The sequence below is a fragment of the Homarus americanus genome, unplaced genomic scaffold (genome assembly GCF_018991925.1).
Source record: "Homarus americanus isolate GMGI-L3 unplaced genomic scaffold, GMGI_Hamer_2.0 scaffold39155, whole genome shotgun sequence".
NCBI classification, from domain to species: domain Eukaryota; kingdom Metazoa; phylum Arthropoda; class Malacostraca; order Decapoda; family Nephropidae; genus Homarus; species Homarus americanus.
The window spans coordinates 1,258,991-1,331,079 of NW_024737042.1; positions in this window are offsets into that span (position 1 = coordinate 1,258,991).

Sequence of the window (72,089 nt, forward strand, 5' to 3'; positions counted from 1 at the left end):
GCACTAAGTCACAGTAAAATCATATCTGCTGAGTAGTGTTCGTGTAGTGTGCTTCATATGCTTGAGGATCATCATCTTCATCGTAATCATCATCATCATTAATCATCATCTCATTAATCACCATCGTCATTAATCATCACTAGTCGTTGTAGAATTATTATTATTATTATTATTATTATTATTATTATTATTATTAATATTATTATTATTATATACAAATTCCTTGAATATTCTCAGATTACTGTACATAGTGAGTCGAGAATTACCCGGGAAGATGTTAATATTTTAACAGTGTTCGCTTGTAGCATCATGAGAGAGAGAGAGAGAGAGAGAGAGAGAGAGAGAGAGAGAGAGAGAGAGAGAGAGAGAGAGAGAGAGAGAGAGAGAGAGAGAGAGAGAGAGAGGTGGGGGGGAGGGTGGAAAAGTCAATACACGAAACCATTTTATAAGGTACTGTTGAATGACTTCCGTGTGAGCTAGCAACAACTCTCCCCATCAGACTCCCCACACCTGTTGACGTGAGTTGAGGCAGTAACACAAGCACGGCGACCCCTCTCACTCCAGCCAGTGTTTTTAAGTGTTTAGACGGTGAAAATAAAAGGTTACGTTAATTAGTGTTGAGAAGCTTGAGAGGAAAAATATACCAGGGCTTTCAAGAATGGGGACGGGGTAAAGTACGTGTGTGTGTGTTTTGTTGTGTGTGTGTGTTTGTATTCTATTATTTTGATGCGGTTAGTTTTTTTTTTCAGTGGTATCCTATGAATTTATCACCAAGTACCTCCTGATTACCGTCAAGTACCTCTGATTACAACCAAGTACCTCTTGATTACAACCAAGTACCTCCTGATTATTAAGTACCTCCTGATTACAACCAAGTACCTCCTGATTACAACCAAGTACCTCCTGATTACAACCAAAGTACCTCTGATTATCACCAAATTACCTCCTGATTATCACCAAATTACTCCTAATTACAGCCAAGTACCTCCTGATTATCACAAGTACCTCCTGATTACAACCAAGTACCTCCTGATTACAACCAAGTACCTCCTGATTACAACCAAGTACCTCCTGATTACAGCCAAGTACCTCCTGCAATAAAGACTACAAAGCTCTGGTATTATGTAAACAATGTTCCTTCTTGAATCATTCCCCATGACAACAATCTCTTCTGGGTATGATGTGAGTTACGTAAATTTTGCCGCCACACAAACCTCAGGAGCTCTTTGATATACTGTTCACAAACATGTAATTAAAATTTTAATAACAGGTAAGGCATAAATACTCCCCCCTCCCCACCCCCCCTTCCTCCCCTCTTGACAATTTAAGAGAGGAGCGGTGGGGAGGAAGGAGGGAAGAGGGAGCAAGCTGAGGGGTAGAACTTCAGCTTCCCTCGTCTTTCCACATAGAAACCTGGGTTGGTGAGGGCTGGCCTGACAGGGGCCATGAGGGAGCCATGTCAAAAGAGTCATGACAGAGGAGTTTGTCTGTGGGGTGTGACAGTGCTGTGACAAGAGAAGGGGTTGACTGAGGGTCGTGACTGAGGGTCTTGACTGTGAAGGAATGTGACAGTGCTGTGACAAGAGAGGGTTGACTGAGGGTCGTGACTGAGGGGTCTTGACTGTGGGAATGTGACAGTGCTGTGACAGAAAGAGGGTTCAGAATGGGCACTCTACAGAGAGATACATTTCTGTGAGAGATGACATGAAGGTTTGACCGATGCCTGGCTAATTATGACCAGAAAACCATGTCAAAGAAGGTCATCACTAAATAACATGACAGCTGATACTTAAATCACCATCGTCTGAATAAACTACCATACAGACTCCTTAAAGACACGTAACAAATTACCACCTGATATCCTCAACGTAACAAACTCTACATTGATAACCCATCCATACAAACTGAAGCTATTATAGTCCATATTTTACTTCCCCAAATACCTTTAATTGACTCGCACATTAAAATTCACCGATTAGGTTTGACATCGTTCCCATTTTACATTTCCATCTGTAAAAATACACCTCTATGAACAAAAAATTAACCTCGGACAAAATTATCACAGGAGTTTTATTTCAGAATTGTTTTGTAAAGTTATTTAACACTACACGACACTGCTGGCCTCTCAAACACTCTGGACACCACATATCACGTTGTGTATGTTGGACTTGTTACTCTTCACATAATTGTAATCTTTACTTGTAGATTATAACACATGTTTATATTTTCTCAAGGGCGGTTATAATTATTGTTCTTGTTATTATCATTATTGTGTATTTCTGACCAACCTCTCCCTCTTATTGGCTGCCTCAGATACCAATCACAAGCCTGCATTAATGCTCCTGTCTCTCTTACGCTAATTTCTGAAAAAAACCTATCCTCTTATTGGCTGTCCAGTGACCAATCACAAGCCAGCAACACTCCCACAAATCCTCAGCCCTCCACACTGCAGCTGCGTAAATACCTCGGTGTTCCACTTCCCAGTCGTCATCTACCTGTTTTAATTACCCCGATGGGACCTACTTACCACACCCCATCCCTTTTTAGGAGTCATTCAGGGAAACACACGCGAACCACACATAAAACTCTCCCCTCTCAGACGTCATAGGCGGGTCGTCACAGCTAACACACCAACTACCCATTACAAACACCACAACCACAGAAACACACACATTAAAAATTATGACCCAAGAAAGTTAAAAATAATAATCTGAAACTCACGCCAGCGGAGGTCAAGTGAGTAAGGCAAGAGTCAGTGCAGTTGTTCTCATACCGTCAACAATAACTGAAGTCTGCAACGTTTTTACAGCAATCAAACATAGTGAGAATATTCCAACACAATAAACCCCTAACGCTAGAGCCTAAAAGAGTCAATAGGTCCAAGGTCAATAGGTCCAAGGGCATCACTGAGCGTCATTTGGCACCTTGCTCTCGAGAGTGACGTTAAAATTTTACTCACCAAGGAAGGTGCTTGGCGAGGCTTTATGTGAGAGCTGTTCTTTTCCTCCTCACTTGACTTGTCCTCGAGTTAATGCTTGAACGTTATCACACTGGAGTTATTGCTTGAGCTTTATCATCTGCCTAAATTAAAACTTGAGCGTTCCAACCTGTCCTGAAGTTATAACTCGAGCATTAACAGCTGTCCTTAAGTTATAACTCGAGCATTAACATCTGTCCTTAAGTTATAACTCGACCATTAACACCTGTCCTGAAGTTATAACTCGAGCATGCTACCTGTCCTGAAGTTATAACTCGGTATACTTCCCTACCCCTAAAGTGTCATTAAAACTTCGTCACCTGAACTGAAGACATCGTCCATAAATTACATATAATCATCTGTAATTCTCACGTTATTACCTGTTATTACCTGTCATGAGGGTGATTGTTATGCTGTCACCTGCTCCTGTCATCATATATTCTCGTTATAACAAGACCTGCAGTGCTATTTGCTTCTGAACACCACCTGTTATTTGGTCATTATTTTAAGTATTTACGAACAGAAAACATCAGGTAAGGTAAGGTAAGGTACAGTAAAAGGTAAGGTAAGGTAAGGTAAGGTAAAGGTAAGATGCAGGTAGACCAAGGTAAGGTAGGTGGGGTAAGATAAGGTAAAAAGGTAAGGTAAGGTAAGGTAGATTGGGGGTAAGGTAAGGTGGGGTAAGATAAGGTAAGGTAAGGTAAGGTAAGGTAAGGTAAGGTACAGTAAGGTAAGGTAGGTGAGGTAAAGGTAAGGTGAAGGTACAGTAAGGTAGGTACAGTAAGGTAAGGTAAGGTAAGGTAGGTAAAAAGGTAAGGTAAAAGTGCAGTAAGGTAAGATTTACAGTAAGGTAAGGTAAAAGGTAAGGTAAGGTAAGGTAAAGGTACAGTAAAGGTAAGGTAAGGTAAGGTAAGATACAGTAAGGTAGGTACAGTAAAGGTAAGGTACAGTAAGGTAGATGGGTAAGATAAGGTAAAGGTACAGTAAAGGTAAGGTACAGTAAGGTGGAGTACAGTAAGGTAAGGTAAGGTAGGTAAGGTAAGGTAAAGATTACAGTAAGGTAAGGTGGGTAAGGTAAAAGGTAAGATTGCACAGTAAAGGTAAGGTACAGTAAAGGTAAGGTAAGGTAAGGTAAGGTAAGGTAAGGTACAGTAAGGTAAGGTAAAGGTAAGGTAAAGGTAAGGTAAAGATTTAGTAAGGTAAAAGGTACAGTAAGGTGGGTACAGTAAGGTAAAGACAAAAGGTAAAGACAAAGGTAAGGTAAGGTAAAGGTAAGGTAAGATAAGGTGGGTAAAAGGTATGGTAAGGTAAGGTAAGGTAGGTACAGTAAGGTAAGGTAAGGTAAGGTATTAAGGTAAGGTAAGGTGGGTACAGTAAGGTAAGGTAAAGGTAAGGTAAAGATAAGGTAAAGATAAGGTAAGGTAAAGGCCAAGGTAAAGGTAAAGGTCAGATCAGGTAAGGTAAGGTAAGGTAAAGGTTAAAGGTACAGTAAGGTAAAGGTAAGGTAAAGGTAAAGGTAAGGTAAGGTAAGGTAAGGTAAGGTAAGATTGGGTAGATAAGGTAAGGTAAAGGTAAGGTAAGGTAAAGGTGGGGTAAAGGTAAGGTGGGGTGTTAAGATAAGGTAAGGTAAAGGTAAAGGTAAAGGTAAAAGGTAAGGTGCAGTAAGGTAAAGGTAAGGTGAGGTAAGGTGGGTAAGGTAAGGTAGGTAAGGTACAGTAAGGTATTGGAGTAAGGTAAGATGGGTAAGGTAAAGGGTAAAGGTGGGTAAGGTAAGATAAGGTAAGGTAAAGGTAAGGTAAGGTAAAGTGCAAGGTAAGGTAAAGATAAAGGTAAGGTAAGGTAAAAGGTAAGGTAAGGTAGGTAGGTAAGATGAGTGGGTGGGTAAGGTAAGGTATTAAGGTAAAGGTAAAGATAAGGTCAGATCAGGTAAGGTAAGGTAAGGTAAAGGTAAGGTAAAGGTAGGTACAGTAAGGTAAGGTAAAGGTAAGGTAAGGTAAGGTAAGGTACAGTAAGAAGGTAAGGTAAGGAGCTAAGGTAAGGTAAGGTTACAGTAAAAGGTAAAGGTAAGGTAAAAGATGGGTAAGGTAAGGTAAAGGTAAAAGGTAAGGTAAGATTTTTAGTAAGGTAAGGTAAAGGTAAGGTAGGTAAGGTAGGTACAGTAAGGTAAGGTAAGGTAAGGTAAGGTAAGGTGGGTAAAAGGTAAAGGTAAAAGGTAAGGCAAGGCAAGGTAAGGTAAGGTAAGGTAGGTAAGGTAAGGTAAGGTAAGGTAAAGGTAAGGCAAGGTAAGATCAGGTAAGGTAAGGTAAAAGGTAAAAGGTAAGGCAAAGGTAAAGGTTAGGTTAGGTTAGACTTTGGGATGCATTTCACGTCACGTCTTGGTGTTGTAATTACATAATTACGTGTAATAGATGTGATAATTAACTACTCCATCACCTGTGAGTGTAATCAATAACACCTAATCATCCCTTGTTTCAGAGAATCTAATAACACATTACCATCTGATTATAGTATCAATAACGAGCAATTACCAGTTCTTACTTGGGAAATCAATTACGTATTTATCCTCTGAGTATGAGATTAATTAGTCAGTCACCAGTCTTGGGGAGTAATAACCCAATACCACCTGCATCAGAGTAATCAATAACGAGCAGTCACAAGTCTTGGGGATTTAATAACGCATTTCTACCAACGTATGAAATATCAATAACAGAAAATCACCAACATCGACATCAATAACGGAATATCACCAAGTCTTATTAGATTAATAACGGAAAATCACCAAAGTGTTATGAGATCAATAACACTTACTCCTGCGTATAGGGTATCAACATAGGAACAATCACCAAACCTTGCTAAATTAACAAGACGATAACGCAACACACTGTCGTATAAATAACGTGCACAATCACCAATCCATGGAACAATCAGTAATAACGGTCATTACAACATGTGTAAGGGTAGTAGGAATGGCCAATCACCGAGTCTAAAGTAATTAAAACAGTCAATCACCAAATATAAGATAATTACATTGTGAGGGCTAATGACCATGCCTAATGACATTAACCCTATTAGACAGCTAATCACCAGGCCTAAGGTAATTCAGCATTGAGTAGCTAATCACCAAGCCAATGGTACTTAAGGCATTACCTGCCTCTCAAGGGTTGTTATTAGAAACAGCTAATTGTCGCCCGTCGGAATAATAACAACACTATCATCTGTTACACCTGTTACCACCTGTTATCACTGTTACCCACCTGTTATCATCTATTTACACCTGTTACCACCTGTTATCATCTGTTATCATCTGTTACCACCTGTTACCACCTGTTTTACCGAGGACTCTCACCCAATATCACCTGCTTAAACCTTCACCTAACACACCATCTGTTCAGAACCAGTGCCACTTGAGTGTGGGAACCAGTGCCACTTGAGTATTAGGAACCAGTGCCACTTAGGTATTAGGAACCAGTGCCACTTAGGTATTAGGAACCAGTGCCACTTGAGTATTGAAGACCAGTGCCACTTGGTGTAGGAACCAGTGCCACTTGAGTATTAGGAACGTGTAAGCACATCATGAAAACGTTGAAAAATCGATACTCGTCTTGAGAACCACGCACAGCACACCATCAAGCTGCACACACACACACACACACACACACACACACACACACACACACACACACACACACACACACACACACACACACACACACACAGTCCCTTGAGCTCCTCCGATACTCCACAACTGAATCCATTTCCATGTCAAAGCGGCGACCACCTCGTACTACGGACATCAAATATAGAACTATTTGGCGCCACGTACTACGGACATCAAGTACATAAATAAGAAGAGAAGTGCGTAATACTAACACAAAATACGTTATACGGACACCAAGTACGTATTACATGCACAAAGTACGCATTACGGACACAAAGTACGTGCTACGGACACAAAGTACGCATTACGGACACAAATTACGTATTATGGACAAAGTACGTACTACGAACAAGCACATAACAGTTGAGCAGATCGTATTTGGGTGTGTTAAATCTGGTGGCGTGACGAGAGGCACCGTTCGTGATATCCGTCCGTGATTTCCACTCCAGGGTGCTTTGGAGGCTTGTCGAAAGGTCAGAGGTCATCACGCACCTCAAGGGCACTCTGGCACTCCTCTGCTCCCTTTCCCCGCCCACCTCTTTTTCCCTCTCACTCTTATTTTCTCTTCCTTTCAACCTTTCCCCACATTACATTTCTCTCCTTTTGCCCAACCTCTTCCTCCCTTCCTCTCTTTCTCCTCTTCTACCTTCAATTCCCCTCTCATTGTCTCTCTTTCCCTCTCTTCCTCTCTTTCCATCTCTGTCTCTCCTTTTCCTTCTCTTTCTCTCTTCTTTTAACTTATCCCTCCTTAACCACACCTCCCTCCCACCTCTACCTACACTTTCTAACAACCCCTTCCACCCCTCTCTCTTCTCCATCCTATACCTCTCCCCTTCTATCCCTCTCTAAACCCACTCCCTCCATCTCTTCCCTCTTACTCTCCAGCCTCCATTCGCCACCCCTGAGACCTTCATCTCTCCCCTCCTCCCGGGTGACACATCACTCCAGGACAGCGGGTGGGGAAGGGAGAGGGAGGAAAAAATCCCAACTAGTAAAGGTGGAAACTGTATGGTACTTGAGGGATTCATACTTGGTTTCTGGGGGTCATACCCGTACCTGGGGGTTGTACCTGTTACCTAGGGGTCATACTTGGTAATTGGGGTATACCTGATGATGCCCTAAGAGGTCATATGATACCTACTATAGTAGGTACCGTATGTATTGTATGGAATAAAATTAGAAACATAATTAGGTTTTATATTATTATTATTGTTATTGGCCATTGTATTATTTTTGCCCTGCGGCCTTCAGCAGTGACCTTGACCTTTAACTCCGAGGCATTAGTTTGCAGCACTTGGGGCCAACATAAGCAATAATGAATACGTACGTGTGTGTGTGAGTGTGTGTGTGTGTGTGTGTGTGTGTGTGTGTGTGTGTGTGTGTGTGAGGTGTGTGTGAGTGTGTGTGTGTGTGAGGTGTGTGTGTGTGTGCATCAACACACAAGTTATGACCCGCAAGAATGATATCAATCTCGACCTAAGCGTGGTGGTGACCTTTGACGCACAGGATTATGAATTTGGTGTTGTAAATCATTGTGGAATATTTCATTGAGATCAGTGAAGCTGTTTCATAGTTCATGCCATCGGGGAATCTGAGGGAGGAAACAGGAGGGAGGAGGAGGAGGAGGAGGGAGGGAGGAGGAGGAGGAGGAGGAGGAGGAAGGTGAGGAAGAAAGGAGGTAGAAAGACAGGGAGAGGGAGGAGGAGGACTGAGAGAGTAGAAGGACATGCACATACATACATACGCACATACATACATACATACATACAGTAGACAGTACAGAGTGAGAGAGAACTTGTGGCATGTCCAGCCTATCCATCACTTCAAATGTGTAGAAATAACCCAATAATTCCAGGTAAAAAAAAAAAAAGATAAAAAGTCTCTCATCTCTTATCTCTCTTCGTTCATCTCTTCATTCATCACTTCTCTCTCTCCATTCATTTCTTCCATCTCTTATCTCTCTTCGTTCATCTCTTCATTGTCTCTTATCTCTCTTCATTCATATGCTTCCATCTCTTATCTCTCTTCATTATTTTTGTCACGAAGAAAAATTAAGTCATTTGGCTTTTTTTTTTTTTACTTTTTCTGGTCATGGAAAGAAAATTATAATGTGTGAGAGCAGAAATATTTTATGACACCTAGTTAAAATTACTCGTTGGCGTGTCAGAGCCCCCCCCTCCCACCCCCCCCCACCCCCCCCACCAGCCGGACCATCTGAATATTACACACCCCAACTTATTTCATCTGATGATTAAACCTCTAACTCTAACCAGCCCGAAACAAACCTAACCTAACCTAACCTAACTCTAACCTAACCTAACCTAACCTAACCTAACCAACCCGAAACAAACCTAACCTAACCTAACGCACAAACTTAATATATCATAGCCCAACCCAACCTAACTTAACCATATAAAACCTAATTAACTTAATCTAATTTAATCTGACATAAACTATACCGAACGTAAGGTGATTTTAAAGTTAAGCTGTTAACCTACTCTAACTTAATCTGCTGACCTGATTTAAATTAAGCTAATCTAAGTTAAGTTGTTTGACCAATAGATGAAATAAACTGGGGGCTAATCTTTATAATTATGATCCCTGGGGTCTATTATGACTAAGGGACTTATAAACTGGGGCCCATTAGTTTGCGTTCCCCATCAGTGACCAGCCACACTCTCATGTCCTATTGTAATTTGTCAGGTGAAAATGTTTGCGAAGCTGTGGCCTTGTATAATTGGCACGGTTGTATTTTTGGCGTTCAGAAACTGCCGAATTGACGGAGTGTTATTGGATGGCAAGACACGGTGACCACTTAATTGGCGGGGAAGGAGGGGGGGTCTTTTTCTGGTGCATTGGTCCATTTAAACTTGGTGATGTCTCCTAATTGGCTTGGTGATATTTTCAGTGTCTAACCAGGAATACCGTTCTGACCTCATAATTGGCAAGATGGTAGTTTGGTCGTTTCCAACACTGCAAATATGGCGTCATGGACTCCTAATGGCGTCTTACCGCTGCAAATTTGGCGTCGTGGTCCACTAAATTTGGTGTATTGGCCTTATAAAATGGACAAAGCGGCACTTTTATTTCGCGTTCTGGATTCCAGAAATTGGAGGACGGGGGCAGTAATGCTGGCGCCCGAGTCTATAATTTTTTTTAGTGCATAGTTCAACCATCAATATTGACTTAAAACATCAATATTTATCGATTTAATACATCAGTGTTGACTTTATACATCAAAAACAACTTCCTGTATCAATATTAACTTAATTCGTCAATGTTGACTATATACCAGTACATCAATACTGACATCAATCATTAAAAACATCAACGCTGACTCCAGACATCAATGTTCTGACTGTATTACTCCCATACATCACATCACAGCACATACAACTGCCATTTCATACATAAACTTGATGACACATAAATAACAGCAATTAAAATGACTAATAACGTTACATTGTAATACGTGGTAATTATATTTTTCACCAGTTTTATGGACATAACAAAAAGGTGGTAGTAGTAGTAGTAGTAGTAGTAGTAGTAGTAGTAGTAGTAGTAGTAGTAGTAGTAGTAGTAGTAGTAGTAAACACCCCTAACTACACTAAACTAACACAACAGGTAACTATCATCTACCTGGGCATCATAGTGTCGTGTTTCTTCCCATGTGACCGAAATTACTGTGTGTCTCTTTATTTATGCTGTGTACATGACGGTGTTATGTAATTATGTCCACTGATCCTTTGAGGCGTCCAGGTGCTGATATCATCTTCAATTCTATGTATCTGTTCCTGTATTCTTTACCTGCAAGTGATTTGTACCCACCACACACACACACACACACACACACACACACACACACACACACACACACACACACACAGGAATGAATGAAAGAGGGAGAATGAGCAAATAGAGGAAGAAGGGGAATAGGAGAGGTGGTGAAGGTGAGAATGAAGAGGGGAAGAACATGGGAGGGATGGGGTGAGGGGAGAGGAAAGGAGAGAGGAGGGGTAACAGATGGGAGGGTAGGAAGAGAATGGGGAAAGAGGGGGAGAAAATAGGAGGAGAGAATAGGGAGGAAGAGGAGAGGAAAAAAAGAGGAGAGAGGGACGAAGAGGAGAGGGGAAAAAGAGTGAATAGAGGAGAGAGGGAAGTAAAAGATGGGATGAGAGGAAGAGGAGAGGGAAGAAGGGGAAAAGAAGGGGAGAGGGAAGACAGGGAGGGAAGGGAAGGGAAGAGTAGAGGGGGAAAAGAGGGGAGAGGGAAAGGGGGACAAGAGAGGGAAAGAGGGGAGAGAGGGCTTCCTGGCTCAAAACTGTACCCGGGTGTGGACATGAATATTCAACCTCAGCTACAGGTATACTACACGTCCCCAGCTGCTCTCTTCATTTTCAATATTATACACTTTATTGTAGTCTGGCGGCCACTCTCACTCCTATAGAACTCTTGGAGGACTCACTCACTCACTCACTCACTAGCAATGGAATCGTAAGTCTCCCTCTTTCACACACACCTACCATCTCTCTCTCTCTCTCTCTCTCTCTCTCATGATGACAAACGCACCAACATCCGTCAAAGCGACACACAATTAACCTTATGATGATGATAATTTACCTTATAACATATGTAACGTCTTGAAACTAAAACTCGATACTATAACTTCCTGAAGCTATAACTCAAGAGACAAGACCATAGCTGTCATCTTACGTTGGATACATAACTACGAGAAGACGTGACTGCAGCCGTATCTTCTGTTGGGATACATAACTAGAAGGACACCAGACCAAGAAATAAAACGGTCGTGGGTCGCATATTACCTGAGCTGAGTTATTAGCACAGGGGTAGAGAGAGAGAGGCTAACATCACCGGCAGACACAGTAAAGTAAGGTCACTTTATAATGCACATCTCAATCTTCAGGTAAGGCTCCGTCACTCACACTAGCAACTCCATTACGCCAGGAACTTCTTGCATAATAAATGTGTCTAGTGCATTTTCCGGGGGTAGGCTGGCTTAGGTGGGGTGAGGAGTAATTATTAACGCCGCTGTACACCTCCGCTCACCGTCCTTGCAAGTACGTATATATGCACAAGATTCTCAAAGGTCCTTATACAGTAAGTCGTAAGCTTATTATTTAGACGCTCATGTCTCATAGCTCCTGAGGGACTTGTATATGAACTCAAGTGTATTTACTAAACTAGAATACGCGTTTAAGGACTTTAGTTGTTGAAGCTCAGTAATACATTATAACATCAACAATACTTTAATTGATGAAACGCAGCAATGTATTAAAGCATCAACAACAACTACAACAACAACTACATTAATAACTACAAACATTCCCATCTTCATTTACAGAGATAAATAAATCTTTACGAACAAACTTTGAGATCACTGTCAGACGAGCCCCCAAGTTCAATTTCAACTAAATCTTTTGCGTCTCGTAACTTGAGTGAAACAACTAGATCATCCAGATTCCAATGTTTTCAAAAAAAAAAAAATCTCTGTCTCGCAGCTTAAAAACAACGAGATAGTTAGGTAAAATCTTGACATTTCCACAATTACGAGGAGAGAGATATATTTTAGCATTGGAACCTTTGAGAATCGGACTACCCAACGATAAAACCAGACAGACGCGTCCTCCTGAAGCAAGAGACTGTAATTGTCACGCCCCCCACACACACAACGAGCAGCCACGACCCTAAGAACTCCAGGTACAGTATATCAATTATAAACGGTATGCATGGAAGCCTTTCTGAAGACGCTGGGTGAATTAATTGAGACAGGTGGGCGGAGGAGGGGGTTCTTATGTAAGGTTCTAGACTTGGGGTTCTATTGTGAGGTTCCAGGTTCTAGACTTGGGGGTTCTTATGTGAGGTTCTAGACTTGGGGTTCTTATGTGAGGTTCTAGACTTGGGGTTCTTATGTGAGGTTCTAGACTTGGGGTTCTTCTGTGAGGTTCTAGACTTGGGGTTCTTATGTGAGGTTCTCGACTTGGTGGTTCTTATGTGAGGTTCTTGTATCTACAGAAGTCGGGTATCGAGAGTATAAGCGTCGACTTAGCTACACTTCCCAACACATCTGACACCTTTGGTCTGCTGTGGTCTGCTATGGTCTGCTGTGGTCTGCTATGGTCTGCTGTGGTCTACTATGGTCTGCTCCATCACACCAGTCTACTACCAAGAATGCTCGATCCACCACCAGATCATTCTACCACACCACCAAAGCGGTCCACCTCACTAGTAACCAGGTAAACACACACACACACACACACACACACACACACACACACACACACACACACACACACGTACGTCCATTGCAGTGAACGAAAAAACTGTACAGTAGCGTCGACGTCCAAATTTTCTATTTTAATTGGACGGGAGGGGATGAATGGTCGAAATTGCAAAGCATAATTAAATCTAAAATAAAAATGCATATGCATGTGTAGAGGGGCGGATATGTTCATACACATATATACATATACGTATATATTTCAACAAACACAAATATAGGTTCCCAAGATATTAAGTTTACTATATGGTGAACTAACACCAGATACAGAAAAATAAGAAAACATCATTATTTTAGTAAACAACAACAATAATAATAATAATAATAATAATAATAATAATAATAATAATAATAATAATAATAATAATAATAATCTGTGTTTAAACTGTCTAATTAATCTATGGGTTACCTGCTGAAACTACCACCATTATTACCACCAACATTCTACCATAACATCCACCATCACAACATACTCACATGAACAACCATCACCACAACCACCATCCCACACCAACCATCATCCAGCCATACCAACCACCTATTATAACCATCAACCACCACAACCAACTTACATCAACCACCACAACCAACCCACACCAACCACCACCACCACCACATTAACCCACACCAACCACCACCACAACCAACCCACACCAACCACCACCACCCACATTAACCCACCAACCACCACCACAACCAACCCCACCAGCCACCACCACCACAACCAACCCACACCAACCACCACCACCACCACCACCACCACAATCCATTTCCCCTTCAAGCTCTTGACATCTTCAACGGAGACACATTTTAGAAGAAGGGAAACAGGAGAGGGGAAGGCGGAAGGGAAAGGGGCAAGGGAAGGGGAAGACGAAGGGGGAATGGGCAAGGGAAGAAGGGGAAGGGGCAGGGGGATGGGAGGAAGTGGTTGAAAGGAGGAAGAGGATAAAGAGGAAGGGAAAGAGATGGGGTAGAGAGAAGGATGAGGAGGAGGAAAAGAGGGAAGAGATAGAGGGTAGAAAGAGGATGAGGTGTGTGTGTGTGTGTGTGTGTGTGTGTGTGTGTTTCCTTATGCATGTCCACAGTTTTAACGACAGAAAGCTGAAATTTGGTAGGGAGGTGCGGGTGGCCTAGGGAATGGTAGTGCACGTGATTTCATCCAATTTACCCTCCAATAACAGTGATTTCAGCCATCGTGCTAGCCATCCATCAATAACAAGTGATTTCTCTCCTCCCCAGGTAATTACTGTTCAATAACCTAGTAAACTCATCCATCATGTGTCAGGTCGACTCATGGGGTGACCTTGTTAACTGTTTAGTAGCGAGACGTGACGGGTTCCTGGACACTCGTTGGTGGTGGTGGTGGTAGGTGGTGGTGGTGGTGGTGGTGGTGGTGGTGGTGGTGGTGGTGGTGTGGAAGAGGAGGAAAAGGAGAAGGAGGAGGAGGAGGAGGAGGAGGAGGAGGAGGAAGAAGAGGAGGATTTTTGATACACTGGAATTTGGAGGACTAGGCTAGTCTAGGTCAGGTCAGGTTTTACACACACACACACACACACACACACACACACACACACACACACGTAGATAATCTGACATAAAACTAAAAAAAAAGAAAAATCAAGACACTTTTTAGAATTTGTCCAGAGGCTAAAAAAAACCCAGACAATAACTCACTGTCTCAAGTCGACTGTACAAACAACATAAGACTTGACAAAGCAAATTCCTTCCTAACCAAGATGATATATATATACCCACACCCTTTAGTATTTACCCCATAAACCTTCTTGCAAGTACAGCCATCACATAACATTCTCATCATTCTTCTCCCCCCTTCCCCTCCCCTGCATTCTTCCCCTTCCCCTCCCCTGCATTCTCCCTCTTCCCTCCCCCATACTACTCCCGCCCTTTCCCTACATCCTCCTATTACCTTCCCTAACTCCCCTCCTTCCCTCCCAATTTTCCCCCATCTCCCTAACTCTCTTCTTTCCTCCCCAATTAGTCCTTCCCTCCTTCTTCTCATCCCCAAATCTCCTTCCCTCTCAGCCAAAACCCTCCTCCTCCCCCTCCCCCTCCTCACAAACAATAAAAACAGATAAATAAACGCAACAGCCGGTCATAAATCAGGAATACCCAGAGACGGAGAAAAGGGTGAATACGACACTAGAAGGAAGAATAAGAGAAGGATAGAGCTACTGGTGAAAGCATGTGGGGGGGGGGAGGGAGAGGAGGGGGGAGGAGGCAGATGGAAGGAGGGGAGAGGGGAGGTATCATGATGAAGAAGGAATGGGGAAGGAGGAAGGAGGAAAGAGGTGGAGGAAGGAGGAAGTGGAGGAAGGAGGAAGGGAGGAAGAGAGGAGGGGGAAAGAGGGAGGAGGGGAGAGAAGGATGAGGGGAAGGGAAGGAGAGGGAGTGAGGAGGGTTTGAGGATGGGGTAAAGGGGTGAGGTGTGTTTGTCTCATTAAATTTTCTTCATCACAATAATGCTCAGACCAGCTGATCCGTGATGACAAAATGTTGCTCTGTTGACCCCTCCCTCCCCCCTCCTTTCCCTTCCCCCCACCCCTTCCCTCCTCCCTCCCTCTTACACCTGTCATTATTACCTACCATGGGAGTCACCACACCCACGTCGGCGCCTGCCTCTCATTCCTTCTCTCCCACGGTCTGCTAAATCATGTCAAGACTCAACCCTCATATATTGGTATACCCCCATGGTGAACTAATCCTTAACTACTTCCAATCCCCCATAGTGACTCCCAGCCTTGACCCTCCCTCCCACGTTACTCATACCGGTAGGAGGGAGGGAGTGTGAGTGACCAGGGTGAAGTGTCCACTAACCCCAGCAGTAGTGAGGAGTCCCCCCACAAGATTTAACGAGATGTCCTTAGCATTATGAGTAGTATCGGGGAGGGGAGGGGGGGAAGGAGGATATTTTTATTATTTTTATTATTATTATTATTATTATTATTATTATTATTATTATTATTATTATTATTACAGCCAACTTCAGGTGTGAGGATGGAAGGCCAAAAGGTCGTCGAATCCAACCTGTGATTCTACGTAACTTTATACAAATAAGAAAATGAAACCTAACTTATTGTCCTCTCCCTCCACTTCCCCTCCCCTCATCTTCCTCTTCTTTCCCTTACCTCCCCTCTTTCCATCCCCTCTCCTGCTCTCCTTCCTCCTCCTCCCCTCACACCATACTTCCCTCCTTTTCCGCCACCCTTCACACTAGATACTTCCCTTTTCCTCCCCTCACTCCAGATAGTTCCCCCGTCCCCTCTTCTCACTTCACCTCTTCTAGTCCCCTACTACATACCCCGTTACTATAACTATTATAGTGTGCAATAATAACAATAATAAAAAATTACTACTACTGCTACTACTAATAATAATAATAACTAAAAACAATAATAATAAGTACGAGCCAATTTGTACCTGCAGGAGACCGACTCTGCAGACTCATAAGCATGAAAACAACACAACGCTACTGTACAATATTCTCGCAAATCGACAAAAATTTCAACTTTCCCAAAGTTCATTTATTTTACAAGAGAAACAACTTTTCATTTACACGTTGTGGCTGTCCGCTAACTCCTATTAGATCCTTCCAACATTTTAACCAATTTTTTGTAAATTCTCGGCAAACTTGAATATCTTTTTCTATACAGTTCTTTGTTTGAGGATTATCTTTATTTTTCACCACAAGCTTTGACATTTTTGTGTAGCCTAGTATAAGATATTTACAAATACATAATGGTTGCCGGCCCTAGGGGTCACCCAGGCATGAATTTGTTTAAGGTGTAGAAGTTGTCGCCAACACAACAACCACACCCTGAGTTAACGAGCTGCATGACCCAGTGTCAAGGAATAGTCCGAGAAGACCGGACAACTTGCCAACTGCACTGGCTCACCTTTACCCCGGAACACGATCCGCAAATCGATTAACATCCAGGTTTCCAATTACTGCTGGGTAGACAGAGGCAAATGGCGCAAAGAAACTTGCCCATAGTTTCACCCTGCCCGGGGATCGAACCCCTGTTCGGTCGCTTGCGAGGCGAGAAGGCTGACCATTACACCACAGGCCGCCATACATACATACGAACAACAACAAACACACTATACCTTGACCTGCCTCTGTGACGTCACCACAAACACTCAGCTTACCTGTAAACAAAGAAACAAACACATTACAAATATGTTTAATATATAACACAGCTTAAATGTGTCTGTTAGTCTGACGTCTCTGTTAGTTTGAGAGAGAGAGAGAGAGAGAGAGAGAGAGAGAGAGAGAGAGAGAGAGAGAGAGAGAGAACTTGAATACTCTTCGGCTAATTTAAACCCCTTAAAAAAATAAGACGTGGGTTGGTAACTAACTGGCTCACGTCTGCCCTGGCATAAAGATGGCGGCCAACATGGCGTCAGAATTAGACCAAGACTTAACTCGAGAAGGAAGTTTATTTCGCTCAATAGGTAAAGTTAGATGCCAACGTTGTTCATGGCTAGCTGAAGTGGTGCAGCAATTGTGGTGGTGATGGTAATGGTGCAGTAGTTGTGGTGGTGGTGTAGTAGTGGTGGTAGTTATGCTGCAATTGTGGTAGTGGCGCAGCAATTGTGGTGGTGGTAGTGGTGCAGCAACTGTGGTGGTGATAGAGGTGCAGCAATTGTGGTGGTAGTGGTGGTGGTAGTGGTGCAGCAATCTGGTGGTAGTGGTGCAGCAATTGTGGTGGTGACAGAAGTGCAGCAAATGTGGTGGTAGTGGTGCAGCAATCGTGGTGGTGGTGCAGCAATTGTGATGATGATGATGATGATGATGATGATAGTGGTGCAGCAATTGTGGTGGTGGTACTGGAGCATTTGTGGTATTATTTATGTAGCTACCTGTAAACACCTGAAGATTTCCACTACCCGTACACACCTGTCAGAAACTTTTTATGTTACCTGTAAACACTCGTTACAGCCAGACCCGAACAACAAGGGTTTAAGGCTCCTGTGATAGAGGTGGTGGAGAGGCAATTACTTATACCCGGTAGCTGTAAGAGGGTGCCATACATTCCTCTTACCTTACTTCCAGGTACCACACTCTTGCCCCTCACACTAGAGACTATATAGCTCACTCTTGCCCCTCACGCTACTGAGACTATATAGCTCACTCTTGCCCCTCACACTACAGACTATATAGCCAACTCTTGCCCCTCACTACAGAGACTATAGCTCACTCTTGCCTCACACTAGAGACTATATAGCTCACTCTTGCCCCTCACGCTACTGAGACTATATAGCTCACTCTTGCCCCTCACACTACAGACTATATAGCTAACTCTGCCTCTCACACTACAGAGACTATATAGCTCACTCTTGCCCCTCACACTACAGAGACTATATAGCTCACTCTTGCCCCTCACACTACAGAGACTATAGCTCACCACGTTACACCTACACCGTCACGCCATCACCACGTTACACCCTAACTACGTTACACTACACCGTCACGCCATCACCACGTTACACCCTAACTACGTTACACCTACACCGTCACACCATCACCACGTTACACCTACACCGTCACCCATCACACACGTTACCGTCACACCATCACCACGTCACACCATGACCACGTTACACCTACACCGTCACCATCCCCCGTCACACCATCACCACGTTACACCTACACCGTCACACCATCACCACGTTACACCTACACCGTCACCATCACCGTGTTCACCTACACCGTCACACCATCACCACGTCACACCATCACCACGTTACACCTACACCGTCACACCCTCACTACGTTACACTTACACCACGTTACACTACACTACGTTACACCTACACCACGTTACACTACACTACGTTACACTACACTACGTTACACTACACTACGTTACACCTACACCACGTTACACTACACTTACACCAACCGTTCAATCACCAACACTCGGCAACGCGGGATAGTAAATCATTAACGCCAATTTTCCATTCAACTCTCAGCGTTGGCTACAGTAAAATATTATTCATTAATTAGCGGCAGCGAGTCCATCCTCTTTAAACTCTCAGACAACAACCCAGCGGCAGCCAGGGATATTTTCAACACTTGTGCCGAGAAATACCAGGGAGAGGAAGGAAGGAGAGGGTGAGAGAGGGTTACAGAGAAGGGATGGAGGGAGGGTGAGAGATGGAGGGGAAGGTGTGAGAGGCAGAGAAACAGGGAAGGGATAACTACAATACCTAACCTAACCTAACCTAACCTAACCTAACCTAAACACCTCACTGTAAAAACTAAAAAGAAGTGTGTATCAAGGGCCGGACCACCGAGGTATCGATTTCCCTTTATCGTAACAAAGGTAATCACGGCAGCTATTGTTATCAGCCAATGAGCTTACGATACATTATAGCGTTTCTTCTTTGTGGTCGTGTCCAACCTGCCTAAATATCGCCCTTAGCCCCCCCCGCCATTACAGTCCATTAACTCTGTATATACATCCATTACTACTCCATTGACTCTTTGGAATCGTATCAAATATGTTTAAATATCGCCCCTTAGTCTCCCATTAAGTTCCATTAACTCCTTGTGAACACCGTTAGACTCCATTAACTCTTTGTGAACATCCATTAGACTCCATTAACTCTTTGTGAACACCCATTAGACTCCATTAACTCTTTGTGAACACCCATTAGACTCCATTAACTCTTTGTGAACACCCATTAGACTCCATTAACTTTAGGAATACTCATTAAACTCCATTACTTTTCGTGTGTAAAGCTTACCTAAATACTCCCATTAAGCTCCATTAACCATTTTTTATCATTGCTTCACCTCCAATTCGGCCAACTAAGGGGGCATTTACCCATTAAGTGAGGCCATAATGCAACAATTCCATTATGTTTTAAGGTGCTGCCTCAATAACAGTTTACCATTAGGAAGTCACAGTGTACCATTAGGGAATCACCTACTTCCCCTTCCTCTTCATTTATGCATCTTCTTCCATGGCTCTTCCTCTTCCATTCTCCTCCTCCTCTTCCTCTTCTCATTGTCCTCTCTATTTCCTTACCTATTCCCCCTCATATGTCTAATCCACATTATTCTTCTTCTCATTCATCTTTCCATCTTCTTGCTTTCTCTTTCACCTCTTTTCCTCATCTCATTTACCTCCCCCACCCCCACCTCCTCCTCCCCTCACCTCTTCCGTTTACCTCCCCCTCCCCTCACCTCTTCTCATTTACCTCCCCCACCCCTCACCTCCCCTCCCCCCCTCACCTCTTCTCGTTTATCCCCTCCTCCCTCACCCCCCCTCCCCTTCACCTCCCCCCCTCCCCTCACCTCTTCTCGTTTACTCCCCTCACCCCCTCCCTCCCCCTCACCTCCCCCCTCCCTCACCCCTCCCCCACCCCCCACCTCCCCCTCCTCCCCTCCCCCTCCCCCCTCCACCTCTTCTCGTTTACCTCCCCTCACCCCCCTCCCCTCCCCCCTCCTCCCCCCTCCCATCCACCTCTTCTCGTTTACCTCCCCCCATCCCCTCCCTCCCCCCTCCCCCTCCCCACCTCTTCTCGTTTACCTCCCCTCACCCTCCCCTCCCCTCCCCTCACCTCCCCTCCCCCTCACCTCTTCTCGTTTACCTCCCCTCACCCCCTCACCTCCCCCCTCCCCTCACCTCCCCTCCCCCTCACCTCTTCTCGTTTACCTCCCCTCACCCCCTCCCACCTCCCCCCTCCCCTCACCTCCCCCACCCCTCACCTCCCCCACCCCCTCACCTCCCCCACCCCTCACCTCCCTCCTCCCCTCCCTCCCCCTCCCCCTCACCTCCCCCACCCTCACCTCCCCCACCCCTCCACCTCCCTCCTCCCCTCACCTTCCCCTCCCCTCCACCTCCCCACCCCTCTCCCTCCCCCACATCATGTCTTCACCGCTCTCCATCTACCCAATAGACCATCACATCCTTCCAAATTCAACTCCATCTCGTATATTGGTTCAATCTTTCCCCTCCATCCGCTTTATCCTCCTCTTCCTCCTCCTCCTTTTATTGGCTCTCCTCTCATTCTTCCTCTATTTTCATTCTTCTTCTTTTCTTCTTTCTCAATTTCCTTCTTATTTCCTACTCCTTTCATTACCTTCTTTCGTTGTTTTTATCTTTTCTTTTATCTCATCTCTCTCTCTCTCTCTCTCTCTCTCTCTCTCTCTCTCTCTCTCTCCTCACCCTCTTCTTCCTCCCTACTCCCCAATAACCATCTTCCTTTCTCCTTCCTTCTTCCTTAACATCATCCTTTCCTTGTTTCCCCTGTAATGTTATCTTTCCTTTCTCTCCTCCTTTATTTCGAGACAACGTATGGAAAAAGAGGCACACCTGTCACTCTCCCAGGTAACACCACTCGTACCCTAGTACCTCCCCACCCCACCACAGATCTCCTTCCATCAGGGTCACATATTTCTCCCCTCTATCATCTCCCCTCACCTTTGATCCACTTATTGCTCCCCTCGTTTCACCCTATCTTTATCATCTTTTCTTTTTGTTTCCTTCTTTCGACCTCTGTCTTTCTATACTATTCTCTACTCCACCTGTTATTTACTTTTCTCTCGTGTTCATATTTTCATTTTATTTATTTTTCCTTTATCTTTGTGACCACTTTTAATATTTTTTTATTCTTTATTTCCTTTATTTTATCAGCATATATCTCTTGTTTCCTTATGGTCTTTCTCCCATTTACTTGATTATTATTATATGTTTTCATTTATTCGTCTTTTATTCTTGATTACTCTTCTTCCTTTCCTTCCGTGCATTTATTTCTCATTCTTGCATCTTCTCTACATATTTCTTTTTCTTTCTATATTCTATTCCTCTCCTCTTATCTTATCTCTATCTTCAATTTTTATCACTTCTCTTCCATTTACTCCTTTCTTCTCTCCGATATTATGACTTTCACCCACCAATCCTCTCCCTCTTCTCATTCTTCTTCTCCCCTCTTTTATTTATTCTTTACTTCCTATCATGTTATCTCTATCTCCAATCTTTATTACGCCTCTTTCACCCACCCAACCTTTCTCCTCTTCCTTCTCTCCTGTTTTATTCTTCACGTTTGTGTTTTCCCCTCAGCAACACCTTCCCTCGCGTCCCCTCTCATTCCTCCCCTCTTCTGCCCCACTACGTCTTAACCTTGTTATACCTTCCATTGCTTCTCTTGCCTGTTTCTATGTCTCTCCCTTTATCCTCCCTCCCTCCCTTTTTACTTTCCTTTCTCCCTATTTTTTTCCTTCACTCCTACACTTCCCTCTCCATTCTCTCTCTTTCTCACTCCCTTAGTTCTCCCTCCCCTTCCATTCCTCCCTCTTTCACTAATTCTCTCCTCGGTTTCTCCCTCTTTCACCACCCCTTACTCTTCCCCCCTTATCTCCCACCCCCTTCCCCCTACACACTCACACATTCCCTCTCCCCTCACCTCGTTGCAATCTCCCCTCACCCTTTCGTTATCACCCACCAGACATTACCTTGTTACTCTCTCTCTCTCTCTCTCTCTCTCTCTCCTCTCTATAGTAGCGTGAGAGGATGGGAAGGTGAGACAGAGCTCACTCTCTCTCATTTCCCTCTCCCCTCTCTCACATCTGTTACCGTGAGAGGATGGAAAAGAGTGAGAGAGAAAGTTGTACTCAGTCAGGGAGGCAGGAGAAGGGAAAGAGGAAGGGGAAAAATAGAGGAGAAAGGTAAAAGAGAGAGGAAAATGATGGAAGGAGTTGGCGGAGTGAAGCCCACCTGGATCCGTGTGTGTGTGTGTGTGTGTGTGTGTGTGTGTGTGTGTGTGTGTGTGTGTGTGTGTGTGTGTGTGTATGTGTGTGTGTGTGTGTGTGTGTGTGTGTGTGTGTGTGTGTGGTCATGAGTCACAAAAATACAAACTCCTTCCATCATGATGAATGAAAGAAAAAAAAACCATAACTTCTTTCATACAAAAACTCAAATCTTAACTTTACCCCAAAAAAAAAAAAAAAAAACACACCATTTGGGGGGCAGGGGGGGAGGGGCTTACACAGAAATAAAAAAAACAACATTAATTTCCAAACTTCATAAATATAACTACAAACTCAATCACATAATACTGAACGAAGGAAAAAACAACAATTCAACTTCCTACCTGAGAGAAGCTTCCTTAATAAGAAAAAATAATAATTAAAATATACATCAATTCCGAGACGAGGAATGGATGGAAAAAACTCGTGTACTTTTTTTGTGGTGTGTGTGTGTGTGTGTGTGTGTGTGTGTGTGTGTGTGTGTGTGTGTGTGTGTGTGTGTGTGTGTGTGTGTGTGTGTGTGTGTGTGTGTGTATGTCTCAAGTTTAGATCTATAAGCTTTTGCCTAATTGCTTTGTGCCCTAAAGGTAGCCTGGAGGAAGAGGAGGGGGAAGAAGAGGAGGAGGAAGAGGTGATGATGAGGGAGGAGGAAGAAAGAAGAGGGTGAGGGAGAATGAGGAGGCGGAAGTAAAGAGGAGGAAGAGGTGATGATGAGGAGGAGGAGGAAGAAGAAAAGAGAAGAGGAGGAGGAGGAAGAAGAGAAAATGGGGAGAAGGAGGAGATTTGACGTAAAAATACTTGGCTTCCCGTTAATTGATCATGAGAATAAAACTCCTTCCTACCTCGACCAGACATAGGCCGTTAATTACTCTCTCTCTCTGATTCTACACACTCGTGATCTGTGACCCGAGACTGACCTGACCTGCGTGCGCATAGTGTGACCTTCAACTGTGTGACCTGCGGCTATGTGACCTTGCAGCCAGACTCAGGAAGTTGCATGACCTGCAGCTAGTGTGACCTGCAGCAGTGTGACCTGCAGCTAGTGTGACCTGCAGCTAGTATGACCTGCAGCTAGTGTGACCTGCAGCTTGTGTGACCTGCAGCTAGTGTGACCTGCAGCTAGTGTGACCTGCAGCTAGTGTGACCTGCAGCTAGTGTGACCTGCATACCTACTACCTGACACGTTCGTCTTACACACTGACCACTACATCATACCATCCTAACCCGTAATTAACACAACATAAATAATTACATAAACCGTCTCTTACCACAAGACTGGAAAAACAACTTTAGACGATACTGAATGATAGTCTGGTCATCAACATGTTACTTATGACCACCAAGAGACGACACTAGATATTATAGTTCGGTAAGGTGAGGGTTAAGAGGTCAGGGTGAGGGTAGGAGGGTCAGGGTGGGGTAGGGAGGGCCAGGGTGGAGGAGGTCAGGGTGAGGTAGGAGGTCAGGGGTGAGGGTAGGAGGTCGGGGTGAGGGGAGGGAGTGAGGGTAGGAGGTCAGGTGAGGTGGGAGGGCAGGGTGAGGTAGAGGGTCAGGTGAGGTGGAGGGTCAGGGGTGAGGGTAGGAGGTCAGGGTGAGGTGGAGGGTCAGGTGAGGTAGGGAGGTCAGGTCAGGTAGGAGGGTCAGGGTAGAGGGTCAGGGTGAGGTAGGAGAGTCAGGTGAGGGGGGAGATCTGGGTGAGGGAGGGTCAGGTGAGGTAGGAGGGTCAGGTGAGGAGGAGGTCAGGGTGAGGGTAAGAGGGTCAGGGTGAGGGTAGGAGGGTCAGGGGAAAGACAGAGTTTGGGATGCATGAAGTAAAATAAAAACATTGATAGCGTGAAGACGTGGCAATGCAGCTTATTTTACCTAATGTTCACCTTAACCTAACCTAACCAAAACTAATGTCTCCTAACCTAACCTAACCTAACCAAAACTAATGTCTCCTAACCTAATCTAATCTAACGAAACCTAACATAACTCACCAAACCTAACCACCAAACTAACATAACCTAACTTACCGGTTGTCTAATTATCAATCCACCGTAACACAAAGGATTCCACTGTGTTTCTTCCTGCCCTTGACCTCTCGCTTCCTAACCTCTCATTCCTCCTGCTCTCACTAACCCCCCCCCCTTGACCTCTTGACCCCTCACTCTCCTAGATACAACCCAACACCCCCAGTCTTCTCCCCTTCCCAACACTCACAAAAATCAACCTAGGCCACTACGTTCCCCTGACCTAGTGTTTATTGTCCTTACACGCCTAAGAAAAATGCCCACCAATCCCTCTCGTTCAATACACCCCGCAAACGTTCTTTCTTGTGGCCTCAGACCTCGCACCAAAAATCTTTCTCCATTCGTTCAACTGCACACACACACACACACACAGAGAGAGGCCCATTTCCATCGACTTTATCCGGAGTAAATTTTAGGGTGGTCTTTTGTGTGTATGGAGTATAAATTAGTCTCCCTTAAGTGCGGTTTCTCCCCATTTATTTCCCAAAGTACCTCTGTTATTGGTCCTCCCTTCCGCATCCCCCCCTTACCCTCTCCCCTTAAGTTATTCATGCCCATTAATCCTAAACTGAAGTGAATAGGTTTTTCATAGTTATTCATAAACATAAATATCTCCTTTCACTCTCACTTATTCATCTCCTCTCCCTTACTCACCACCGCTCCCTTATTCTTCCTCATCTCCCTTACTCTCCCTCACTCACCTCTTCTCCCTCATATCAGCACCATACAGCTGCAAGAATACACAGCTGCAACTCAACACCACACAGCTGCAAGAATACACAACTGCAACTCAACACCACACAGCTGCAAGAATACACAGCTGAAACTCAACACCACACAGCTGCAAGAATACACAGCTGCATCTCAACACCACACAGCTGCAAGAATACACGGCTGCACATACAAATCTCGCCCACCTGATCTTCAATCCGACGTCAGGGTTCCGCCGACAACAGAATCTATTTCCCTGGTAATGTATTGTTAAGGCGAGTGAGTGTGTGGCTATCACCGTACTGGCTGGCAACACTCTCTCTCTCTCTCTCTCTCTCTCTCTCTCTCTCTCTCTCTCTCTGCTATCTTTCTTCCTGTTCTTTATCTCCTCCCTCAATCCTTTCTCTTGTTTTTTTCTTCATTTTTATCTCCTCTTCTCTCTTCCTTTCTCATCTTTTTCCCCCTTCTCCGCCACTTCCCTTTTTTCTTTTTCTCTCCCCTTCAACGATATTCTCCTCTTCTCCACTTCTCTTCTCTCCCACCTCTTCTTTTCTCCACTTCATTTCTTCCTCCCTCCCTTCTCTTTTCCTCCCCTCTTCTTCTTTTCTCCCCTTCACCTTTATCCCTCTCATTTTCCACCTCTCTCCTTCCCTTCTCTCGCCCTCTCTTCTTCTCCACTTCTTTCTTTCATTCTCTCCCCTTTTCCCCTTCTCTCCCCCACTTCCCTCCTCCTCTTTCTCCCCTTCAACTTTATACACCTCTTCTTCACTTTTCTCCTTTTCTTTTCTCTCTCCGTCTTCCTTCCTTCCCTCCTCCTGCCTCTGAATGATCGGAGGTGTGGAGGCAGCGGACTTGCTTCTCCAATACTCATCCAAAAGGGGGGGGTGAGGGGAAGGGGGGGTGAGGGGAAGGGGGGGGGGGGGGAGGGGACGGTGAGGGAGGGGTGGTAAGGGGGAGGGAGGCGGTGAGGGGAGGGGGGACGGTGAGGGGAGGGGGGACGGTGAGGGAGGGGGGGATGCAGAGGGAGGGTGGGGTTGAGGGAGGGGCAGAGGGGAAGGGGGGTGAGGGGAGGAGGGGTGGGGGGGTTATCCTCGTCTCGGTTCAAGCTCTCCCTAAAACTATTTGGTGTTCACTTAAAGTGCCAACAGTCCACGAGGAGGGATAAGGTTAGGTTAGGTTGGGTTAGGTTACGTAAGGCTGTGTTAAGTTAAGTTGAGTTATACAAGGTTGGATTAGGTTAGGTAAGAATAGGCTGTATTAATTTGGGTTGAGTTAACGCAAGTTTGTGATGGGTTAGGTTATAATAGGTTAGGTTAAGTTTAGTTACTTAACGTTAGGTTAGGTTAGGTTAGGTAAGCACTATTATCATACACAACTGGACTCTGTTTACTTATGGTGTGTGCGTCGTAACCAGGTGTGTGGTCCTGATGTCTCGGTATACCTGCAACCTGGTGTGACTGGCAACCTGGTGTAACTGGCAACCTGGTGTGACTGGCAACCTGGTGTGACTGGCAACCTGGTGTAACTGGCAACCTTGTGTGACTGGCAACCTGGTGTAACTGACAACCTGGTGTGACTGGCAACCTGGTGTAACTGGCAACCTGGTGTGACTGGCAACCTGGTGTAACTGGCAACCTGGTGTAACCGGCAACCTGGTGTAACTGGCAACCTGGTGTGACTGGCAACCTGGTGTGACTGGCAACCTGGTAACTGGCAACCTTAGGTGGACTGGCAACCTGGTGTGACTGGCAACCTGGTGGACTGGTAACCTGGTGACTACAACCTGGTGTGACTGGCAACCTGGTGTGACTGGCAACCTGGTGTAACTGGCAACCAGGATCAACAGCAACCTGGTGTAACTGGCAACCTGTATGACTGGCAACCTGGTGTAACTGGCAACCTGGTGATTGGCAACCTGGTGTAATCTGGCAACCTGGTGTAACCGGCAACCTGGTAACTGGCAACCTGGTGTAACTGGCAACCTGGTGTAACTGGCAACCTGGTGTGACTGGCAACCTGGTGTAACTGGCAACCTCCGGCAACCTGTAACTGGCAACTGGCAACCTGGTGTGACTGGCAACCTGGTGTAACTGGCAACCTGGTGTAAGTGGCCGTGTTCAACCGAGCCAGGAACAACACCCGTACAGTGACCCTCAATAGTCCTATCATGTTACAGCCATCTCCTCGCAATTACTGAAACACGAATACGACCATTGGGAATCGGAGACGGCATTGGGAAATCTGAGACACGAAATTGGGGCAAAATGAAATCGTGGGAAAGTAAAAGTCGATGTGTGAGGATGGCGAGGGTGGGGTGTGTGGTGTGGGTGGGGGGGGTGGGTGGGAGTGGGGTAGGATGGGGTGGGGGTGGGAGTGGTGGGGTGGGGAGGGTGGGTGGGATGGGTGGGATGGGATTTAGACCGTGTGAAAATCGGTCCAAGTCGGTATTGGAAAACTGGGTTATGGAAATAGGAAGTGTAATCTAAGGTGAAATCCTATAATGATTCCTAACTCGGTTTTAAATCTGTAGGGTGAACTAGACCTAACCTAACCTAACCTAACCTAGATACACAGTGAACACTCAAGGATATCCTCTACAAAGGATCTCAACATGAACTCGTCAGTACAGGCACAATCCTACAGGGGAAGCTGGTCGAGGGAAGGATCGTCAAGGTATCCTACAGGAGGCGATCGATGGCAAGGAAGAGACGAATATGGAGAAAGACTGATTGATCTAGCTGTGACCCCTATAGGATATGTGTGTGTGTGTGTAGGACATTTAAAACACGCGAGGAGGAACGTCTAGGACATTGAGGACACGTGAAGAAAGAGTCTAGGACAAGTGCGGGTAAATGGGAGTTGTCAATTTGTCTTACTTAACGAGGCATTTACAGTTGTTGGGGCAAACAGAACAAGACGATACAGGCAATGATAATGGAACTATGGTCTGTATGTTAGACCACCACCACAACCACCACCACAACAACAACCACCACCACCACCACCACCAGCACCGCCACCACCACCACCACCACCACAACCACAACATAATAATAATAATACACATATAATAATACAAATAATATACTAATAATAATAATAATAATATTAATAATAATAATAATAATAATAATAATAATAATAATAATAATAATAATAATAATAATAATAAAAATAATAATAATAATAATAATAAAAATAATAAAAATAATAATAATAATAATAATAATAATAATAATAATAATGATGACGAAATCAATTAAAAGCGAGGATTTATAATCACTGTTCCGATCTGTTTTAGTAAAAGTGTACAGTTCCATTAATAACTGGACACCTGATTTTTTGTTGATATATCTTGGTGAATTATATGTATAATTGTATATCCATCAAAAGAGGGAGAGAGAGAGAGAGAGAATGAAAATTCCAATGAGTAGGGAAGGAAATGAAGAAGAAGAAGAAGAAGAAGAAGAAGAAGGAAGAGGAGGTGGAAGAAGAAGAAGTGAAGGAGGAGGACATACACACCAATAACCAAGTCATCAGGTAATCGCCAGGTAAAATCAACTCCACGTGTTATGCCAATTAAACCATCTCGCATCATCGGCCAATAACCAGACGAAGGCAGTGTCTGGGTGCATTCCTCCTCCTCCTCCTCCTGATGCAGCTCTCTTCTTGTTCTTCTTCTTCTTCTTCTTCTTCTTCTTTTCCTTCTTCTTCCTCCTCCTGATGCAGCTCTCTTCTTCTTCTTCTTCTTCTTCTTCTTTTCCTTCTTCTTCTTCCTCCTCCTGATGCAGCTCTCTTCTTCTTCTTCTTCTTCTTTTTCTTCTTCTTCTTCTTCTTCTTCTTCTTCTTCTTCTTCTTCTTCCTCTTCCAGCTCTCCCTTTCTCCTCCTCCATTTACATCTACTTACACCCACCTACACCCACTGTTTACATCGACTTACACCCACTGTTTACATCTACCTACAGTCCTACACCCACTGTTTACATCTACCTACACCCATTGTTTACATCGACTTACACCCATTGTTTACCCCCACCTAAAGCTACTGTTAACACCCAAATGAAAAGCTCAGCAAGTAGCCGTGTTTCACCCACTCATACTACCATCACTACCACTATCACCATCTACCGCCACTACCTGCACCATCTACCACCACTCACCGTTACTACCACTATTACTACCAACACTACCACCACCACAACATCCTCCTACTACCACAACTACTAACCCCTTCTATTTGCATCATACAAACTTCCTTCATTCTACCACAACCATTCACTATCATTCATTCTGACTACCGATCCATTCAACCCCCCTTCCCCCTCACCTCCCATTCCCCTCTCACCCCTTTCTTCCCCTCTCACCTCCCCTCCCCTCTACCTGTACTACCTCTTTATTCCACTAATGACCAGGTTAGCCTTCATTAAACTCCACACCTCTCTCTCTCTCTCTCTCTCTCTCTCTCCACACAGTCATCGATAGACCAGTCTCCGGGGAACTTCATTCCATGTAAGGGTTGTTATCCTGTGTAAGGGGATTTATCTCTGGGGTGGGGATTTATCTCTGGGGTGGGATATATATCTGGGGGTGAAAGGATTATCTCTATGATAAATGGGATTATCTCTGGGGAAGGGGATTTTATGTATATTTTTACCCATTTTTCTGCCATTACCAACCATCACCCCGTTTCCTCCCCAATCCTTTCGTCCACACCTCTCAATTCTTCCCCATTTCTCAATTCTCTCATCTCTCAATTCTCTCCCCATCTCTTAACTCTCTTCTTCTCTTCTCGCCCTCCTCCCTTGCGGTTACGTCACCAGAAGCGCCTCAAGAGACTATTAGGTAAGTAACTTAATTAATGCTTACCTATAGCTACCTGACAGCTGAGTAATTACTCATCAATCAATCATCACTCCCTTATCCATTAATACGAGAAATAGGTAATATATAATAACAGCACCATTACAGCAGCAGTAGTAAATGATAGCAGCACCAACATTAATACATCTCTTTAAACAGTAATTTATAATAATAGCATCCTGCATTAAAGCATCGCCTGTACACTATAGGTAAATATTATATCACACAAATCTATACGTTTCCACATGGCAGGTGAGGGGCTGACGTCACGCTGGTTGGGTGTACCGGAAGTGCGGCAGGAAGTTGATTGGATGAGTCACTGACAACTTCCTACTCGTTCACACTCGGCAAAATAACAACTGTCCGCATTCCCAGCCAATCAGGAGGGCGAGTCACCGAGGTGGTAGTTGTTACTGTACTTCTGCGGTCGCTGCAATCTACGGTACCGCAAGTTACTGTCACACGCTGTGGCTGTATTCAATCGTGTGTTATGGTAAAACACGGCCGTTGTAACTTACCCCCAGTTACTGAGGATGTCATCTATTTACTTTTTTTCACATTTTATTGTTAATAATACGGACGGTAACGTAACGGTAACGTAACCTATATCCTAATCTAGCCTGACCTGACCTGACCTGAACTAACCTAACCTGACCTAACCTAACCTGACGTACCTTAACCTAACCTAACGTAATTGGATCTCAGAGCACACCTAATGATTACAATTAACGCCCATTAAAATTGAAGCCCATTAGGAATGTGAGAGGGCCCATTAAGACGAGCCTGTTAATGAGTAGAGCCCATTTAAACGAACCTTTTTAAGGATTAGGGCCCATTACGACTACAGGAGGGCCCATTACGACTATAGGAGGGCCCATTACTACTACAGGAGGGCCCATTACACAAACCGGTTAAGGATTGGGGCCCTTCGACTAGTTACCGCCAGTAAAGGCAATTGGTTCTCAAGAGACGCATCGTTTAAAAAAGGTTATGTAATTCCTATCGGCAACTGCTATGCCTACTTCTACTGCTATACCTACTTCTATTACTATACCTGCTTTTTCTACTGCTATACCTGCTTCTTCTACTGCTATACCTGCTGCTTCTACTGCTGAACCCACCTACTGCTCACTGCTGCCCCAACAACCCCCATCATCTCAACTTGTATGTGTAAATATGTTGGTCATTCCTCCTCCTTCACTGTTTTATTCAACAGTCTGTACACAACTGTCAGTTTTGTGTGCATGTTTTTGTTTTTGTTGTCTTTGTTGACGGTGTGAAGCAACTGTGGTCATCATCTACGAGACTCACTCAACTTACGGCGATTCTTGCCGCCATGTTTGTTTACACGTGTAACTAATTTATAAAAACGGGTTGTATAATATTGTCAAGTTCCGGGTCACGACAACTCTAATATTTCTCTAAAATATTATATATTTTACAAATTCTCATCGAAAAAAAAAATAAAAATAGAATAAAAGCACAAAATATATATGAGATATTGAAGAATACAATTGATGGAAATAATAAAAATCTATTTCTGCTACATAGTGCAAAAAAAAATTCAGCGGTCGGAGTGTAGCAGATTCCGCTAGCTCAGTTAGCGTTAGCGGAAACTAGGATGTATAAACTCAGTCGTTAATTGGTTTTTTTATTATTATACATTTGGACGACGATCTTCATATATAGATTTTCTTTCACTATAAACACAACGGTAATCTATAATGACACAGCAACATACACGAGACTTAAACAATAATGAAATATGATGATATAATGTTTTCATACTGGATAGCCTCGTGACAACAAGTACATCAATACATAACACTACAGTCAAACCTCTACAAGACCTACAGGACACAGCCCAAATCTACAGGAGACAAAATGACTTCTCCAATGTATCCGAAATATGCAGGTCCCTCGCATCCAAGCTTCAGTGAGGCTAGTCTGTAGCCTGTCCCTCACTGTAGCCTGTCCCTCACTGTAGCCTGTCTCTCACTGTAGCCTGTCCCTCACTGTAGCCTGCCCTCACTGTAGCCTGCTCCCTCATCAGCCTGTCCTCACTGTAGCCTGCCCTCACCGTAGCCTGCCCCTCACTGTAGCCTGTCCCTCACTGTAGCCTGTCCCTCACTGTAGCCTGTCCTCCTCACTGTAGCCTGCCCCCTCACCAGCCTGCCCCTCACTGTAGCCTGCCTCACTGTAGCCTATCTCACTGTGGCCTGTCCTCACTGTAGCCTGCCCTCACTGTAGCCTGCCCTCACTACAGTACAGATGTTGACTGAACCAGCCGCCAGCAGTAACATTCTCCTTGGCTGCTGCTTGAAGGATTTACCCCGCCCTAAAGGTGATATATACCTGAGAGAGAGAGAGAGAGAGAGGAGAGAGAGAGAGAGAGAGAGAGAGAGAGAGAGAGAGAGAGAGAGAGTGTGTGTGTGTGTGTGTGTGTGTGTGTGTGTGTGTGTGTGTGTGTGTGTGTGTGGTGTGTGTGTGTGTGTGTGGCAGTTCAGCGACGAGGAAATTGCAGGTATACCATTTTACTTATATTTCCATGGCATTAACTCTCTCTCAACTAATCTTCTCTGTGTTCCCTATATCTTGTTAGTGTGATTTGTTGTGTTGGTGTGTGCCACTGCACCAACTTCAGCAGCACAGCACTATGTTCAGCAGCACAGCATCATCTACAGCAGCACAGCACCGCCACAACACCATTCTTACAGCAGCACAGCACCGCCACAGCATCATCTACAGCAGCACAGCACCGCCACAACACCATCTACTGGCAAGGTCGCGGCTCCACAACCAAATAAAACAAAATAGAAACTCAATCCACCGTAAACACACTTTCTGGATCATATCCTCCGCACTCCTCCCTGGCTCGCCCCCTCCATATCCTTCTGTACCCCCTTCCCCCCTCCCCTGGCTCCTCCGTGTTGGCCTTCTCCTCCTCCTCCTCCTCCGTCTTGGCTTCTTCTCCCCCTCCTGGCCTCCTCCCTCCCACTTCTCCATGGCCCTCCAACCAAACTATATTTATTTTGAAGTGCATCACCAACCCATGACGTTCACGCACACGCAAACACACACACAAGCTGATACGTACGTGTGTGTGTGTGTGTGTGTGTGTGTGTGTGTGTGTGTGTGTGTGTGTGTAAGAGTAGAGCTGACCAACACAAATTCCTCCCCAAAGTACATTACGGCTTATTATCTCAAGCTTTTCGTTACTCTTGACGAAAAAGAAAACGAACTGTATTACTACCTTCGGTATCTGCGTCAGCGTCTATGGTTGCGTCTACGTCAGCATCAGCATCTGCATCTACGTCAGCGTTCTGAGTGACAGTCGAATTGGTAAGCAGCGACCGTGTACAGTAAACAGAGGACTTCCTGCCTATCTGCGTTTTGCATGTTGGCAGTAAGTGACCTCTAGCGTGAGTCGTGACAATAGTGCTGTGGGAAAGGTTGAGCAGCGGTGCGTAGGAGTGTGTGTGACGGTGTAGCATGGTGTGACGGTGGTGACGGTGTAGCATGTTATGACGGTGGTGACGGTGTAGCATGGTGTGAGGGCGGTGACGGTGTAGCATGGTGTGAGGGTGGTGATGGTGTAGTATGGTGTGACGGCGGTGACGGTGCGTGGTGTATTTATGGTGACGGTGTAAAGTGGTATTTATGGTGACGGTGTAGTGTGACGTAGCATGGTGACGGTGTAGCGTGGTGTGACGGTGGTGACGGTGTAGCGTGGTGTGACTGTGTAGCATGTTGTGACGGTGGTGACGGTGTAGCATGGTGTGACGGTGGTGACGGTGTAGCGTGGTGTGACGGTGTAGCATGTTGTGAGAGAGTGTAGCCGAGTGTAACTAACAGTATACGCCTTTATAACAGTACACTATTAGATGACTGTATGAGTGCACACGGGGCCACATGTGTACGTTAACCTCTACAGAAATCTTGTATGTCAACTGTACAAGAATTATTTAATTTATTATGTGTACAAATACTAAACAGACAGAGATAGATAGATAGATAGATAGATAGATAGATAGATACTAGCACTGATATTACCTAAAATCGCCATAAGTGTTCACAATAATTCTCCACACACACACACACACACACACACACGATACAAAACAATGGTAAACTCTTAGTAAGCTTTAACGTGGGAGAGGCCAAGAAAAGCCATTAAAAGCTTATTTCTACCGAGACTCCTAAAACTCTATTGAGATCCCTGGGTGGGAGGACGGGGGGGGGAGGAAAGGGGAGGAAAGGGGGGAAGAGAATGGGAGGGGAGGGAAGACAAGGTGGAGGAGATAAGAGGAAGGAAGGGAAGGGAGAGGAAGGGAGGGCAAAGGAAATGGATGGGAGGCAGGAAGGGGAAGGATGAGGTAGGGGAAAGGGGAAAAAGAGAAAGAGGAAGGAGGGGCTAGGAAGGAGAGGGGGAGGGCTGGTGAGGAGAGGTTGGGGAGGGGGAGGGGAGGAGGAGGCAAGAAGTACTGGCAAAGATTAAACAAAAAACTGGAAGGAATAGGATATGGAAAGGAGAAGATGAGACGAAGTGGGAAGGGAAAGAAAGAGGGGAAGAGGAGGTGGGAAGGACCATCTCCCCTCCACAAACCCTCATCTCCCCTGTCCTCCCCTCACCACCACTACCACCTGACCCTAATTAGCAGCGACAGGTATTAGTTACCTGGAGAGGCTTAAGATGAGGGTTCAGTGTCAGGTAATCCTCAAGCGGCGTCTCAGAATGACAGCTGGATGTAACATCAGTCGACCAGATTACGGTAAAGTTGACTTGCTATTCAATAAACTGGATTAAAGTTGATGCATTACTGAGAAGAGTCCGTGTATTATTCAGGTAAGTAGATTATAATTGAACCAGTAGGGTACAGTTGATCTACTGTTCACTAAAGAGTTTCTACTACTCAGTAAAGTAGATGTACGTTGATCTACTACGACATAAAATCAGTTCAAGTTAATTTACTAGATATAATGTAGATAAAATTAATCAGTTGCACAGTAACGTAATGGTCTACTGATTAATAACATAGATAACAGGAAAGTCAATCGACTAATTGGTAATGAAAATTATTAGCTGATTCACCTTCAACTACTTCAACTTCTCATTAAGCTAAGGCAGGAACAAGCTAATCTTCTACTCAGTAAAGTAGATTCAACGAAAAAAAATAAACTCATTGCAGTAGATTAATGGACATTTCATCATCTCTAATCAGTAAACCAATTCAGGGCCGTTTGTCTCCTCAGTAAAATGATCCACTAAAATCTGTTGTATTACAAAGGTTAAAACAAAATACTGTAACTATCAGATACACATTTAACTTCTAAGGCAAATTAAACTGCATCAAAGCCTTTATATACCAACAGCTCTAACAAATCTTTACACACACCCACACACACACACACACACACACACACACACACACATAGAAAATTGAGAAAATTAATCCTAGGGAGGAATAAGCGAGGGAAGAACCATAAAGAAAACGTTATCCATCTGAGAGGGAGACTCAACAAAAACCACGAATAATTTCCTTGTCAGCGTTGGTATATCTGGCCCCCAATCCCCTCCTCCCTTCACTAAAAACACATCACTCAGACAAGGAAATAAAATACGATGGGGTGGGTAACGCTCCACTCTGGCTCTCCAAGGTGCCTGGAACAGTGCCATACCGTGAAGTTGTGTAAAATAAAATTCAAAGTTTCGCATGTAAGAACAAAGAGAGATTTGCACTTTCCTATCATTTCACCCACCTCGCTTTCTTTTTAAGTGTAGTTACAACTTTCGGATGTGTGTAAGAGTGAGGACAAAACTCTGTAGATCACCTTAAGATTCTCAGACCCCGATTTATTTCACGATAAGATTAGCCATCCTAACTCTAACCTAATCCTTATCACACTAAACCTAAACTAATCAAACCTAACCTAACCTAGCATAACCCTAACCTAGTCTAGCATAATCCTACCCTAACCTACTACAACCTAACCTAACCTAACCTAGCATAACCCTAACCTAGTCTAGCATAATCCTACCCTCACCTACTACAACCTAACCTAACCTAACCTAGCATAACCCTAACCTAACCTAGCATTACCCTAAGCTAGGCTAACCTAACCTAACCTAGCATAACCCTAACCTAGCATTACCCTAAGCTAAGCTAAGCTAGGCTAACCTAACCTAACCTAACCTTACCTAAACTAACAGAACGTTAAGATAACCTTACCTTAACCATATCTAACCTAAGCCTAATCTGAACCCTTGCTTAACCTAAACTAACACAACTATAGTATTTCCACACTAATCTGGCCCATAAGCCACGCCCCTTTTCTATACTAATAGCTGATTGGTTCATAGAAAATTCATACTAAATGTGTTAACAATTGGTAATCAGACCTGTTATTATATCTAAAATAATGTTAATTAATTATCTGAACTATCAAAATGCAAATGATTTCAAAGCAGTAGTACTTCAGAGAGGATGTTAGAAAATGCTTAATATTTATCATAAAAGGTCGATATAAATACACGATTGTACACACGTAGTCGGGGGAGGTAAGACGCCTGAACCTAATCTCGCTATTTGTAGGTAGTTATAGACGAGGGGGGGTATTACGGGCCAGGTTATGTGGAAGGTAACTGTTATTATTTTTTTTTTTTTGTTAACCCAGTGGACTGATGAGAGAGAGAGAGAGAGAGAGAGAGAGGAGAGAGAGAGGAGAGAGAGAGAGAGAGAGAGAGAGAGAGAGAGAGAGAGAGAGAGAGAGAGAGAGAGAGAGACCCATTTAACTTCTACTTAAGCTGTTACTTAAGTACTAATCTACAATAATAAACACTTACACATTACATACTTACAAAAACACCCTCAAAGATCACCATTTCCCAAGACTTCTATTTCCCAAATGAGATTAGTTACTTTACCGTACAAGGAGAATTAACCCACAGTATTAAGTTATTATTAAATTAAGTTATTACGACAACTCCAGTGGGGGGAAATTATTCTGTCTTCTCACGTGAGGGGAAAATTATTAAGGTCATCTCAAGAGGTTAAGAAAATTACGACACCTTCTCACGTGATCGTAAGAGGTCCTTGTGTTACGTAACTTAAGACATAACTTACGATCATCTCTTTGTAAATATAATCAGTGATACAGGGTGAAGTATTTACCTTTCATTTTCTTAAATAAAAACAAATATTTTTTTCTTACATAAAACAGTAATTATTGAAATACCTAAATAATTGTTTTCCGTTAAAACTAAACACAATAAAAAAGTTAATCTACCTTTTAATTAATTGTTTCTTGCATAAAAAACATTAAAGTATTTCAATGGTTTAAATAGTTGGGTCCAATGTTTATAGTGTAAAATTCTAATGGGCTTTAGTCATAATTAGGTCAGGTTAGGTTAGGTTAGGTTAGGTCAGGTTAGGTTAGGTCAGGTTAGGTTAGGTTAGGTTACAGTAGGTCAGGTTAGATTAGGTTAGATTGGGTCAAGTCAGGTTAGGTTAGGTCAGGGTTGATTAGGAATGCGACCCATTTACCCTGTAATACTGGGAGGGAGATTATCCGCCTGAAGCCAGAGTCCCAGACGAGGCCTCCGGCAGTGAGTACGATGGTGGAGTCAAAGGCACTGTCAAGAGCAATTTATTTTATCATTAGCAACTGAGGGAGTGACTCTGTAATGACTCAACCTTCAGTCTTAAAGTGACTTAACCTCCCGTCTTAAATGACTCGCCCTTCCATCTTCAGTGACTCAACCTCCTCTCCCGCCAAAAAAATGCCTCTCATCCTCTTCCCTCCCCCCAAAATGCCTCTCTCTCCTCCCAGAATAAAATGCTTCCACTTCCCTCTCAAGAAAAATGCCTCCCTTCCCTCCCTCCCAGAAAAATGCCTCCCTTCCCCTCCCCTCCCTCCAGAAAATGCCTCCCTTCCCTCCCTCCCAGAAAATGCCTTCCCCTCCTCTCCCCCAAAAAAAAAAAATGCCTCCTTCCCCTCCCTCCCAGAAAAAATGCCTCCCTTCACTCAAAAAATGTCCCCTCTCCTCCCTCCCTTTAAAAATTGCCCTCCTCTTCCTTTCCTGTAAAATAAACCCCTCCCTCCCCTTCCCTCCCTGTAAAACTCCCCTCCCTCCCCGTCAAATCTCTTCCCCTCTCCCAATACAAAAATCTTGCTCCCCCTCCACACTGCTGTCACACTCAACAAAATAACATCTCAACCCCCTCCACTATAACACCACCAACCTCTGGCCATCATCCTGACACTAACCACGTCCGTCCCCACAACACTGCTTACACGCCGAGTTAAATCACAATATGTGTTTATCTGTGGAGTAAACTAAACCAATACTACTCCTAATGAGAATATTCCACTACAACAATAATAATATATGCTACACAATTCACTCAACATTACCAAGATATTGCTTTAAAGTGTCATTAGTTTCTAGTGCTGGGATACACCGAACACCTCGACCAGCTCCACCCATTATCTACCTGAAGCGTGTGTTCGTCTTGACTTGATAGTACTCACACCAGAGATGATGTGTAATACTGTTATAGTGTGTAATATGAATTGCCCACTGCTGCCTAGGAGGAAAATGATGAACGTTGTCTGTTTAAAAAGGAACGTTGTCTGTTGATTAAGGAACGTTGTCCGTTTAATAAGGAACGTTGTCTGTTGATTAAGGAACGTTGTCTGTTTAATAAGGAACGTTGTCCGTTGATTAAGGAACGGTGTCCGTTGATTAAGGAACGTTGTCTGTCTTACTAAGGAACGTTGTCTGTTTAATAAGGAACGCTGTCTGTTTAATAAGGAACGTTGTCCGGGGTTGATTAAGGAACGTTGTCTGTCTTACTAAGGAACGTTGTCTGTTTAATAAGGAACGCTGTCTGTCTGGCGAAAGTACTGCACGCTGCCTGTATAAGTAAGGTACACACACACACACACACACACACACACACACACACACACACACACACACACACACACACACACACCATATGAGTCATAGTAAAGATTAATAATTACACTCCACCTCTTAATACCTACAATCAACAATTACTAACTTTTCCATTTTCTTCCTCTTGGGTAACTTCACTATTCTAGTCTATAACTTGGATAAACTACAACAATAATCACTATTTTTTTCATGTTTTATTTCAAACTTCTAAAACACCAAAACGAAACGAAATCGAGGAAAATAATGCTCAACAATATGTACATTAAATCAAGTGCGAAGACATATTTTAATATCTCATTTACTACAGGTCAAAGTTCACGGTTCAATAGTCATCTTTTTTTCTCAATCGTCAAATAATCACCAAAATACTACAGTCGGGAATAGAACGAACTCTTGGCGTCTCGATTTTTTCATCTCCTTGTCGGTGTTAATTCAATTAGCATCCATCCCTAATTATACTCAGAGCTCAGTATTGAAGCTTCTACTCATTAATCTCGTCCTTTAAATGGCGCTAACTCAGCCTGTCTAATTAATGGTAGATTCTCACTGACAATTCTCACTGTCCTTTAGCAAGTTATTCTCTGTACGGCAGCTGAAGTCATCACTAGTTAGGGACGTTCTTAACATCTCCAGTTACGTGGAAAATTGGATCAACTGATGATTTTAGCCCCCAAAGTTTATTTCACCTGATCATTAAACGCCCTAACGCTAACCTAACCTAACATAAACTAAATTAACCTAATTTAACCTAACCTAACGCTAACCTAACTTAACCTAATTTAAACTAACTTAATTTAACCCAACAATAAGATTCGCCTCCAGCTTATTTCACTTGATTAAAAGTCGTAATACTAACGTAACGTTACGTAAACCTTACCTAAACTAAACTAACCTAACCTAATTTAAACTACCCTTGTCAAACACTAACCTAACCTAACATAACCAATTCTAACGTTAACCTAAAACCTAATCTAACCTACACCCCGAGGAAGAGTTAGGGTGGTTTGTCTTCAGGTCCGGGAAATGCTCATCACATACAGGTAACAGGTCCGGGAAATGCTCATCACATACAGGTAACAGGTCCGGGAAATGCTCATCACATACAGGTAACAGATCCGGGAAATGCTCATCACGCAGGTAACAGGTCCGGGAAATGCTCATCACATACAGGTAACAGGTCCGGGAAATGCTCATCACACAGGTAACAGATCCGGGAAATGCTCATCACACAGGTAACAGATCCGGGAAATGCTCATCACATACAGGTAACAGGTCCGGGAAATGCTCATCACATACAGGTAAACTAAACGCCCTTGTCAATTACCGAAACGAATTTATAGATCATTCGACAGCCGGTGTCATGGAAAATGGTCGTGGGAAAGTGTCAAAGTTGAGGAGGGTGTTTCAACGTCGGCCACAAAATGTTAACAGTAATGGTTGAGACATTTTAACATAGGCGTCTAAAGGTAATATTTGGGACATTTTAACACAGGTGTATCAGGTACTGTTAATTACTAATGACCCACAACTTGTTACGACCAATGTTGTGACTTTTGACCTATGTCCCACTCAGTTATACTTTATACCTCTCACACCCTCTTCTCGTCCCTCTCACACCCTCTTCTCGTCCCTCTCACTGTGACCTGTGACCCTCTCGCCCTTCTCACTGTGACCTGTGCCCCTCTCACTACTGCCCACATTCTTATTTTCACCTCCTAACATTGCCGTTACCTTCCTTCATCCTAAAACCCTGCCTTCATTTCCTTCATTGTCCATCTTAACACACTTCTATCACCTTCATTCACTTGCATCATCTTCTATCCCAACACACTTCCTACAGTTTCACCCTGACGTCATTCCATCATCTCCTATCACCAGTCTCTTCCACAACCCTTCCATCCTAATCCCACCCTCTTTCATCACCCTAACATCCTCTTCTTCCACCCTTCCACTTATTTCCACCACCTCACACCTTTCCTTCCTTCCCTCACCCCTTTTCCACCACCCTCACACCCTTCCTTCCTTCCCTCACCCCTTTTCCACCACCCTCACACCCTTCCTTCCTTCCCTCACCCCTTTTCCACCACCCTCACACCCTTCCTTCCTTCCCTCACCCCTCTTCTACCACCCTCACACCCTTTCTTCCTTTCCTCACACCCTTTCTTCCTTCCTTCACCCCTCTTGCCACGCCGTTATCGTCTCCACCCCTCTCCCGTTTCCTCTGATTGCGTCTCTCCCTTCATTTCTTGAACTGGGCTTAATTGGAGGTATTTAGCCAAACGTGCCAGCAAAGTGATATCCAAGGTAGAAGTATGCCTTAAAATCAAAGGTAAATTGCAATGGTTAGTCGATTCATTGCCATTGTTAGTCGATTCATTGCCATTGTTAGTCGATTCATTGCCATTGTTAGTCGATTCATTGCCATTGTTAGTCGATTCATTGCCATTGTTAGTCGATTCATTGTCATTGCTAGTCGATTCATTGCCATTGTTAGTCGAATCATTGCCATTGTTAGTCAGATCATTGCCATTGTTAGTCGATTCACTGCCATTGTTAGTTGAATCATTGCCATTGTTAGTCGAATCATTGCCAGTGTTAGTCGAATCATTGCCATTGTTAGTCGAATAATTGCCAGTGTAAATCGATTCATTGCCATTGTTAGTCGAATCATTGCAATTATTAGTCGAATCATTGCCAGTGTAAGTCGAATCATTGCCATTGTTAGTCGAATCATTGCCATTGTTAGTCGAATCATTGCCATTGTTAGTCGAATAATTGCCAGTGTAAATCGAATCATTGCCATTGTTAGTCGAATCATTGCCATTGTTAGTCGAATCATTGCCATTGTTAGTCGAATCACATATTGCAGAGACGGCACCAGCTTTTAAATGGGATAAAATACAGGCACAAAATGCAAGTTGCAATACATTTACATAACATAATACTGTAACAACAAGTATTCAACATATACAGCACAGAGAAGCATTACACTAAATCAAATTGATAGAAAAACACGGAATTGTTAATGTGTCGACAAAAAATTTCGTAAAAAAAAACAAATACTAAAAAATTACGTTATACCTGATTAATAAAAGCCATATGTCATAAAATACATAGCTTTTGTTTTTGATGTAATGATATTTTATTTACATTAACGTTTATTAACATAATGAAAACAATGAGAATTAAGTAATAAATTGTTTTTTGTTTTTTTGGTAATGACAAAACTGTATGCAACTGCGACCTAACAACGACACCATCAAATTGACCCAGTTTGAAACAATTTGAGCTATTCAGAACATGACACTCAACCAACTGACTGACCGACTGTTAACTGTTGACAGAGACTTTAACTGGTACGAGCGAGAATGTACAGTATGGTGCCCCCCCCCCCCAAAAAAAAAAAAATAAATAAATAAAATAAAATCCCTGAACACCTGCATGCAACACCTGTAGTCATCTACTTACGAGGGTCCTGTTACTGAGTGTTCTTATTCTGACATGATGTTCTTTGTGTTGTTATACTGACATGATTTTTGTGTTCTTATTCTGACATACTGAAGTGCTTTATCGCTGTTATCGTGTCGTTAATCTAAAATGGTCCTTGTGTTATAATGAGACACTGTGAAGCGTTAAGGGAATTTTAATCATAACTGACCACTTAACTCGCTAACATTTAAACAGTCCCATTACTGGCATATACTTTCTGTTGGGCAAAGTTTACACCACACTTAAAAAAATATACATTTACGTATATTTTTAGTTAAATTTCTCTTATAATGTACAAGACAAATGCTGGCCATATTAATTTAATTTTGCAATTTTATATTTGGCTATTAAGTGACTATTACAACTAGGATCCTTCTTGATTACAACACAGCTACTACCCGGCTGTTACACCACTGGTACTCGTGTTCCAATAGTACTCGCTGTGTACTCTATTGGCACTCTCAAAGGTACTCTCAAAGGTACTCGTGTACTTCAGTGGTACCAGCTGTGTACTCTAGTGGTACTCGGTGTGTACATCAGTGGTACTAGCTGTGTACTCTAGTGGTACTCGGAGGTAAAAAGGCTCTCAGCTCAAGAGTAATAGGAGTCTCAGGGCATATAATAAGCTTACCTTCATCCCATCACAGCCCGTCGCCCTTATCCGTCTCTCTCTATCTGTCTGTCTGCCTGTCTGTCTGTCTCTTCTCCGACTCTCTCTCTCTCTCTGTCTCCTTTATCTCTCTCTTTATCTGTGTCTGTCAGTTTTTCTCTTTCTCCGTCTAACTTATCTCTGCCTGTTTCACTCTTTCTCTGCATCTCTTATCTCTCACTCTCTTTGTGACTGTTTGTCTATTTCCTTCACCATCTGTCTCTTTGTCTGTCTCTCTGTCTCTTTCTCCACCTGTCTCTATCGATCTCTCTGACTGTGTATCTGTCCCTTTCTTTCCCCAATGCCTCTGTCTCTCTGTCTGTCTGTCTGTCTCTTAGAATCAATGAGTCAGTTCAGGTTCTCAAAATAAACAGAGAGACAGAGAGAGAGAGAGAGACAGAGTATCAGGCTGTGTTGAGGGTGGCAGCAGCAGCCAGGCACGAGGCATTCAACTACCGGAAAATGATCGTAGGAGGAAATATACCAGGAAGCTGTAGGGCGTAGGAGGTGGGGGAAGAGGCGTGGGGGAGGCGTGGGGGAGGTGGGGGAAGAGAGAGAGAGAGAGAGAATAACTGTACCACGCGATACATGATAATCACCACCATTCACAACAAAGACCATGCAATACTTACCCGTATAACCACGTCTTCAACCATATTAGTAATACACCACCAACCAAAACAAACAAACAAACAAACAAACAAACACACACACACACACCTGCAGGAGACAGGTATAAGTTACATACAGTATAAGAGAAAATAAATAACCTTATATAATTATTTGTATTAAGCAAATTGGGAAAACTTTATAAAAATTCAATTTTATTTGGAAGAAGTTCTATAAATATTGGCGCTTTTTTGTGCAGAATATCAATATAGGTTGAGAAGAAGGGAGGGAGGGAAGGTGGAGGGAGGAGGGATGGAGAAGGGAAGGCGTAGGTAGCAGGGGGAGGGAACAGGCATAAGGAAGAGGACGTTGGTGGAGGGAAGGCACTGGGGAAGGGAGGGTGGAGGGGCTGCAGTACCCTCCACCCCACCTCAACATAATACCGTCACACCAAATTAAATGGAAACACACAACACATAAACAAGCAAGAGTTTATGTGAGCCTGAGATATGGTGGAGTGACGCACGCGAGGTGATATTACCGCCTGTTGTTCTTCTCTTCCTTCCCTTATTACCCCCCTCTCTCATTCCTCTCCCTTCCTTCATCTCTCCTGTCCCTCTCCTCCCCTTCCATACTACTCTCTCTCCTCACCCTTTCCCCTCCCACACTACCTTCACTCACCCCTCCCATACCCCCTTCCCACACCCCTCACACCTACTCTCCCATACTCTTTACATTCCCCTCCCTTCCCTCACCCCTACTAGCCCCTATTCGTTCCTCACCCTTCCTAGTAACCACCCCCTATCCCCCCTCCCTCTCACCCCCCCCGAAAAAAAAACAAAAAAAACAATTTACTTCTATTTGCGGGGTCAAAAATTTTCACTGGCTCGCGCACAAGGCCACACAACGAAAATTTAAACAGAGCGACATTAAATCATCAGAAACTTTTAAACTTATATAGCCATAAATTTAACGCGTTCAAGAAAATTTAAAGTTATATTGCAATAAATCTGGGAGGGATTTCCACAAAAACTTTTTTTGGTGGGGGGAGGAGATGTGGGTGGGTGGGGGTGGAGTAGGGGTTATGGGGGAGGGGAGGTGGGTAGGGGTAGGGGAGGTGGTAGGGGTAGGAGGAGTGGTATAGGAGGTAGGGTGGAGAAGGGACAACAGAAAGGAGGAGGTAGGGTAGGGGAATAGAAGAGAGGGGGAGGAGATTGGATACTAGGGGGGATAGGAAAGAATGGGGGAGGAGGGGGCAATTTAAAGGTCCCTGACTAGTAATTAAAGGTCAAAGTTCGGGATAATTGTGTTAATAATAACTACATAGTCCCCTAATTTGTTACAGAGGGACTTCTTAATTACCCTAATGCATCATTACGTACAACAACAACAACAACAACAACAACAACAACAACAACAACAATAATAATAATAATAATAATAAAAATAATAATAATAATAATAATAAAAATAAAAATAATAAAAATAATAATAATAATAATAATAAAAATAAAAATAATAAAAATAATAATAATAATAATAATAATAATAATAATAATAATAATAATAATAATAATAATATGTTAAAGTGTGTAAATATGTATGTATGTATAGTAAAAAGACAATTACATCGAGCACACATGTACTGTACTATTCATATTCCGGTTCCATTCATCTCATTAGGGAAGTATGACGTCATAACAAGCCAGTGACGCCATTGCAAAAATTTAACCAGACGTGAAATATATCCGAATAAATAGTTGAGTTTCTGCCTCGTCTTCAGCCTCACAGACTGATTCTTGCATATAATTTCAATACCTGACTGAGCCGGACCACCCACACAAAATTCGCTAATTACTGGGTACCAAAGCACTGGATTGAATTTCGCTTTCCAATTTTGTGATGGGAAGCGGGGAGTGGGGGGAGGGGGGAGGGGAGGGGGAGGGGAGTGGGGGAGGGGTGGGGGCAGGGGTGGGGTAGTGGGTGGGGAGCGGGGGAGTGGGTGGGGGAGTGGGGAGGTGGGGAGTGGGGGAGGTGGGGTGGGGGAGGGGAGAGTGGGGGAGGGGAGTGGGGGGGGGGAGGGGGTGGGGGGTAGGGGAGGGGAGCAGGGAGGTGGGAGTAGGGAAACTGATTACGGCCTTCCTCTCCCCTCACATTATAAACGAGTCGAGTGAAAATTATTAATATGTATATACCAGTGGTGTGTGTGTGTGTGTGTGTGTGTGTGTGTGTATGTGTGTACGTTTCTTTATATGTATAATATAGACACAGGAACACATACACACGGAAACTAGTATACACAGGAATAAATAAATACATACATATATACGCAAGCACAAACACCATAACTTTTGTAAAGGTATGGAGAGAGAGAGAGAGAGAGAGAGAGAGAGAGAGAGAGAGAGAGAGAGAGAGAGAGAGAGAGAGAGAGAGAGAGAGGATAAAATAAACACGCATTACTCTATTAGGTTCCCCAAGAGAGGTATAAATATATTAACCCTTTTATCGTCTGAACAAAAATATAGCCAGATTTCATGTGTACTTCCCATAAAGATTAAATAAATATCTACCTAATAAAAATGTACATAAAGATTGTCTCAGTTTTTCCTCCATAATAATAAAACTAAAGAAAATACAATAAAACTGATTATTTTTTTCGTATTGAACATTATTTAACGTTTCACTTGTATGTTCAAGATATTTTAAAACTGATTTACATTTTTTTTTTAAATAAAGTTATCTGTAATTATATGTAGAAAGTGTGTGTGTGTGTGTGTGTGTGTGTGTGTGTGTGTGTGTGATTTTGGTTTTAAACGCCTGCTGGGTGACGACTACAGTGATGACTACGACGACCAGGACGACGACGATGACTGCGATGATAACGACTACGACCATGATGACTATGACAACGATGACTATGACAACGATGACTATGACGATGATGACTACGACTCCATAGAACATCGTTGGGACAAAAATGATTCAATTTCTTTATTATTATCCCTAATAAATGGTCCCCAACAACAAATGGCCCCGAGGATAATTGGCCTCGACAATAAATGACCCAGACAATAAAAGGCCCCAACAATAAATGGTCCCAACAATAAATGGTCCCCAACAATAAATGGCCTCAACAATAAATGGTCCCCAACAATAAATGGCCTCAACAATAAATGGCCCTGAGCAATAAGTGGCCATGAGCAATAAATGGTCCCAACAATAAATGGTCCCCAACAATAAATGGTCCCCAACAATAAATGGTCCCCAACAATAAATGGCCTCAACAATAAATGGCCCTGAGCAATAAGTGGCCATGAGCAATAAATGGTCTCCAACAATAAATGGCCCTGAGCAATAAATGGTCCCCTACAATAAATAGCCCCAACAATAAATGGTCTCAACAATAAATGGCCCTGAGCAATAAATGGTCCCAACAACAAATGGCCTCGACAATAAATGGCCCTGAGCAATAAATGGTCCCCAACAATAAATGGCCCCAACAATAAATGGTCTCTGAACAATACCAATAAATGGCCTCCAAAAATAAATATCTTGGGCCAAATGGTCCCCAACAATAAATGGCCCCAACAATAAATAGCCCCAACAATAAATGGCCTAGACAATAAATGGCCCCGAGTAATAAATTGACCCAGAGAATGTTTATCTAAATTTAATGTCACAATAGTATATAATTTTGGCATAATTACTAATGAAAATGTTTGCCGTGTTTCAAGAGATAAAATATGTTCTTTAACGTATGAATTGAGAGATAATGGAATATTCTCTACCGTATTAATCAGGGATGTGATTGGGCCTTGAAAAAATATAAATAAAAATGAAAAAAAAAATTGACTGGAGGGTCCGGGAACACACCCAGCCGGGAAGTTTGCACCATATTTAACTTAATTTCTCACATTGTTAATCATTTTGTGAACGCCTAATAGTTAAAACACACAGTACCCAAAATCAAATAATTATGTTTATTTTAACATTTTTTTCATGCATATAGTCTTATTAATTACCTTTTGTTGCTACTAGAATTTGTTCAATATTTTTAATTGCGCACCATTACTGAGAGGGTAGCCCTTTTTGGCACTGTATTGTGTGAGAATTCAAAATTTAATACTTACCAGAGATTTATCTCTAATGCACCATCTACTGGGGTTTCAATAGCATATGTATTACTTAAATAAGAAAAATAAGTGTTCCAGGATATATACAAACAAAATATTGAGTTTTCTTTCCCATCAGTTAGTTTTTTCAGGGAGAGTAAACGTTTCTGTTCTTGTTGCTGGAAGGCCTCTCTGTTCTGCCTTGATTTTTGAGCCATTTCCTCACACTCTCTTTTCTTTGATTCTAACTGTTTCTTTAACAAAAATTTCCTCTTATTTTCTTCCTGCTACAACCTCTTCTGCCTTAACATGCTTCTATAGGGCCACCCTCCTGAAGGACACACACACATGCCCTACAGCCCTGACCTCCTAACATGCTTCTATAGGGCCACCCTCCTGAAGGACACACACACATGCCCTACAGCCCTGACCTCCTGACACACACACACACACACACACATGCCCTACAACCCTGACCTCCTGGGGGACACAAACACGCCCTACTGAGTTGCCTATAGAACTATGAATTATGGCATAGGGTTATAGAATAAATTGTGATCATCAGAAAGTGTAAAATGATTATAGTAACTTATTTATATTGACAAATACTTAACCCCTCCCCTGCCAGTGGTGGCGGGGAGGGTGGATCAGGTGGTTAGGGTAAAGAGACATATTATATGGTGTTATATGACGTCATTGATCTTTAGTCAATGAAATACTAAAGAATCTAAGAATGGAATACAAAACAAGCAATATTCAGCCAATGAGTAATAGAGTATATGATGTAATGCCTGAACATGTAGAGTGAGGCCACTATACTGGCTCATCGTCCTCACGCGCCAGACCCATCCACCCGAGAGGATCAATTACTGTTATTTATTGTCAAACATTTCTCTCGTCATGGTCATACCACACCCCCCCCCCCACCCCCCCACCCAAATTTTGCTCAACGGATCTACGCGATTCACGTGGGTCGCCTAAAACGATGGAAAAAATCGGAAAACCGGAAAAAAAAGAGAAATAACATCCCTGATTAACTGAGAGGTAATTGAATGTTCTCTATCGTCTGCTGTCTACCGTCTATTATCTGCTGTCTATCGTCTGCTGTCTATCGTCTGCTGTCTACCGTCTATTATCTGCTGTCTATCGTCTGCTGTCTATCGTCTGCTGTCTATTGTCTCCTATCTATCGTCTGCTATATCGCCATGCTACATGCTATACATGGCCAGGCTATCTATCGCCAGGTTATCTCTGTACTGAAGAGATTATCTCCACATTATCGCCGACTTACTTGTTGCTAAAACTAACCCGAGGAAAATAAAAAGCGAAAAATTATAGAGAATGAGAACAGTTTCTTCACGAGGCTCACTATTATGTGCTTCATCAGGAACACTCGCTGGTGGTCTGTAATCTGCCTGCCTGCCTGCCTGCCTGCCTGCCTGCCTGCCTGTCTGTCTGTCTGCCTGCCAGGAACACTCGCTGGTGGTCTGTAATCTGCCTGCCTGCCTGCCTGCCTGCCTGCCTGCCTGCCTGTCTGTCTGTCTGCCTGCCTGCCTACCTGCCTACTCGCTTATTTTCCTCCTTTCCTACCTACCTGCTTGTTTATTTCCTTCCCATCCTCCCTCCCTCCTTACTTCCTACTCTCCCTACTCCTTCCTTCCTTCCTTCCTTCCCTCCTTGTCAGCCTACTTACCTTCCTCCCTATCTCCTTTCTTTATCGCTCCCTCCCGCTCTCTTTGCCTGTCTACTTCCTCCCCTTTCTACCCCACCCCTCCTTGCCTGGTGCCTGAGGGAGAGGGACCATAGTATCTCGTGTCGGCCCGACTATATCAACAGACCTCCATCATGAGAATAATACTTATTACTATGAGTACATACACACACACACACACACACACACACACACACACACACACACACACACACACACACGAAAAATAATATGTTTTACAGGACACAGTGACACCCCTCCCCCCTCCAACACCCTCCACACGCACACACACATTGCAGAGTTTGACGGTAGCAATGCAATATACGCATCCTTATGCACACGCACAGCCACCACACACGCGCAGACACACACACACACAGTCATGGTTTATGTATATTCAATTACTCGGTTAATACACCCCCCCTCCAAAAGTGACTAAAAAACAAACAAACTCTTTACTCCAAATACCCATCCTTACCTGACACCTACAACACAATGACCACAGACGCTTTCAAAAACTTCAACATTATTTCCCTGATTTGTTTTCAAGTCAAATTCTCTCTTTTATTTCTAACCTCTATTTTTGCATCATGATTTATACACCAACGTAAATATAATATGTCTGATTTAACTCCTTTTCACTAGTTAGGTTAGGTTAGGTTAGGTTAGGTTAGGTTAGGTTAGGGTAGGCTAAGGACGATATTTCACTTCACTCTTATAAAAACACACACACACACACACACACACACACACACACACACACACACACACACACACACACTAATGGTCATCACACTTACACATAACAAGCAAATTTCTTCTTGTGATCACCAATACTACTGTAAATACCGGACCTCCACATAACGGACTCCTCTTCCATATAGTCCGTTATAAGGAGGTACCGGACCCTCGATATAACGGATATAGTCCGAGGTTTCACTTTCTCGACCGGACTCCTCTTCCCTCGATACCCTCGATACGGACTCCTCTTCCATATAGTCCGTTATAAGGAGGTTTCACTTCTACTGGACCCTCGATATAACGGACTCCTCTTCCATATAGTCCGTTATAAGGAGGTTTCACTTCTACCGGACCCTCGATATAACGGACTCCTCTTCCATATAGTCCGTTATTAGGAGGTTTCAGTGTACATCATCTTCATCCTCCCCCCCCCCATGTATCCCCTCGGCGTTCCACTCTGACATTAACGAACGAAACATAAATATTAGTTCTTGTAATCAATCGTGTTATTTATGTCGTTCAGGGTAAAGTCCCCCTTTGACATTTATATCTTAGTTCCGCTGACATTATCTGATGCAGTGAGTCGATAAATAATGAAATAAAAATGTTGTAGTAAAGGTTATTATTATTGGACTCTTTATTGCAGTACATTTTATAAATCAACATTTTAATTAATTGTACTCAAGTTTATTATCAAAATTTATTTCATTGTTTACTCCAAGTTATATATATAAAAAAATGTACTCAAAGTTATATACCGGTGTTTAATTTTGTTTATAGGACTCAAAGGAATTTATCATCTGTTGCCGTTGTCTATATTACCAAAACATAAACAACTGAAATTTTATTAAAAAAAGATCTCTATTACGTTCATATCACACACACAGACACACACACGAACGCACGCACGCACGCACGCACGCACACACACACACACACAGCTACAACATAACCTCTCATTATAGTGACAATATTTGGGTGTAACTACAGTATGCGGTCTACCGAGTTGAGTTGTGTCTACCTGGATATTTACACTGTAACCTAACCTAACCTAACCTGACCTAACCTAACCTAACCTGACCTAACCTGACCTAACCCTAAACATCTCTCATTTATCTCCCAGTAACTGTTATACTCTCTCTCTCTCTCTCTCTCTCCTCTGGGTGTACGTCTCAACCTCACATGACACACGCTCTAATATTTCACACGTGGCGAGAGATGACCAAGTTTCCACGGACACAATAACTAGTGACTCATTCTCTCCTCTCCTCCCTCCCTCCCTCATCAAGACAGGCAGCTTCACTGTGATCACGCTTTAGAGACGGTCAATTTCACCCTCAGGGCCTCCGACACCTCCTCCCAAGACACCGTTTGATCGGCTCATGAATCTAGCTTTTATGTCCCACAGATGAAATGACTTCAAGATGTGCCAATTTTTTTTTTTTTCATTTTTTTTTTTTTTTTTTTTTATGTGTTAGTTCTCTGTTGGATTGGGTTAATCAACTTGTGATATATGGTACAGTAGTGAGATGAGGTTGTTAGTGAGTTATTTATCTAGGTACATATACAGAGATATACATATGTAGTTGTTAGCGAGATATTTTTTGGCTCACCTGAAGAATAGTTACGCTTAAGGTTATTTTATATGATGATTAAGCACCCTGGGGTTATTTAATTATGTGAAATAAGCTGGGGTTACCGAATCATCAGGTGAAACAAGCTGGGGTTACTTAATCATCAGGTGAACTAAGCTGGGTTTCTTAATTAGGTAAAATAAGCTGGGGTGCTTAAACCTCACATGATTCCAGTAATTTCGTAGACCAAACATTTTCTTTTTCAAATGTAAATATCAGAAATAATTCCCCTTTTTATGTGGCTGATCGTGTATGAGTTTACACGACAAATGGTTTACAGAGGAGAAAGATTACATGCAAATATAAGCCCTTAGTCTACACTCTACAGGGCATTAAGTTTACATTATAGGTCAAGTATGCAAATGTAAATGTAAACTATATTTAAATAGTCTGAAGGATAGTACGTAATTCAATGACACATTTGTAAACTACCGGATAATCAAATGGTTTATAGAACACACTGAGTTGTCATTTCTTTTCGAGTGTTAAGCATACCTCTCTCTCTCTCTCTCTCTCTCTCTCTCTTAAGCTACACAAAACATAACAAATTAATCCCTCGTGACCTTTGCCCACAATGAATAAATCACACTCAACAGCTTCACCCGGCAGATGAGGCAGTCTACCCTCAAATATTTACCTCTCAATCAGTCTCCGTCGCCTTACTTGTTCTATGATACTGCCAAATCATACCTGTGTTAATATTTCAACTCAGGTGTTAAAAAGTTACCTATGTTAAAATTTCTACTCAGGTGAGGTTATACAAACTGTTCTAATTTTCTTTTATCCTCAACTGCCACTAAAAGTACGTTAACTTTTATATACTAAACTGCCACTAAAAGTATGTTAATTGTCCTAATTAACCTACAAATTCCCTAAAGAGAGTTAATATCTCATTATCATTATTAAAAGTCTCAGAATTATGTTAATACATCTATTCTCAACCGTTAATTGCAAAAACAAAACCACAGGCAATTTTTTCATCTTTTATTTTCCGACAAAAAATTTCCATATCGCCAAATTACTAATAAAAAAAACATGTTAATTTTTCAAGCATTAATAGTTAACAAAATCAGAAAAAATAGCAGAGATATTCATTTATTAACTAACATTAAAAAATAGCACGTTGAGACATCCTCATTAGTGTTCATCAAAAGCGTCAAAAATAAGTTAATTAATATTATTATCATAGATTATTAATATTACCTTTGAAAAACATATTAATTACACTTTCATTAACTTATAGTACACGTTAATATATCACTAGTTTTTATTATTTATTATTATTATTATTATTATTATTATTATTATTATTATTATTATTATTATTATTATTAAATGATAAATAAATTAGATATTTTTATTACCATCATCATCATTATCATCGTCACCAACATCATTACCATCAACACCACCACCATCATCACTACCACCATCAGCATCATCACCACCCCTCAGCACACCACCACCACCGTCTGGGCTTGATAATTTAACATCCAATAAAAGAAAAGTCTATTTGAAATCCTTTTGTAATTGGCTCCTCAAAAAAAGGCCCCAGAGACTTTTATAATTCAGTTTTGTCTTTTTTCATTCCTTTTTTTTTTTTCCGTGACGATTTTGTCTCACCTTTACTTAACGAATCAATGACTCCAACTCACCTGGTATTTGAGGATACAGCCGCCAAGATTAATGAATAAGAAAGAAGCCATCTGTCTAGCTGTCCATTTCTCAGCGTCAGTTTGGTTGGTTAAATATGTCTAGCCATCAGTGTTGTCTGTCTTCCTGTCATTAAATACGTCTTTTTTTCACTCTGCGTATTTAAATAAGGTTATCTGTCTTTCACTGTCTTTTTTGTCTGTCTGTCTGTCTGTCTGTCTGTCTGTCTGTCTGTCTGTCTGTCTATCTCTCTGTCTAAACCTTTATACTGTATGTGTGGTCAGTATGACTGTCTTGAAATATGACACTATGTAAAATTTTGCTTTCAAATGTGTCTGACAAACATCAATATCACCACCAGCACAACACACAACTACCACAACACAACTACCACAACCACCACCACTAACAACACAACTAACAACCATCATAAATACTAACAACAACACAATCCCCACCACTAACACCACCACAACCACCACCACAACCACCATCACTTAAATCCATTTTTTTTCCTCTTAACAAAACACAAATAACATTATAGTCACCCCAGCAGGTAGAGTCGTCCAGGCCAGTTGAATAATACATATACGTACTGCATTACACATGGAGAAATAATGCATATGATGAATAATGTTACGAATTGCGTATAATGGCGTATGATATGAAGCGTACCATCATGAAAGCAATTTGTGTTTTATTTATATTTGGCCACACGATACTGTAATAAAAGTGTATTATGTAAATGTATCTACCCTCCCACATTCTGTTTTTAATGTATAATGTATAAAGTATTGTTGACATTAAGCAGTGTATGTATACGGTGTATTTTCTCTATGTAAGTGTACACTGTTGTATAAATGTGTAAAGGTTAATATCATATCTCACTATTTTAATCCATGAATTAATATAAATACTATAATTTACACAAAAGCCCCGCAAACAACTCGGTAATAATAATAATAATAGTAATAATAATAATAATAATAATAATAATAATAATAATAATAATACCAACCTCACACATCAAACCGGCTTACAAACACGAATATTAACATTACAAGTTCAATCCGCACTTTTTTCCCCCCCACAATTTTTCCACTTAACATCTAAAGCAAGAATAAACTCCACTTACTGTACATAATCTTTTTTAATCCACCTATAAAGTAAAATACTCAGTTATGACGATTGAGTTTGAGTCCCGAGGCGGATGATTACTACGAGAAACTATGTCAGGTTGATGACGATAAAATACACGATAATCAGTGGCTATGACGGGAAAATAATGATAATAATGATGATAATGGCCACATCCGGTTCCCGAGGCTGTCTAATGTGTGGTCAGCAAGAATGAGATGTGGTGAGTGGTCAGTCAGCTGGGACTAACAGGTCTATTGGGGCTCCCCTGTTCTCTAACTTAATCTAACTTAATCTTACTTAACTTAATTTAATCTTACTTCATCTAACCTAACATGTGTGTGTGTGTGTGTGTGTGTGTGTGTGTGAGCTTAGGGCGTCATCTGGTGTAGTGACGTGTTAACCTAGAGGCGGCCGTGTGCTTGCTGTGTGTGTGGGTCGCTCTACTACGTGAGCCGGATATAATGGGCTCACTCCAACCTTCTCCACCCGGCAGTCGATGACGTGTTAATTAGTAACCTGTGAATAAACTTTAGTTAATGTCTGTATTTCTTCCTCATTTATTCGTTTATTTATACATCTTCTTTTTCGTCTTTCTTCTTCTTCTTGTGTCTGTCTGTCTGTCTGTCTGTCTGTCTGTCTGTCTGTCTGTCTGTCTGTCTGTCTGTCTGTCTGTCTGTCTGCCCCCCCACACACGTCAAAACTTCTGGCCAATACTTCGAGAGATTATCATTAGTTTCCTGTAAGACTAACAACCTCTTCAAGAAACAACAGCCATTACCAACCTGCAACATGACAACAACCATTACCAACCTGCAACATAACAACAACCATTACTAACCTGCAACATAACAACAAACTATTACTAACCTGCAACATAACAACAACCATTACCAACCTGCAACATAACAACAACCATTACCAACCTGCAACATAACAACAACCATTACCAACCTGCAACATGACAACAACCATTACCAACCTGCAACATGACAACAACCATTACCAACCTGCAACATAACAACAACCATTACCAACCTGCAACATAACAACAACCATTACCAACCTGCAACATGACAACAACCATTACCAACCTGCAACATAACAACAACCATTACCAACCTGCAACATAACAACAACCATTACCAACCTGCAACATAACAACAACCATTACCAACCTGCAACATAACAACAACCATTACCAACCTGCAACATAACAACAACCATTACCAACCTGCAACATGACAACAACCATTACCAACCTGCAACATAACAACAACCATTACCAACCTGCAACATGATAACAACCATTACCAACCTGCAACATGACAACAACCATTACCAACCTGCAACATAATAACAACCAATACCAACCTGCAACATAACAACAACCATTACCAACCTGCAACATAACAACTTGACGTGTTCCTGGGGGCTAATTACCAGACACAAAGTAACTACTACTACTACTACCATTCAACACAACCACAATCACTACCACCACTACCTCTACCAATCATGAGTAATACCTTCAACAACCAGTGATGTCGCTACCACTACTACAACAATCATCATAACAAGCCTACTAATACCATAACCACTCTTATTAAAAATACCACCACCACCATTATCACTACCACCATCACCACCACAACCATCACCACCACAACCATCACCACCACCATCACCACCACCACAACTACCACTACTTCCACCACCACCACCACCATCAGTATAATTATCACTATCATCATTATTTTCGCCGTGCACGTAACCACCATCTTCATTACCATCACCACAACTAATTCACCATTACTATCACAGCCATAACCACCATAACCACTATCTTCAAGGGACAAAACCACCACTAACCACCATTACCAACGTTACCACTACTACTACTACTACCACCACCATCTCTCTCTCTCTCTCTCTCTCTCTCTCTCTCTCTCTCTCTCTCTTCCTCTCTCTCTCATACACCTGCTCGCGTCTAAGGAGGAAATCGCAGAGCATAAATTGATCCCTTCTACCCATGCTACACCTGCATAACTCACAGCTCAGAAACTCACACAATATGCAAATGAAAAACAAGTTGTCAGAGCCACTACGAACGACCGGTGGATGTTGGCAGGTGGGAAGGGTAGTAGGTTGGTGGGTAGGTGGATGTTGGCAGGTGGGAAGAAAGGTAGGTAGGTGGATGTTGGCAGGTAGACAGAAGGATGGATGTTGGCCGAAAAAGTAAAAAATCCACCTACAGTAGATGAGAGAGAGAGAGAGAGAGAGAGAGAGAGAGAGAGAGAGAGAGAGAGAGAGAGAGAGAGAGAGAGAGAGAGAGAGAGAGAGAGAGAGAGAGTCACCAGTACAAAAGATGCTTGACAACTTCATCTGGCCAACAAGAATCCTTCCAAACACAACACTTAAACACCATCCAGAACACTACCACAACAACCACAAACAACATCAACAACTACAACCACCTCAATAAACCACACCACTATGATGTAACACCACTCTACCACCGCCTCCCTGTCCGTAATAGTTCATTGGTTAGTCTTCGTGGTGTGGGTAATATCTTAGGGCGGCGGCGTTGTCTGGAGAGAGAGAGAGAGAGAGAGAGAGAGAGAGAGAGAGAGAGAGAGAGAGAGAGAGAGAGAGAGAGAGAGAGAGAGAGAGAGAGAGAGAGACTCCTTGTAAAAACACCAACACGGAGGCTAAGAAGTGTAAGAATCAAGATGAATTACTCAAGACATCTGTTAGTCGTTTTCACAGTTTTATGATATAGTTGGTTTGGTCTCTATACCCGGCCAGGGGGTGGAGCTGGGCCTGGATGGATACATTCAACTTGTCGGCGGCGATGGCTGATGATGTTGCTACCACTAGTGAGTACTCTACTACTACTACTACTACTACTACAACTTCTTTTACTATTTATCTACTGTTTCATCCTCTCTCTCTCTCTCTCTCTCTCTCGGCTGCTAGTACCTTCTCCAACCTGTTTGCTCTCTCTGTCTGTCTCTGTCTCTGTCCTGTGAGCAGCAGCACCAGCAGCAGCCGGCAGAGGGAATGAGGGCGCTTAAAGGCTAAGCCAAGATCAAAGGGCGAGGGTCATCCGGCTGGAGAAGAACCGCCTCCTCCTGTAAGCTACCCGGCTGGGCTAGAATCGCTGCCTCATCAAAGTTATCCGGCTGGGCTAGAACCGCTGCCTCATTTAAGCTTTAAGCTAACCGGCTGGGGAAGTGATTGTGGTTGTGTTGATTTGCACTGATGTGGGTTTTTTTTAACTACAGGTGTGTTTCATACAACCACAAACAGATGACAACTACGAGCCACCAGTGTGTGAGTGTGTGTGTGTGTGTGTGTGTGTGTGTGTGTGTGTGTGTGTTAAGCTGCGGTCACACTAGAGTTTCTACCCAGAATAAATGAACCAAAATGTTGATTTTTCAACGAACTCCTCAAGTTGTCTCTACAGCGACAATTTTTTTTCTCGTAAATTGGACGAAACTGAGCGTCTGAAAATCTACGGACGGTGGGTTAAAATTTGCTATTAAGAGTATTATATTAACACAATTTACACCGTTCTGATTTTTTCTTATTAATCTTAAAATGTACCAAAAATATAAAAGTTTATTTCATTAACAAAACACGAGGAAAAATGTCATAGTAAATAAAAAATAAATAACGAGAATACATCACGGCGGGAACTTCATTTGACCCTGGAGTACTTGTGTCACTTTTGTAAACAAACATCGCTTGGAAGCTACAAACGCACACCAAGTATCCGTGATGGATACTGCTACCCACAATCATTTCTTTTTCGTCTTGGTCTTCTTTAACTGAACCACACATCTCACTAAAGCGGTTAATGCTGCCATAGAAACATACAATGAAGTCATCCTGCTCTCCACCTGAGGTCAAACTAGACGCGTGAGCTGGGCGCCTGGCCGATGGTTCCTTTCGCCGGTGTGACCAGTGTGCTGATCGTACCGTTGACTTATTGCCTGTGGATGAAATGCTATCGTGGATTTCTTGCACGGAAAACTCTGTGACCGTAACTTAACTCCTCCACCTTCTCCAAGAGTCCTGAGAGCCGACCTGTTGACCATTATCTCTAAAACTCAGTAAATTGGTCTCCGCGCCGCATGACCCGCCCCCCCCTCTCTCTCCACTTCTTCCGTCCCTCCCCCCACTTATTGTCTCCCTCCCCTACTTCTCCCCCCCCCTCCACTTCTTCCCTTCCTCCCTAAAGGACCTGTGTACTAAACAGAAAGACATCATGGTAAATTAATAGGTATTCCAAGTCCCTCCACACCCCTAACCAGGTCCCTTCCACACTCCCCATCCAAGTCCCTCCACACCCCTGCTAACCAGGTCCTTTCCACACTCCTAACTAAAGCCCCTCCACGCTATCGTTGTTTGCCTCTCACACACACACACTCCCACCCAACCCAACAAAACACTATACATTTTCAACATTCACAAACACACAAAAAATATCTTTATCTCTCACCGTCGAAAAACTCCCAGGAGGCGTAATTTTAGCTTGGAGGGGGAGGGGGTGGAGGAGGGGAAAGGAGAGGGGGGGAGGAAGGGGGAGGAGGAGAGGGCGAAGGGAATGTTTTATTTACGCTATGTGGATGTTTGTGCGGCGATGAATGCCATTGGTGGAGGAAGATAACGGAGATTTACAACAACAAGAGAAGTGAAAAGATGCAAAATGTGTGGGTGCCCCGTAATGTATCGTTTTAGTTGTCGTATCTCATTGGTTGGAGAGGGTTGGGGGTGTGAGGGTCGGAAGGTAGGGGGAGGTGGTATAGTGAGGGAGGGAGGGGGTGTAAACGGGGTATTGAGGGTCGGTGGGGGGGAGGGGATGGTGGGGAGGTGGCTATGTAATGGGTCATTTTTTAAAACTAATATTAAATAATTATCATCTAACATCAACTAACATTTCATATCATCAACATCATCAAATATTAATTAACATACGGTATAACATTATCAACATTTATCATTAACATTTATCGTCAACATTTATCGTCAACATTTATCGACAACATTTATCGACAACATTTATCGACAACATTTATCATCAACATTTATCGTCAACATTTATCGTCAACATTTATCGTCAACATTTATCGACAACATTTATCATCAACATTTATCGTCAACATTGATCGTCAACATTTAAATGATTTTATCCTTTATTTATTCCTCATATTTCATCGATTTTACAATTGTCTTCATTATTTCTCCTTCTCTTTATCTCACCATTATCTCCTTCTCTTCCGTGTTTCTCCTTCTCTCTGGCTTCATTCCCTTTCTTCGCTTATTTTCTCCACTTCTTCTGTGTCCATTTTTCTTCTAAGCTAATATTAATCTCTACCATTTTTCTGTGTCTTCTTCTTCTCCTCCTTCTTTCTATCCTTTAATCACTCTATCGTAATTCTGCATTTTCTTCCACTTTGTCTTCGTCTTCTCGGCCTCTCTCTCTCTCTCTCTCTCTCAAACACCATTATCACAAAATTGCCACTTCCTTATTTGCCTCCTATATTATTATTGTTCTCTCTTCCTTGTCTTTTCTTTCTTCCCTTTTGATAGATAGATAGAGAGGGGGGGTGGGAGGGACGGAGGGACGGACGGACGGACGGACGGACGGACGGACGGACAGACAGACAGACAGACAGACAGACAGACAGACAGACAGACAGACAGACAGACAGATATAAAAACACAATACAGACACGAGAGAGTTAGAAAGGTCAAAAATCAGACATTTATAGGTATATACACAGACACAGACAGACAGACAGACAGACAGACAGATATAAAAACACAATACAGACACGAGAGAGTTAGAAAGGTCAAAAATCAGACATTTATAGGTATATACACAGACAGACAGACAGACAGACAGACAGACAGACAGACAGACACGCAATGGATAAACATAAATACAGACAAAAACACAAATCTCATAGACACACAAATACAGACAAGATAACCTGAAGATAAAGACTCATACACACAGACACAGACAAAGACAGACGCACAAAGACAAAGACAGACAAACATGCACAGACAAAGACAGACACACAAGCAATCACCAATAACGCAGACCAATAACATAAAAAAAACACAAAGGCGAGAAATAACACAAGACACGAGGGTGATCAACAACATGTAGGTTCTATTGTAGGTTAGAGCCGGGCCATCTTGCTCACTGTACCTCCTGAGCCGCGATAAAAATTATGAAATTATTCCTACCATCAGTTAGTGTATCCATACTGAGGTGCGGCTCTCTCTCTCACGGACGCAGGCACGCTCGCACACAGGTTTGGCGTTGCAGAAACTAAAACAACAAGAGTGTGGCCTGTGTGGGATTGCAGTATGTTGCAGCATGTTTGAAGATCACCTCCGAGGAACCTCTGGCTTCCTTAAATATCTGTAGCATTAAATTAATAAGCCTTTGGTTCCCTGCAACATGCAGAGCTGCAAGTAGAGGCAGCACCAACAGTATCTTGCACAATGAATGAATAACACCGTTGGGAGACCTCGGACTTGTTAAATTATTTGTAAGCCTTTGGTTCCTTGCAACGTGCACAGCTGCAATTCTGATATTCTCTTTGCAAAGATGCAACAACAACCTTGCAACGTGTATGAATATCACCTTCGGGACATTTTTGTTTCTATGACCCCACACTTTTCTTGCAAGATATGCAAGAGCAATCCTCGGTAGCCTTTCGCTTCAAGAAACATCCATAAAAGTAATTTTGTGGAGTTATGGCTTCTTGCGACATATGTTAAGACAAATAACCTGGTTCTTTTATTCTCGGTTTATTAATGGCAATATTCTGTGAGCTTTTGTTTACAGAATCCTTGGTGATCTTTCAGTGTTCTGGGGGAGATTTTAGGAACATCTAGGAAATGATGTTTTAGCATCAATCTTACCTGTAAAGAAAAAGTAATACTTGGGGGAGAACTCAACAATATCCACTCAATAGTCTCTGAGAACCTTCACTTTCTCAAAACATCACTAAAATTCAATTCTCACGAGGACTTTAGTTTCTTGCACGGTACGAAAGAATGAATCTCGGTGGCTTTCAGCTCCTCACAATACTCCCGTGTTACAAAAGGTTCCCGACACACCTGGGAATAGAGACTCCTAGAAAATCCCTGGCTTCTCCTGACCATATTCCCTTCTTTTCTTCCTCAATTTTTCTTTTAACGTGTGACGACAATACCGAGGAAACATGTGTCTCTCTCTTTCGCTGTAGCTAATATATTGTGTTACCAAGACGTTCATGCAAGTGTAAATATGAAGATACATATATAAATGTATTCCGTATCCCTGGTTTTAAAATGTTAAGATCTTTAGATATGTGTAAATACGATAAAAAAATTATATATGTATAGTTAAAATCTGTGTACTTGATAATAACATCTTAAAATTTGTATATTTCCTTAACCCAAGTCAAAGATTTTTACCCTAAGTAACCAATAACTGCAAGAGGCTGTTGTATGCTCAGGTATCTCTTCTTTTTTACCCTGACCGCTGGAAAACCCTAAGAGGAGAGAATTTAGCAGCGGCGGCACGGAGCTCCAACTTCCATTGAGTCTTGTGCGACGTGCTGCCTCCTCCCCAGGTTAAGAAATCGCTTGTAAAAATAAAGTTATACACAAAAGTAGTTAACAACATGAAATCATAACTACCGTCTTCCAGGTTCATCTTACGTGATTAAATACAACTTCAAATACTAGGAGTCCCAAATAAAATTCTCAAATTTCTGTGGAAATCTCAAATTGCCTCGACTTAGGTGGAATTCCCTGTGGTTTATCAGTTCTTAGTATCAGCTCGTCTGACCTTCACCTCAACGCTGGTAAGAGGAGGACGAAGAGGGGTGGTAGGGAGGAGTGACCTCATTATCTTGACTCATGTCTGTCTGTCTGTCTGTCTGTCTCTCTGTTTCACCTTTCTGTCTTCTCTGTCTTTATCAATCTTTCTACCTATCTATCTCCCAGTGAGATTACAAATTTAGCCAATCAGGAGTTAGACTGTGCAATTAGCCAATCAGAAGTCATAATGCGTAATTAGTTTAGCCAATCAAGACTCAGAGAGCGAAATTAGTGGCCCTTATCAACATCACAAACTACATTACAAGTTGTTGAGAGCATCTTAACGAGAGTATATGAGAAACGTCTTTGATGTTCAGAATTGAACAAAGCTTCCAGAGTTTAACAAAGCTTCTAGAGTTTAACAAAGCTTCTAGAGTTTAACAAAGCTTCCAGAGTTTAACAAAGCTTCCAGAGTTTAACAAAGCTTCCAGTTTAAAAAAGCTTCCAGAGTTTAACAAAGCTTCCAGAGTTTAAAAAAGCTTCCAGAGTTTAACAAAGCTTCCAGAGTTTAATAAAGCTTACAGAGTTTAACAAAGCTTCCAGTGTTTAACAAAGCTTCCAGTGTTTAACAAAGCTTCCAGAGTTTAACAAAGCTTCCAGAGTTTAACAAAGCTTCCAGAGTTTAACAAAGCTTCCAGTGTTTAACAAAGCTTCCAGAGTTTAACAAAGCTTCCAGAGTTTAACAAAGCTTCCAGAGTTTAATAAAGCTTAGAGTTTAACAAAGCTTCCAGTGTTTAACAAAGCTTCCAGTGTTTAACAAAGCTTCCAGAGTTTAACAAAGCTTCCAGAGTTTAAAAAAGCTTCCAGAGTTTAACAAAGCTTCCAGAGTTTAACAAAGCTTCCAGAGTTTAATAAAGCTTACAGAGTTTAACAAAGCTTCCAGAGTTTAACAAAGCTTCCAGAGTTTAACAAAGCTTCCAGAGTTTAAAAAAGCTTCCAAAGTTTAACAAAGCTTCCAGAGTTTAACAAAGCTTCCAGAGTTTAACAAAGCTTCCAGAGTTTAACAAAGCTTCCAGAATTTAATAAAGCTTCCAGAGCTTAATAAAGCTTACAGAGTTTAACAAAGCTTCCAGTGTTTCACAAAGCTTTCAGAGTTTAACAAAGCTTTCAGAGTTTAACAAAGCTTCCAGAGTTTAACAAAGCTTCCAGAGTTTAACAAAGCTTCCAAAGTTTAACAAAGCTTGTAGTATTTAGAACTTTTGCCAGTGAGGAGTTAGATTGCTTATTCAGTCAAATTGAACGTCACACTAAGCTGTTCAAAACATCTCAACAAGAATACACACTAAGCTGTTCAAAACATCTCAACAAGAATACACACTAAGCTGTTCAAAACATCTCAACAAGAGTACACACTAAGCTGTTCAAAACATCTCAACAAGAGTACACACTAAGCTGTTCAAAACATCTCAACAAGAGTACACACTAAGCTGTTCAAAACATCTCAACAAGAGTACACACTAAGTTTCAGAAAAATCTTGAGTTATTTGAGACTTCCGGTGATTAAAACTGAAGCTGGATCAACACAGACAGGCAGACAGGCAGACAGGCAGACAGACTGACAGACTGTAGCTCACGCCGAGTAAAAAAAACAATACAAGCAACATTAATAATCAATAATAATAATAATAATATTGATAGTAACAACAACAATAAAAATAACTATAATAGTAACAAAATTCTCCCTCCCTTCACAACAACAAACACACTATACCTTGACCTGCCTCTGTGACGTCACCACAAACACTCAGCTTACCTGTAAATAAAGAAACAAACACATTACAAATATGTTTAATATATAATATAGCTTAAATGTGTCTGTTAGTCTGGCATCTCTCTTTTGGTCTGTTTAAGTGAGAAAAGAACATGTGTGTGTGTGTGTGTGTGTGTGTGTGTGTGTGTGTGTGTGTGTGTGTGTGTGTGTGTGTGTGTGAGTGTGTTGCTGGTATGTGTAAAGCAACACACCAGACTGATATCTTTAAGCCTTGTTGGTGAATGGGAGTAGCACAACAGAACTCGTGTGAGAATGAAAATAATGAATAACAACAAGTGACAATAAAATAGTTTCACTCTTATTTTTGAACATCTGAAATATAAGGGAAAGGCCTTCAAAAAATAAAATAATAATAATAATAATAATAATAATAATAATAATAATAATAATAGGTACAACTGTTACCACCAGCAATAATAATGATAATAGTAGTAACTTACAGATTACTATATAAAACTGAGTTGCGTTTGCTCATTTACTCTGAATAAATTAGAATCCAACATTTTCAACTATGGAATTCACAAAAATTCTGGAAGGTTGAGATGAATGTTTAATGAACCTTCCCAACGGGCCTATAATCTCTCTCTCTCTCTCTCTCTCTTTCTCTCTCTCTCTCTCTCTCTCTCTCTCTCTCACCTGGACTCTGACCGAAGGAATTAAAGCCGCATTTACCACAACAGGCGCGATCCTTAACTGGACGATGCACATCACGGTACAAAATATACCATAATAATACAACGACACACACACACACACACACACACACACACCGAACCTCATCACCAGTGTCATTAACACTCACAGGTAGAGCAGCGTGTCATTAGGTCAGTCCCTATGGGGTGTAACTGTGACCACATATCTAAGGTACATAGGACTCTCTCTCTCTCTCTCTCTCTCTCTCACCCTCCCTCCCTCCCTCTTTCTCTCTCTCACCCTCCCTACCTTCCTCTCTCCTTCCACCCTCCCGCCTTCCCTCCCTCTAAAGCTGTGTGATACTCTTCTCTTGTAGGAAACTTGAAGGAAATGTCTTAAATCTTCCCAAGGTAAGACCCAAGGTGTGTGTGTGCGTGCTCTCTCTCTCTCTCTCTCTCTCTCTCTCTCTCTCTCTCTAAGTCTCCTCCAGAATTGCTTGCTTCCTCTCAATTCCTCTCTTTATCAGCTGTTTTTACTCTCCATTTCCACTTACTGTTTCTCAACCTTATCTCTCTCTCTCTCTCTCTTTCTCCTTGGCTTCCTTTTCTCTCACACCACTTTCGCCCATTTCTATTCTCCTCAAACCTTTTCCTGTCGACTATTCTTAACCGTCTTCCTTCTTTCCCAATTACTTCACCGTTGCATTATCTTCCTCCGTCTTCTTCTTCTTTATCGTCATGTCCTCTTCTCTCCATCACCACATTACTCTTCTACTTAAAAACATCCTTCCTTTCTCCTCTCCCATCATAATCATCTCACAATTCTCTCCTCTTTCCGTTTCTATCCATGACACTTTACACAATCCTTCCTTCCTTCCTTCCTTCCTTCCTTCCTTCCTTCCTTCCATCCGTACTCAATAAATCACCAATTTCTCTGGCTGAAGGAGAAAAATCTCTTACGTTCTCTCTTTCTCTTAAGACAATCTAAAGAAAATGACCATCACCTATTTTACACATTAAGATACTAAACCTAATACCAATTCTCACACAAGTTTCAACCCAATTCACAAAAGATAACATCCACAAATAACACAAAATTTCAGTCCCAATTTTCACCCCTCCCCCCCAAAAAAAAATCACACTCCCAATTCTTGCATGAAAAAAATTGGGTCGTAAAAAAGGTACTTGTACGTAGCCTCACAATCAGACAGCCAATAAATATAGAATCCCAAGTCCCACTCCCCAATTAAGATATCCAAACAGAGGAAAACTTCTTTTACACCCAAACTTCTGGATGGGACTTTGAAAGATTGCCAGAACACGGTGGGAGAGGAGGAGGAAGGGGGGGGATAGGGGGGAGATAGGGGGGGAAATAGGGGGAGAGGGTGAGGGGAGGGAGAAAGGTGAGGGGAGGAAAAGAGAGAGGAGATAGGAGGAAGGAGGAGGGTGAGGGGAGGAGGGGAGAAGAGAAGGAAGGGTGAGGGGTGAGGGGAATGATGAGATGGGGAAGGGAGAGGTTGAAGGGAGAGTAAAGAAGGGGAGACAGGCGGGAGGAGAATGAAGAGATAGGAGAGGGTGAGTAAAGGAGGAACAGGGAAAAACATGGACGAAGAAAAGAATTCTGGATGAGAGAGAGAGAGAGAGAGAGAGAGAGAGAGAGAGAGAGAGAGAGAGAGAGAGAGAGAGAGAGAGAGAGAGAGAGAGAGAGAGAGAGAGAGCACACGCAAGTCATCCATGGGTCGTGGTTGCTGGTCGTCGTCATCGGGCACACATAAGATAGTCGTATCATCACAGTTACCGCCATAACCAAACCACGACCACAAACAACGTCTCCAACACTAACAATATCTCCTCCAACACTAACAATATCTCCTCCAACACTAACAATATCTCCTCCTACACTATCAACAACAAACACCAACATCCACTAGAACTGTCCTTTTTCACCACCACGATTTCATCAGTACCAACCAACCACATCCAACCACTACCACCAACCAAACACACCTCCCTGCCAACCCCCCTCTCCAAACAACACACCCCACCCCCCTCTCACTAAGACATGGCCGACGAGTGATCCGTGTAATCCGGGGCAGGAATGATAGAGACAAGAACGTAATCCCGGTAATGTGGCCACAATTAAAGAATAAATCCTAAGGGAGTTGACCTACAAAACACCGGCCAGTTATTACTACTAACTCGCTGGTGTGTTGGCTAAGTCCACCCCCTCTCCTCCTTAAAGTAGTGAAACTTGGGCGTGAGAGAGAATTGTTTGGTGCTGGACTGCTGTGCTACTGTTGTGTTTTGTTTTGCTGTTAATGCTGTTACTGGTGCGTCTATTATTGTTGTGTTACTGTTGAGTTGCTGTTGTGTTTTTTACTGCTACTGTTGTGTTTTGTATTGCTGTTAATGCTGTTACTGGTGCGTCTATTATTGTTGTGTTACTGTTGAGTTGCTGTTGTGTCTTTTACTGCTACTGTTGTTGTCATAGTTGCTGTTACTGTCGCTTCTCTTGGTTCCTGCCTAAACCCCCAGTGGTAAAAACAAGGGGAGGCTGAAACACGTGGGACAGGCTTCGTCATCATCCCAGAAGCTCACTATTATCTACACCATTAGTGACAAACTCTATCTTGCTGTACGACGAGAGTGAGGCGGAAGCTCTTGACAACAGCACCACGAGAGCTTTGGGTCTGACACAGTGCCACTACGACAACCTAATCACCTACAGAGTGCCAGAACGTCGCTGCCTCGCCACATTGGTTCTGTCTTCTGGAGGAGTGACGCACACTTCCGCCGTGACCACCATGACACCCCCCCCCCCACGTCTCTCTTACCAAGGCCATCCCGATAGGACCATCATACCTACTTCGCCGTTACCAACACACCAATACAACTGCACCTGGTGAGGCCACTAAACCTCTATCACCAGCAAGACGGCCACCATCAGAAGCACTATGATCACCATCTCGTCATACATCGCCTCCATCACCAGTCTCTCTCTCTCTCTCTCTCTCTCTCTCTCTCTCTCGTGACTCACGTTCGTTGGTGAGCTCTGAGGTGGCTTGAGAGACTGATGCGGGACCGGCAAGGTCGTCTGTTTATGTTGCACGTGTGGAGGGGTACATGTAGTGCGGGAGGGGCGGCGACAAGTGTCTTTCCAGCGCTGGCGCTTGTCTGCCTCGGTATGCATTCGGGCAAACTCGAGGATTATAACACTTCGTGTAGTGCTCCTTCAAGCGTTACGGCGTGCAGTGATCGTCTCCCAGGTGAGGGAGGCTATTTGACACTTTCTCAAAATTATTGTCCTCAGCGTATCCTTGTACCCTTTCCGTTACCCGCCACAGAGTAACGGCTTTGGCCATGTCCTGTCCGAAGTAGTTGTACCATCATCATTACAGCCAATTGACATCAACCAACTTAAACAAGACCTATAATCACTAAGTCAACAAGGGTAGTAAAAGAAACGTGTAAACTATAACAAATGTCTCCCCACTACGCTACACCTGACCAATACTCAAGAAAACTCTGACATCTGGAGTCAAGGCTGAGTGTTGTAAGATGTTTTCCTCCACACCGGCCATCATCACTACGGTACCTCACATCTCCGCCTTCTGAGGATTTTAGTGGGGACAAGTGAGTTGTACACAAACCCTCGAATATTTCACTCAAGAGACCAGCTCGAGGCGACAAAAATACACTACTGCTGCGCCTCCTCCAGGGATTTTGCAGTCCACAATCATAAGAAAGAGAATGACGTGTCCGGGTAACAAGTACGGGGAGAATCTTCAGGTGGCAGGTGCTCTGGAAGGGGGGGGGGTACTCCTATCACTGGAGTCTAGATGCAGGTGATTACGACTATACATCATGTATTCATAACACGCAGATGAACTGTCTCGCGGGGGTAACACGTACAAAGAAACAACATTAAGGAAACACCGACATATCTCTTTCTCAAATTCTATTCTCTCCTTCCCTTGATTTACGACAGAATATCGAGCTACCCGCAAGCAATATCCTCTTACAAGTAATGCAACCTGGGTAAGGGCTTCCACTCCACCTGCTGGCTGGCCACAAGGCTCGAGGTCACCTCTCAACACATTCTTCCCACTGCTGTATTGTATGATGATTTATTATATTACAAGAAGGTGTGTGGGTGTGTGTGTGTGTGTGTGGGTGTGTGTGTGTGTGTGTGTGTGTGTGTGTGTGTGTGTGTGTAATAATTAATCCATTATCAATCAAATACAATCAATAAAACACTGTTAAACGGAGATTAGCTTATGTTAGAACTAGGCTAAGTTAGGGTAGGTTTGGTTAATTAGGTTATCGATAAGTAAGGTTTGGTTAGATCAGCATTCGGTTAGTTTAGGCTAGCATTAAGTCAAGTTAGGCTAGCATTAAGTTAGGCTAGCACTAAATTAGGCTAGCACTAAGTTAGGCTAGCATTAGCTTAGGTTAGGTTAGCGTTAGGTTTGGTTAGGAAATCATCTACAACCTCACGAAATACCATAAGAACATTATATTTTACGCCAAGTTCAGCGATCATGTCATCACCTCGGTACAAAACTCTACCAAACCATCCTGCGTGTCACTCGGTACTTCATCTACCTCAAATACCGGCTCGTAGCTTTACCAGACAAGAAAAATTGAATGCTACGGTATATGTGCGTTTGTTATATATATAATGTGTGCGTGTTCTCTGTCTTGTGTGGCTGTTCTGTGTGTATTCATGTAGGTATGTTGCATGTGGGTAAGGAATATGTGTGTGTGTGTGTGTGTGTGTGTGTGTGTGTGTGTGTGTGTGTGTTTCTGAAGGTTGCCCATCGTCTAGACAACAGGTGGAGGGGGAAAGGAGGGAGAAAGGAAGGGGTAGGTGTACGTAGGAAGAAAGTAAAGGAGGAAGAGGGAGAAATGGGAAAGGGAGTAAGGGATGGGAAAGGGAGTAAGGAATGGGAAAGGGAGTAAGGAATGGGAAAGGGGAATGAATGGGAAAAGAAAAGGAATGGGGAAGGGGAAGCGATGGGAAAGGGAGAGGGTGAAAGAGGGGCTAGGAACCTCTTGATTCAGCGGCGGCGTCAACCATCCCATAAAAGTAATAAATAAATACTAACTTTACATTATCTCCCTTTCTCCCGCCTTCGACATTTACGAGACCCGGGACCGACCCACTATCACCAGGTTACAATGAGGAGGCGTCAACTTGATCCTTCCTGCTGGGGGTATCATCTGAAGATTAGCCCCTCCCCCCTGAGGATATATTACCTGATGATTAATACCCTAAAGCTACCTGGGGGTGGTTAGGTTAGATTAGATTACATAGTGTTAGGTTAGGTTAGGTCAGTGTCAGGGAGCTTAGGGTAATGCTATGTTGTGTCAGAACTCATGGTGTATTTCTTAACTCAAGTTTATCAGATTTACAGTGATTTGTTTGCTCCTTTATTTCCCTTTTCTTGTGTAGTTTTTATCGAGATTTATCCTTTTTACGTTTCCATTGTGGTAACATTCTGATATGTTCTAACTACTACCATGTTATGTGTACTATAACACAGGATACTAAAGGCTACATTATGTACAGTATATATCAGGTGCCACTAAGAGAGTTCAGGTCATGTCAATATTGCTATTATTATCCACTCTGTATCTGTGTCCATCTGGCTAAATAAACTGTTTCAATATCAACAGGAGAAGAAGGGGGGGGAGAAAGTTGGTGGAGGGGAGGGGAAGGCTGGGAGGATGGAAGAGAGGATTCAGACAACGATAACTCTTGAGTAATAGTGAACACATGGCACTAGGGTAAGAGATGGCACTGACAGACATACACTGAGACATACAGCTGGCACCATGGTTAACTTAATGACACCAGACAGCACCAAAAACACAGAATCTCACCCAACAAATATTTTCTGTACATAACCAACTCCTCCACAATGATGATGATAGTTACCCCGAGGAAGAGGTGCCAACGAGGTGTCAACAAGTGTCACTGCCACCACCTCCCGACACTCTCACAAGACTCTCCATGAAGGAAGATGAGGAGTCTCTGTCACACTGAGATATATATAACGTCAAGAGGTTCATTAATTACGGGCGACACCTCAACCCTCTTGCCCACACGGTCATGACATTTTCAAGTAAGGTTCACTACGTATTAAAGGACCTGAGGTGGGGGGGGGGATGAGGACTCTATGAAGATCAAGAAGAACTTAACCTCAAGGATACAAAATGAGTGCAGGAGGACCCAGGAAGGACTCAGGAGGACCTTTGGTGGTAGTGGCCTAACGCACCAGCAGGAGGAAGGACTCGGTACATGCAGATGATACTGCCAATATCTGGTAGTATCCGGGCGATAAATATCCCATAATGAACACGGCTGGAGGTGCTCTGTATGGTCTGACTACAGTGTGTTGCCTGGCTGTCACCACCTCCTGTGTACCACGCCCTCGCCCTCACGCCCATTCCCACCCATACACACACACTACCACCTACACGCCCACTCCCACCCATACGCCCGTCCACAATCACACGCTCACTACCCACAGTCATGTTTATATGTGTACGTGCCGTGTCTTCCTCCACTATACGCCCTCTGAGGCTTGGACATGTTTTTAGTTAAACAAATTTATTGGCAGAGCTTGTAGTACAGTTTGCCTATTCTGAGTAATTCAGTCAGGTCTTGACACTGAGGGTGGTATCACTTCTCACTGCCACGCAGGACAGAGGTTCATACACAAAGAAATACATCATATTCATTAACAGCTATAAATGTATAGAGGTCAGATTCATATGGGTAATGTCACTGTTCACT